The sequence below is a fragment of the Rhopalosiphum maidis genome, chromosome 3 (assembly GCF_003676215.2).
Source record: "Rhopalosiphum maidis isolate BTI-1 chromosome 3, ASM367621v3, whole genome shotgun sequence".
Lineage (NCBI taxonomy): Eukaryota > Metazoa > Arthropoda > Insecta > Hemiptera > Aphididae > Rhopalosiphum > Rhopalosiphum maidis.
This window is the reverse complement of record NC_040879.1, coordinates 46754089-46811496: the sequence shown is the minus strand read 5'-3', so window position 1 is coordinate 46811496 and position 57408 is coordinate 46754089. Positions and strand designations below refer to the sequence as shown.

Sequence of the window (57408 nt, the reverse complement as noted above, 5' to 3'; positions counted from 1 at the left end):
AAATATATGGTATACGATGGTTTCTGTTTTCCGCCAAAGTTGCTCTTATTCTTTCTTATTTATTCTAAAATAAAATCGAATGCGCTGTATTAGGTTAGATGTACATTATGAATTTTATTTTTAAATACAAAGAATAGGTAGAAATTAAATTAAAACATTTAGGTAATTATATTTTACCAGTAAATCCAAAAATTTATGTTCAAAAAGTTTCGTGTTTATCTGTTGTGTCGTTTATCTGACCTATATGAATATGCTATATGTATAGCCAGTACACGGTTAAATGATAATATAATTTATGAGTACCTATGCCAATTGCCGATTAATCGATTAATATTAATCGAATAAGAAAATAAAACCATGGGATTTAAGACGAAATAAACTATACCTTATTTGGACTGCCGGATGTCATTGGCGCATCACTATTTTCTTAATTTTGAACTTTTTTCGCATCGTTTTTTTTTATTGATTTTTGAGTTATACACAGGGCCGGATTGGGACTTAGAAACTTACCGAGTACAATAATTTTACCGGCCCATTTAACTTATGAGTTTTCCATGTACATAAGTATAATTAGGGGGTTTTAGGGGTTATGTACATTATACATCGTTTGCGCATTAACTGTTTAAAATTTCGTACATCATTTGCTTATCAATTTTATTTAACAATAGAACTAAAAGAAAGGTGTATACCTACCTACCCAAAAATGCTAATTGTTTTCTAACTTCGTTCTTGAAATTCGCACATCTCTTAATTGACTCTCGTAATATTCAATTTTAAATATTATGTAGGTATAAGGTATTCGTTGTAATATTGTGTAATTGATAAGTTAGCAAATAACGAAATTATACAACCAAATATACGGGTGTTCAATCGATTTGTATCGCATAAGTATATCGTATATCTATCGATCTGGATAGTAGATTACTAGGTAGTAAAATGGAGACCCGTCAAGATGTACGATTGTAACTATTACTGTAATATATGCATTTATATTATTATGACTACAATTCAATTGAATTTATCCAATTTATTTTTAATTGTTTGTGTAAATTTATTACATATGATTTATGACAATTATTAAATTTTCAACCAACAATTGTTTTTTATACCATTTAATTGTTTAGAATATTGATGCGCATTTGATGTATGATAATTCGGTTCAGGTAAAACAGATAATGCGCAAATTACATACAACCAATTTTTGGCATAAAATTATTCACTTCGTGAACACTCGCAAGTAGGTACCTATCGAGAATCACCTCTATTCCAAAATTGTTATACCTACATATTATTTAGATTAGTCTTAGTAAATTATATACATTATACACATAACTATTAAACTACATTATAAGTAGGTAGTATAAAGGTACCTAATACATTTATAATACGTCAAACACTATTTTAATACATTAATATCTGTTAACCATCGTTACGATGTATTTGTTTATTACTATTTAAATACTTCTAAATATATTTATCTTATAAATGAGCAGAATAGCAATATGCATAAATAAAATATATTTATTACTATTAAAAGAATTTAATTTTTAATTGTATTAACTGCCAGTGTATATTTTTGTATTTAAATCATGCGTACCTATGTCTATAATACTAGTATCACTGTTCCTGATGCAATGGAATTGCCATTTTATGAAGTAAGTTCATTATACATTTACCATTAAAAAAAAAAAAAAATTAAAACGATGTATCCACCGAGATGTAATCACAAAATAATGATCGCCAATACACCATCTAGATGGTATCTGTACTCCGTAGTATTCTACATGTGAATTTTTCCGAATGTGTGCTTTATTTTAAAAATAAAGGAGACATAAACAATAATTACCTATAATATAATGCTGCTATAATAGTATGTTTGTCAGATATGATGTATTAATAATGGTAATATAAATATAGTATAATATGTACCTAATACCTAAATACTTAGTAGTAGGGCAATAAGCAATATTTTATTCGGCCAGAGATTTACGCGATACTTGTTAGTTGTTTGTTATCGCCCAGGCAACAAATCATATATAAAATGTATCACACCGGTTAGGTTAGGTTAGGTTTTAAATATAAATATTATAACTTTAAAGTGCTCATAACTCGCTTTAAAATCATAATATTAATAAAATCCCATGACATACCTAGTACCTACCCACGATAATATTCTTAGCTTTAAGTTGTATAATATAGTTAAATTTACTTTAATAAGTAAGTAATAACTAACAATTAACATCATAAAACGGATTCTGCTAAACGCAAATTTATCAAACTTTATCAACTTTATTAAAGTTTGTTAGTAAGATATAGTGAAGTTAGTCAACACATGGGAAACGACTTTCTTTTATAGACATATGTTATGTCATTTTAAGGAGCTTTAGAAAATTGTCTTATTTTTTTACGTGCAATTATGAAACATTAATTATTACTTATTGACTATGTTACTATTTATTGTAAACAATTTATAATTATAAATATTTACCATTATTTTAAATATTAAAGTTTTGTAATGGTATACAAAGATATTATAGTACTATACGGAAAGTTACCTGGTGAGTGATTAATTGTATTTGGTGGGGAGACAATATTTTTTTAAATATAAATACTGAAAATTTATAGTCAATTAACTTTATTCACCACTATAAAATGTTTCTATTTTTATAAAAATGTTTGGGTGGGCCCGGACCCCTGTATCCTACCTCAGTTACGGCTTTGCCTAAGGCTTACGATTGTATTAATCCAGGCCTGGTGAAGGCAGAAAGATTATAAATAAGTATTAAATTTACATTTATTATTTGGACATACGGACGTAATTGCTTTAAAGATTTCACAAATTTTTGTTTGTTATACAAGTATAATCGATTAGTTAAAAGTTGTAAGTATTATTTATTAAATTTTTGTTAGCTTATTCTAGGCTATCTAAACCTATTGTAACTTATAGGAACTTCTCTTCACGTTTCTTTATAATGTGCAATATTTTTAGATATATAACTCGGTACTCCTATATTGTTGTCTAAGCCTTCCCTTGATCGACTTTTACTAGGTCTCCATTTCGTGACCGCATAAATTGATCCTCCTAAGGAAGATTTTCCTTTCGAATATCATTTTAATTTGTTTTCGTCAGACGAAAATAATATTAACAAAAATATTATAAAATAATATAAAACCTAATTTTTTGCGCTTGTTAGATCTTATCTCGAGTTTGGTTCAACAGCCTGGTCACCTAATTACATCACTTTTAATGGTCTTATTGAAAATGTACAACATAAATTTTTAAATTACAAAATAAATGTTCCATTTACTTCAAAAAACTCGTGTAATATGCGAATAATTGAATTAGGCTTTATATCTTTGGAGGTAAGAAGAAAAGTTGCAGATATTATGTTTATTTATTATTTGTTGAATGGTCATATTTTTCCCCAGAATTGCTCTCCAATCTAGAGTTTAATATAACAAATCACCGATTAAGAAATTTAAACTTATTTCATGTACCATTTAAAAAAAAATAATTATAACTCCACTTCTTTCTTCCCTAGAGCATTAAAACTATCAAATCTTATTACTAATCATGTAGATTTTTTCTTTATGTCACGTATTGTTTTTAATAGAAATGTATATTTAGCTTTAAATTTAGTTATAAACTAATTATCATTATTATGTTATTAATTTATTATTAATGTAATGCTGTTTTGTATTACTATTATTCATTTACCATTGTCTAATTATTATTATTTTGTAACTGTATTTTCATTATTATTTTTGTCTTACTTTTTATTTTTCATTCTTACTGTAAAATACTTAAAAATGTAAGCCTGATACTGCTCACATAAAAAGATTATTACCCGTTTATCATAAATAAATAAATATTTACTTAATAATAATTAATATTATAGTTATACAAATTAGTTGTAATATATGAATGACAGTTTAAGATTTCAAGCAGAACTATAAATGTATTAGCTTGCAACAATGTCTGTTATTTACTTATTCTAGCTACAATTCTATTTTATAAGTATTTTAAGTCACGAAATTATCTGATTATTTCATAGTTAAGAAATTACTAGACTTTTTATATTTTAAAAGCTATAAGGCTTGAACACCAAATATAAGTTTCCTTTAATCTTAAGTAAATTATTCTTACTTGAACATAAAAAAATGTAGTTCAAAGCCACAACATTTTTTTAACGTTTAAAATTTGACGAAATTGAATATTTTTAAACGTAAATAACGATTACTATTCTAGTATATTTTTGCTATTTTGATGTAATTCAATAAATATAAATTGTAAGATTTTAAATATTCCACTTTTAATGTCAAGCTATTTATTTGACCAATTTATTGTAAGTCGATATATTGACATATAGTTCATAAGTTAACAAAAATAATTTATTTTAATCTATTATAATAATTATTTTATAATGTATGCTATATGTTTAGCTAAAATTAACTCAATTCTTGATTATAAATACTAGTATTTAAAATTAATGGCTCAAACTATTCTAAAAATTATAAAATATTTCCTAAGTAGGCTAACACACTGTCTACATTTGGAATTGTTTTTATTACCAATGCAATAATTTATGACCAAACTTAAATTCAACACATCCATTTGCACTACACTATTATAAAAATATATTCAATAACGTCTATTGACGATACATTTAAACTTTTAAAGTTTTACTTTTATTGATAACACTTTTTATTTTTAATGGAGGAAAAAAATCGAATGATTTTAGAAAAAATACACATGAAAAATAGAAACATTTTCGAAAATGTTGAACGTCATCAATCTAACAAGATAAGAATTCAGATATTAAACAAAAATAAATTACAAGTTAAATTCGATCAGAGGGATATACACTATGCTCGAAGTACCTATTATACATTCAAATAATTCATAGATTCAAGATTAAGTATATTTTACCATTTCTGTTATTTTTATATTAGACCAGAGATTTTTAATTTGGCAACGAAATAATTGTTTACGACGAAACGCTCGAATATTTAAAGATATTGATGAAAATAAATCAAGTGGATATTGTTCATACTTAAAAAACAGCGAAATTAAATTAAAACCACCTAGTATTAAAACTTTAATCAAAACCAACAAAATAAGTGAGTTGTAAACATATTATAAATAAACTATAGTAGGTACTACAATAAACTACACTTATATTTAAATAGGTACTTAATACTATTTTCAGATTCACAAATCACACAAAATAAGTTTTCAATAAATTTCCCACAAATAACGACAAATGAGAATTGTCAAGACCGACAAGACCTGTATTTAAAATTTCAAAAAACATTGGTAGATGACAAAATTACGAGTAAACTTTTAGAAATAATTGAAACAAAAACGGATATCCAATATGATGATGAAAAATATCACAAACCACTGAATAAAGAATTTTACGATTCAAAATACTATGACAAATATATTGCTACGAAAAACAATGTCAAATGTTCACTAATTACTAATAAAGGTTAACCTAACCTAGTCTAATATGGTATTAAAATAAATATTTGTATTTACTGTATTTTGATTAAAGTTTATAGATATAAGTTATGAACCGACAATACTTAGTTTTAAATCACAAGATAAACATAAAGTTATTAAAGAAAATCGTAAGAAATATCGAATTGATGATGAAGACATTTTTACCGAATTAGACAAAAGTGTAACATTATTCCAGAGGCTATTACGAGGAAGAGCTTATCAGACTATGGTTAAAATAAAAACTTAATAATAATAGTAAATTGTAGAATTAATGTTAATTTATTATAGATGATTATGGCAAAAATCAGGTATCAACCTATTTTACACTCAGACGAAGCACCAGAAACACTTAACATTACAAAAGTACGAGTATAATAATTATCAAAAAAATACAATTTTATACAAGAATGATAGTAAAATATTTAATAATAATAAAACATACCTTCTTACAGAAAATTAAAGAAATTACACGTGCTGATGTATTAGAATATTCCAGAAAAAAACATGTCAGTAGATTTTTCGACACTCTTTCCAATGAATCAATTCATAAAAAATATAGTGAAAATAAAAACAAAATGCTGATTCAACAAGGAAATTTGAGTAGAATTGCGAATGAAATGGTAGAGAGAAAAAGAAGACAAAGAGAAATAGCAGGACGACTTGAACAAGACGAAATATTAAAACAAGTGATCATTATACTATAATAATTAATTTCTACTTATCATAAAAAATAGTTAATGAATACATTTATTTAGTATATTTTTACTGATTCATTTTATGGAAACAGATTTTTCCCAAATTTCTGATACGGTTATTTTAGGATATTATATATACAATAAAAAATTAATGTACCTAATGTTTTAACTTTTAATGATAAAATTATAAAATAAAATATCAAAAACAATTTTAAATATTAAAAATTATTAGGCTATAATATACTAGGATAAAATAAAATAATTATCATGTACCTATAATAATATATACAATATTGAATATATACTTCCAAAAATAGTTATTGTACTGTTTCGACGTATATAGGTACTAAAAATTCACGAAGATGTAAGTGTTCTCTTCTGTGAAAAAATAATGGAAGAAACAATTAAACGGTCAGCAAAAGAGGAATCATTCAAAGAGATGATGAAGTCATGCAAAAATAAGTTTTATAATATCGAGTATGTTTACTGTTTTGCGTTATATAGTATTTATTTTATTGCAAAAATGTGTTTGATTTTAATAATAATTTCAAGAAGTGACAAAAATATTGAAAAAGAATTAGTTTCCAATTTCATAATACCAGAAGCACAAAAAGTTATATTGAGAGAAAGTCAAAATTATATAAATTAGAATTGTCAAAAATAGAATATTGAATAACAATTAATTATAACTCCCGAGACTTTTGAAATTTTGAATAATAGGTAAATTATGAATTTTTCAAATAATATTAATCTTATCAACCAATGAATACTATTTATTGTATTTTAATGTTTATCATGTTACTATTATGTGCATTTAGATCAAAGCTGAAATTAAAAAAAAAAAATGTATCAAAAATATTATGTAGTACATTTGTTATCTAAGACTAAAATCTCTACAAATATCAAATAAACAAATTAAAATGTAGGTAAAATTTATTTTATAAATTTAAAATTTAAAAGATCATATTATGTGGCTATTTATGTAATGCACCTATGCTTTTATTTCTGAAAAAAAAAATAATTCTTGATAGTACAGTATTCATATAGCTTATTTCTATTATAAATAATAATAGTTATGTTTATAGGATATATATAGTTATAAATTTATAATCATTGAACTATATTGTTTATAGGTATTGAAATTTAAAATTATTATATAGAATTATTGAAAACTTAGATTGTATAAAGATTTACTGGTGTCTTACTCTTACAGTCTTACATTACTATTATGATAGTACGCCATGAAGATTAAAAGTTGATTTTTTTGATTCAATTACGTTTTTTTTTTATTCCTTCAATTAATATTCTAGCGTTTTGTCGTTAACAATTAATCATTGCCGAATTAAAAATCGCTGATCTAAATTTAAAATAGCATAAATATTAGTATAATCTTGAATTAAAGAATAATAAGAATGTATCTATATTCTATGTCAGTGGTGGCCAAACTATAGCCCGCGGGCCAACTCCGGTCCGCCATCATTTAATATCTGGCCCGCGAAAGAACTATAATATTTTATATTTACGTAAAAAAAAGGCCCACGGTAAAAAAAGTATGGCCACCACTGTTATATGTAATAGTTGGTTATACACTGAGTGGTTTTGCTGCGCGCGATCCTATTTTTTAGTGATCGAAAGCCGACCGACCAAAATTGAACATGAGCGCCGAGGGGTCGCTGGCGGTTTTTGTTGTATGAATAACCCATGTTTAATTGTAGGCGGTTATCCGCCGCGGATAAAAACCGCAACCAAACCGCTCCATGTAACCACCTTATTAATACCTACTTCATGCATAAATGTTTATCCCACACTAATCCAATTTGGTTTGTATAGGACCCCCTCCCTTATCATCATCACTGTTTCTAAAAAATATTGAGAATTTATAAGCTTATTATCAATAAGTACCTATATACACATACTACATACATAAATAAATTTGTATTCTTTTGTTTTGAAGATTTATTATTCATAGGTAATTCATTTTTTATAAAATGAAGAAAACCATAAGAATACAATATGTAGTACCTATTTATAAATATACAAATTTATATTGGCTACCAGCCAATGCTTCCGAGGTACTTATTACTACAAAATTTTTATAAATAATTAATTATAGTAATAATTAAAAAAATTCATAGAATTATGGACGTATAATAGAATAATTTATAAATTACAAATTTAAAAAAAGCCATCGCAGCACGTAGTATTTCCCAAGCGGTCACCCATCCAAATACTAATTACGCCTGATATTAATTAACTTCAGTGATAGGACGAGAACTGATGTATTCAACGTGGTATGGTCGTTGGCGAACTACTTTGTTAATCCTAATGAAAAAATGACTAATTAAAATGTATTTAATTATTACTATTTAGGTATTTTTAAAAATTAAAAATTAACTATTAGGGCAGTAAAAATCCTTCATTTTTCATTTTGGGGGTAAAGGTTCTGGTAGAAAATCAGATTTATTTGGTACTATTGAGTTAGTCAAATTAGTAGTATTTAATTATTATAATAATACATATTTATACGTAATAACATCTTAAAAGAAATCGAAAATGATATTGCGTTAAGTAAAATTCTTAACATTTAATACATATAAAACTTTAAATCCCACAAATAATGTTTTTGAATTTTATTACAATAAAATAATTCACACCGTAATTTATCTTTAAATAAGTTATTTTGTCTAAATTTGAAAAAATAATTACATTTTAAATAAATAGATTTCATGGTTTGAATATGAACTACTTATAAGAAATCTAGTATTCAATTTTCAAAACTAAGATACATAAAGAAAAGTTTTCACGAATTTCTTACAACATAATAATTTGCAATAAATTTAATAGTTTAAATAGTTTTGTAATTTTAACGAAATTTATCAAAAATCTTAATTATTCAAATGCATATTAACAAAATTATGCTTATGTATTTTTAATTTTCTTATAGATATAAGAATATATAAGAACCACTTACATAGGATTTTGTATAATATAAAAATTTGTATAAATTTTTTTTTTTTAAATATTTATAATATATAAAAATAGTAAAGATACATTTTATAAAAAGATAAAATGTAAGTAATTTAGTTAGTTTTGATGTTCTATTTCAAATAAATAATAATGAATAAACAAAGAAGTGAGCACGATGCTCACTCAACAATAATGGCAGGATATTATACAGTGATACTAAAGACGAGTTTAAATAATGTGTAATACATAAAAAATGTTAAAATTATTTATAATTATTTATTTCAACCAATAATTAAAACATATATAATAAATTATAATGCTAAATTAGAAATAAACAATCAAACACTTATTTAATTATTAAGTTTCTTGTACAGATATTTAATAAAACAAAAAAAAATAATTTAGTTAAAAAAATCAATAAAATATACAGTAATGTGTAGCCCGAAACATAAAAAAAAATTATACAAAACAGTTTTATTATATACGAAAACTCAAAGATACATTTATTTTTATAGTTAACTTAAACATAATAAATTATATACATATAGTATACACAGTTATACCAAAGCATACAAATATACATAATTCTTATATATTATAAATGCCTATAACTTAAATGAACATGGCAAATTTGAAGTACATGTAATAATTATGCGTGTATTAAGTGTGTTTTTAGATATAGGTACATTTTTATATTCTAATAATAATAAAGAATAAATATATTTAAGGATGTTAGTTGGAAGTTAAAGTATTCATTAACATCATAAAGAACATTATGGCACAAAATATTAAATTAATTCTTATTATTAAAAAACATAATATTTAATATAAATTTAAATTGATAAAATTGATTATTTTATAATAACAAACATAATATGAAAGCTACTCATTTTTAAAGCAATTACAAAATGTCATATTATACTAAATACTTCAACATAAAAATTTAATAATTGTTAAATTTTAATAATGTTACTTTATATACTGACATTTTATTTAAAATATATGTAAAATATTACAAATATTAATAATATAAAATAATCACTGTATAAAGACATTTTATGAAAAATAAATAAATAGTTTATAGTATAACTATTCATATTTTAAATTATTTATGAAATAATATTAATTTATTTTAATATACATTGTATACATTGTACATACTATGTACTTTTAAGCCATAAAGGAATAAATTTGTGTTTAGGAGTGTAAACAGTTTAATTTATATCTATTATTATCACTATTACTATAGCATGTATATAATTCACATAACATATTCACTAGTACTATTTTTTCACAATTATTAGTTAATATATTAAGGTAATTGAATAATTATAAACAGTTATTTTATTTCACATAACAATAGACAATAATCAATTGTCAAAAGTATTTATATTTTTATCAAAGGGCATTTATTTGTATCTTGTGTATTTACACTTATCTATGAAATTAAACTTAATACAAATAGCAATTAAACATGTTTTTATAGACCATATAAAATATTATTACAAATGTCTTTCATATTGTGGTGAAAAGGCAATATTTTCTTTTCATATAGACCCATTGGTGTAGAGAGCCAATAAGATATAAGAAAAATATACAACTTATACATAAATTTTATAATTATGGTATACTTCACCAAAACAAAACAAAACATAACATAATAGGCTCCTAGTCCCTTAGAGGAATTCTCTGATGTTGGCTGCAACAGGCCAAATAGTTTTATTTGGTCAACTAGTCCGCAAGTTGTTAAATCGAGAGATGGCATACATAGTTATCAAAACAATATAAGGGAGAAAGTATATAGATTGGCAGTATCTAAATATGAGGTCGATATGTAAAAGTTGAAATGTGCATCCCCAAAATGAAAACTGATACATTTTCATAGTGTATAAGAAGAATGTCCACAATATGCGTTTCTACATAAAACAAATGCAATATTAATAAAAATTAAATAATATAATAAATCACAACTATGTAGTTAAATTTTTTTTAAGTAATTAATAGAATTTATAACTATACCTATATAGCTTATTATAATTATATGTTTGACTAATCAAACAAAAAAATGTTTATATAGTGTGTAAAAAATAATTTTTAAATTTTAAAACCATTAAAGATGTATTATTTATTTACAAAGAAAATAAATTGTTATATTTTAAGTAAAATCAACTCTAATTTAATTTTTATATTGATGGAAGTAATAATAATCATAAATTAAATTATGTCATTTTTATTATAAGAAACATAATTCTAAAAGTAATTTTTTGATATTATACTAAGATTTCAAAAGCATAACAAATATTTGTTGACAAATAAATATATATTACATTTTAAAGTTAGATTGACTTTCATTATTTCCTAAATTTATGAAGATATTTTAAGATAATGCAACACTCACATGTGTCATCTTCACCTTATAAACATACAATATAGAAAATCTATGTTAGTAGAACCAAATTTGTGTTATTAACTTAAATATTAGAGTGAAATCAGTTTATTTTTTTGTAATAAAATCCACAATCTGTTACAAATAGAACAAACAAATGAAAGCGTTAATCGATTAAGAAGCCTTCCAATGAAGGCACATAATTATCAATGTGAAAGGTAAGAATATTATCTGTTTAAGCGTTTTTTTTCCAATATTTTAATTTTTAACTTACAATATTTACAATACTCATATCTTAAATTAATAAAAATTTATAAAAAAAAATGTAACGAGCCATTACCTTTAACTTTGATAATAAAACAATTCACTCTAATATTAAAGCTAACAACACAAAATCAGTTTTACAAACGCAATACTCAAATTTACTATATTGTTTATAAGTAAGATGAAGACAACATAAACAGGTATAGCATTTCCTATCCCATTTCCTGATTTGTCATTAAAGATAATGTTTTTAAAATCATATACAAATTAAACTTACGCCCGCAGAGTCAGCATAATTACGGTATTGTCTATCATAAATGTCTTCCACTGCTAAGTAAAAAGGCACTGAACATAAACTAACATAATAGCCTGCATATATGCCATGCCAAATTGCAGAAATACCAAAAGCTACCAACGTCCTTCAATAAAAATAAAAAGATATATTGTTAATGACAAATCTATGATATATAATATATATATATAAATGTAATTACCTAAGTTTCTTAATAGGAATTCTTCTATACACATATTCAGCAATCCAGTACTGTACAGTCATATTCCAAATTCTCGTAGCTCCACGGACTGTTGAAATAGTTTCTACTTTCATAATATCAATACTTTCAATACAATCAAAATTGTAAGCCTCTTCTTTTCCAGAATATCTATAAATAGTACAGACCATAAAAGGTTTAAATAATTTCATTTAAATTAAACCAATACATATTTATAATTTATATACAATAAAATCATACTCTGTTTCTAATGATTCAAAGTTTCTAGTTGGCCCACTTCCAGACTGTGGGTCTGTAATTTCAGGATAAGCACCCATTCCCGAAGCTATACAAATAAGCTCAGAAAAAATAAATCCCAAATATAATCTTGTGCGAAAAATAAAAAATGAAGAGTACATATACCATAATCTGTATGATAATGATGTTGATGTATAAAAAGAGTCATTTTTGAATTCCTAAAATATAATAAATAAAAACATAATTACAAACAATTTGTACTTAATTATAAAAAAATTAAAGTGCTTAATTAGTACCATAATTAGTTTAATTCAGTTAATTAACTATTTATACATTTCTATCTTTAATTCCTATTCTATAAGAAATGTATATATTGTATAACTAAGTTTAGATGACTAAGTTAGGGAAACTTTAAATCAATATTAATAAAATATATATATACTATATTAAAGAGTTAAACTATCATTATTGATAATACAATTTGAAATCAACCAGTTGTATGAAAATAATAGCAAAAAAAAAGGTGAATAATTTTTGTTTATAATAATATTTTATAAACGATCAATTTATGGTATTAAGCTATAGAAATATTCTTTTTATCCATTTGGTAGCTTATATTTTAAAATATCAGAAAAATATTATCAAGTATAATAAATATAAATATGTATGTATGAGTAGTCTCATTGAGAATATTTTATAATTATTTGACTATAAATAAAAAAATGTATAAAAAGAAAATTAAAAATAGAATAATATGAAAATAGTGGTAAATAAAACTATAAGATGAAAAAAGTATTTAGTATTCTATAATTAAAATATAAAGAAAAAATAGTTTCACAAACTTGACAATGAGTATAAAATATAAAGATATTTTTGAAATAAATACATAGAATTTTAAAGATAAATAATTTATCACAATTTAATATAGGTACAATTAAAGCATAGTATATTATGAAGTAAGAATAAAAAATTTCAATTTAAAAATGTACTAATCTATAACAATTTACAATCAAACAGTATGCCAAACACTATTTTTAAAGCAGTACTTTATACCTAATAAAAATTTTTAGACACAGAATACAAACCAACTACATTTTAAATCATTTTAAAATTAAATATGAAATACGTTTTAGAAATAATAGCAATTAAAAGATAAAATAATTTATTTTTATTTTTATTTTCATAGCAATATCTAAATAAGTATAACTCAAAAATTACAATCTATATATATATAGATGTATATATAAATAAAAAGATAAAATAATATTCATATTTATATAAATGTATTTTTAAAATTAAATCAAGGTAATAACTACACCAATTTAAGTTTGTTAAATTTACTGGATACATTACAATTATTAAAAATAATTGTTTTTATAATTTATTTGAATTAAATACAAAAAATTAAAAGGTCATAAAATATTCATTTACTTACACTCAATGGAAATATCCACGAAGTTGCCAAATAACAAATAATTAAAGTTGGGATTATACGTATTTTTTTAACTAATAAATTAATATAAGTAGCTTTTCTCCAATAATTATGATTAAATAAATCCCAGTAAGTACGATACTTAAAATATGGTCCTATAATACAAAGTATTTTAAAACAGTTAAATAAATATAATTCTTATAACAAATTTATATACCTGTTTAATAATTACCTGTTAAAATGCCTATATAACAAAATGCATAATGAAATACTTCTATAATACTAGGTTGACAAATCATTTTAAATTTTTTTTCAGCATCACATTTTGCATCCTTTTGTTTCAATTTAATTAAATAACTGTCATGGACTTCAAACGAAAGACCAACAAGCTATTAAAATGTAATAAATTATAAGTTTTCTAATACATGTATATCATAAATAATATAAAATTTTAAAATATATATAAAAAATATTGTGCTTAAAAAAAAGCATTCAAGTGTAAAATGGTAAAATAACACAAACTTAAACATAAATTAAAAAATATCCTTACAAACAATGATTATCATTGAAACTTCTTAATTTTAAAAATTAATAGTTACATATTTAATTTTCTTATATACCTTTAGAGTAAGCATCATTTGTATTAAGTTGGTATGAGCTGGTGGATATGGTATTCCAAAATATGTTGTCATCCGAAAAAATATTAAATATCCAAACGTAAATAAGAAACTTAATACATGACAACGCCTAAAAAATAAGTTAAAATAATTTAATTAGAAACATTTCTTTTTAAATATGATTATAATATGATCCACCCCGTAGGATCGCCATTAGTCCTAAACTTGTATTTAATAAAGTATATATTAGTATATACTTATTGCACATACAATTACAAAATATGTCCTTAAATAGTAGTTTGTAAATTGTCGAATCAACGATAGAAAAATTAAAACAAGTAAGTGGACAAATAGGAGTTGTTATAAAAAAGAAAATTCATGCTATTGTAGAAAAAAATCCAGACTATATTGATTTTAAATCAGTGGAATAATGATTGGCAGACATTCTTCTAAACATTTGGAATTATTGCCTTCAGATTTTACGCATTTCAAACATGCTCTATTACATTGATTGATTTAGAATGGCTAAACAATCATTAAATATTTTGAGACTTAATAAACGACATTTAACATTCAATAATTTAAAATGCAACACATCATTTTGGTACTTTTATAATTATATTTAATGTATTTTTTCTATAAATGCATTGTACTTAAACGGAAAAAAAAATTTTTCACACATATCTTGATGCTTTTAGTACATATTTTATAAATTATACTTCCATATTTATGTACAAATGTACATATTTTTGTATTTTTAGTACATATAAATCCGTTCCTTAGTATTCAGTTACAATTGAATTAATGACTTTATTTTTGATAGTTAATGTATATACATACAAGAAATAAACTGTATCATACTATCATCACTGATTATAATAAAATTTAAACTTTGAGTTATCCACATAATATTCAAATTAAGAGGATGTTACACCTGAATTTTTGTCTTTGTTGTATAAGCGTGTTTCATAGTAAATTTATGTTCAATGGTTCATATTTAGCTTAATTAGCTTTAATATTAGAGTGAATCAATCTAGTATGAAACTTAATGTTAAGTACTTTATCTGTGTTCGCATATAAATTTTTCTTAATAAACTACATTTGTACATCATAACGTAAGGCAAAAATGTATTAAATTTAAATAAAATTATCTATTTTTAAACAACAAGGATGTATGAGGGATGAAGTTCTAGTGATAATATAGTGAGTGAAATTGAGTGATGATCTTGCAACCATTTTGAGTGTTAACTAGATCAAAATAAATGCGCATTGTATTACAGGGTGTGTCAGTAGATAGGATAGGTATTGGGAAAAAAATACTTCCCTCTCACAACATTTAAGATTGATACGAAACGTATATCAAAGTACCTTACTTAAGGTACATAACTTTGTCTAAAGATGATAATCCTATTTGTTTGATTGATTTATAAAATAACAAAATTAAAAAAAATAATTTGTTGGTTTTTAAATTGTATAATTAATGTTATATAATTAATAAAATATAACTAATGAAGTCGTACCTTTTATCAATTTGTATCAAAATTGAATTGACTAGTGTGCAAATTATCGGATGGACAATGTGTAAGCCAGAAACTGTTAGTACAATAATTGCTCCATAAATTGTTGACATCCATTGTCTAACATTTTTGTGTTTAACTTTTCTGAATAAAAAGCTAAATAAAAATGATAGGACCAATAAGCCAACATACACAGTGTCATCGGAATACATGGTTAGCTGTAGTTCACATCCACTGCGGTATAGGGACAAATAACTTCATCTTCTAACTCTTCTAACCTAGGCAAGCGATAATTACTTTTACAAAAAAATTACTTTTTAAAATCAAAAATATTTATAATAATAATCTATTTTATGTATGTAATATTACCTTATTAATATTATCAGTAGTGAAAATTAAAAAAAATAAGATTATTATTTTGATTTACTGAGGTAATAATGTACAGTTTTCAAAAATAAACAAAACAAACCAAAGGTAATACTGCTATTTTAAAATAAATATCATTAAAATTAATAGATATTCAAACAATAAATATAATATTAAAGCAACTTACAATAATCTATGGACAAATAAGTAACCATTTTAAATAGTAATTAATATTAAATACCTACCTAGCAATATATTTATATTAATCATATTAGTATGTAATATAGTGGAATGGCTGAATTACCTATGTAAATAAATAGCTAATTACTGATAACCTTTATTGCACATAATGTAAAAAATTAAAATACTATATCTATGTGAAATGTAAATACAAACTTTAAATATAATGATGTTTTCTTACCTAAATTGTATGGAATTGTCAATATTCAACACAGGAAATCTAATAATTAGTTTTCAAATAGACGTTATGGTTATTTAATAAGAAAAATATAAATCTTGGTGATGTAAAACAATTTATTTAACAACTACTTTACTACATTGCTGATGCCAAAAAGATATCGTATCATATAAAAAAATAATGTTATCAATTTCGGCATTTTCTGGTTATCAGCTGGTGATAACAATTATAATATTACTCGCAGCATAAAATAAACTATTAAGAGGTAAGTCACAGATATATCTGTGATATAGACCACTAGGCCAGTGTATCTCAACCTTTGTGATATACTATAAAAATATTTCATACTTTTTGTTTATCTTTATAATAAGCAATAAACAAACATTAAACAGCAGTTAAAAATATGTCTATTTTTTTTCTCTTACCTATAAGGCTATAACTTATAATTGTAAAAAATGTTAAGAACTTAAAGAAAATTCGCAATTATTTGCATCAGTGATATATCGCAAACCATCATCCAAAGAAAATAATTACTTGTTCATCAGAATCAAATTCACTATCGTACAATAATTAATAAACGCTTATTTTTTTTTTAAAATCTACTAAATCCAGTCACCATGGATCATAGTCCATAGTTATACATACTGTCTATAGCTCTGATAAATTTTAAGGTTTTTTTTAATACATTTGACCTTTACAATTATACACATTGTTCTTTTGGTGTATATTCCAATTCCAGAGCTTTTTTTTTTGGTAAATTACTGACTACCTACTTCCACAAGAACTTGAGGAAGTTGACGAAGGTGTATTTGTTGACATTTTAAATCAGTTTTCCATTGCGTCCTTTGCTTTTTCATAACGTGATCATACGGAACAGTCCCGCTTTCGAAATTTGTGTCCCGCTGTCCTCAAGGAACCCCAAAAAAGTCACAATCAAAAACATTATTTTGGTAAATAGTAGTTAATAGGTATACCGTATACATATACAGTACACTGAATAGTGAATATACTGATATACATATTAAACATTTTATACTGTAAAACTGTAATGGATTGAAATACCTTGATTGAGATATCATAATAGATTAATACATATTTGAAAAAATAACTGTTTAATAATAAAATATTTTTTTTAAATAATTTTTCATTTGCTAATTTTAATTAAATCTATTTATTTATATTATATAATATATTTGTATAATGGTAAATGAATAATGAATAATTAATAAATATTTAAATAATTTTTTCTTGGACTTTTTTTCCGTTTATCAGGATATTTTTTTTCCTAATACAAGTAATATCATGTATCATAAATTATGATTCATAATTCATAATTTATAAATATTGAAAACAGTGTCGTAGGGCTGAAATAAGCTATTATTAAAAGTGAAAAATTCAAGGTGTTTTTTTCAGTGTTTCATGTATAAACAAGTTCCATGTTTAAAATGCATTTTTGAAAAAATATTTTAATTTTTTCTTAGTTTAAAATTATCGTTCAAAAATAAATTATAAAAACCAAATATTCTTTCGTACGTCTCAAGGTCAATTTTTGTTTACTATTCAGCTATCGTAGATATTAGTATAATAATATAACATAAATGGAAACTTTTAACAACTATACTAAAATTTAAAAAATTATAATGATAATAAAATTAAAATTAAAATACCTATTCAAATAGTTTTATTTGAATACATTTACTCAAAATTCAAATACTTTACAAGACTGCCTGTAACCACCAACGATAACTGTACATAAACAAAAGAAAATATTCGATTTTTGTAAGCCTCTGCTTAAGACTTAATTGTGGATTACACACAGTTCACAGATAAACAAACATTGTCTTTTTTTTAAATAAATTAATATTATTTTACTATAAAAATGAAAATAAGTATACCTATAAATATCGTTAAAAGAGCCAAAATATTTTGAAAATTATTTTATGTCTAGTAATTGCTAATATGAATATATAGTGAAAATTTCAAGTCTCTATAGTAAAATATAAAAAAAAAAAACTGGGTTTGAGTAGAAATTCCAGTTTTTCCTGAATTATTTTACTCATTTATATTTAAAAACTTAAAAGAATTAGATAATTTTTTAACACATTTTAAATAATGAGCGATGAATGTATTGATTTTACAAGCATATGATTTTTGCCTGTTGCTATATACTATATACATATACTTGCAATATATATATATATTGTGATGTATAAAAATTAAATTATCTTTTCACATACTTTTTATACCATTTACTACTCTTTTATTTTGTTTTTATTGTATTTTAATCGAATAAATTTAAGGTAAATTTACAACAAGTCCTTTATTTTTCTAGCTATTTAGAAAATATTATAATACTTTAAAAAATAAAGATTGCTTAAATTTGGTTTATCTAAAATAGAAAATCTTCTCTGTTATTGATAGAGAATGCATTGTTAGTATTTACAATTTACCTATATGTTATGATGTTTGGTATAATATTTATAATCTACATTTTATTTAAGTTGATCGATTCCAATCTTGAATTAAATTCAAAGTTGTATTTTTTGGAAGTATTAAAGATAATTAGGTTTGGAAAACGGAATAATGTGATAATTGCTTCCGTTTATATTATAGTCTTAATGATTTGGAAATTGAAAAAAATCTAAAATTGTTTCAACAAAAGTCTGCAACTGATGAACTTGGTAAAATTTGAAATCTCCAAACTAAAAAAAAAAGATTAATTAAACTTTTGAAACGTAGAGAATTATTTTTAATCGATTTATACTTAAAGTTACATTAATCATACAATATATATTTTACACATTATATTAATTTAAATGATAATATCTAGATTATTTCAAAAAGTTATTTCGTACATCAATTATCTCCTTTAATTTTTAACTAAGAAATATATTTGAACAAAATGTATAATAGCAAGTATAAAATATAACTAAGCAAGTAATCGAACATACTTATTTTTTAAATTATACTTGTATCTAAAAAAACCAAAATTATAAGTTTCAAAGTTTGTTCCATAAATTTAAAAATAAAGCAAGTATAAAAGCTTCTATTATAATATGTGCACAATGAATAATGCAAAAAATATGAGTTAATGCATCAGGTTACGGATAAGGTAAACGGCAACGGTAAGTTTACGGATTCCTTATTATAACATCTAAATACAGTGGACAGTGGAGAAGCATTGTGGGGTTACTATGCGAACCATATCCTAGTATAGTTATATATAAACCTTAAGATACCACGAAACTTATTTAAACATTTCTCATAGGAACGAGATTTAAAAGGTTTATGAATATAAATGTTATTGGCTACTTAAAAATACATATTATTATATTTTTAATTTGTTTATTAATTGTCAGCTGTTTATTTAATTTAAATATTTATTCTATAGTTATACATTATGATTGTTAAAGTATTGACTTAAATTTCTATACTACATATATATTCATGCTTTGGATCACGCAATCGTATACCGATTTATGTAATACATGTTCATTGAAGGTAAAAATTTAATTTAAAATAATTCAACAATTCTATGATGTAGTGATAAATTAATAGTATAAAATAGTTTGTTATTTTAAATTCAAAGTTTATAATATATTTTTTGGGGAGTCAAAAAAATGTAATAATGTTTTTAGGATAAAAATGAATTTATTTAATTTAACTATAATAATAATAATAATAATAAAAAAAAAACTTAAGAAATGATAAAATATAAATATTGTGTGTAATATATAGCAGGGATCATCAACTATAATTTCTATTGATGTCCGTTTTGAAACTTACCATTCTGGCCGCGGTCCCTAACAGTTTTAATAATTTACATCGCACGTTAATAAATACATTTTTTTTAAATTAGTATTTTTATTGATTTATTTATGCATTTTTTCAATAAAAATTAATTTAATTTTTTGTCGTAATATAAATTTTGTATGATACGCTTATAATTTTTATTTATTTATGATATAAAATTTACTCTACGGATAAGGGTCCGTAAAAAAAGTGTTTGCTAGTTGGTGACCCCTGATGTATAGTAACGGCCAACGGGAAAGTTTATTTTTCAAATTAATTATTCAACTAAATAGTTCATGTTCATCAAATTTAGATAAAAATGAATAATTTATACATAATAATATAATATTGTTATTTATTTTAATAACTCTAATAAACAAATGGAGTTTACGAAAAATCGATTTTCTGCAGTGTTCAACATACTAATTTACTTATAGGTATATATCTAAACTTACACAGTTATCTACACCTACTAGTTGGATTCGTATACCTAAGAAATTAATTTTTATACATCACGCATGCACAGCATTGTTATTACTGCTATACGACCTACTACACATATTGTCCGTATACATAGACGAATCGTAACAATTACAAATAATGCGGGAAATGTTCAAGAGAGATGTTGATGATATGCTCATGTCTCCGCTATCTGTGAATACCGATGACATGATTGTGGTAACGATGCCGACATTGCAATTTCGGTACTTTGATGCATTGCCTGAAAAAAATTTACTCAAAAACAATGGACTGACTGGTAAGGTTATAATCACAATTCATAAAACTAAAAAATATTATAAAGATTACTATAATCTTCAGGGTTTTAATTTTTAATACATATATAATATTTAACGTTTTGCCAAGCGTGTACACCGTACGGTATATAAGTCATTAGTATATACAATGGAATCACTAGTGGAATGTAAGAATGTGATGCATTTATATATACAAGGTGATTATTTAATCGAACAACACTCATTATTTCTAAATCTATAAATGTTTTTGAAAACATTTTTCTGACATAATTTATAGTTGAAATAAATCAATATTTCTTATATATATATGTGTAATTTAATATTTTATATCGTTGTATATTATTAAGTTTTTTACATTTTTGAATGACAACGTGATGCATTTTTAAAAATCCATATTCTGAAACAGAAATTTTTTGATTATTTTGATACATAAAAATCGAAATTCCGGAAATTCGGACAAGTAGTTTATGAGTTATAACTTATAAGTATTTTAAATTTGGTTTGTGGAGTGGAGTGATACGGAGATGCCTTGCAAAATGTTGGTCACTAAACTTCGCTCACTTATACTTTAAATACTTATAACTCAAAAACTACTTGTCTAAATTTCGATTCTTATGTATCAAAATACTCCAAAAAATATTCTACTTAAGAATATGAAATTAAAAATCCATGATGTCATTCAAAAACTGTAAAAAATTAAAACAATTACAAATATTATTTTTTTTTTTTAATGTTGTTTTATTTGTACTGGAAATTGTATAAGAAAAATAATTTCAAAAACATAAATCAATTTGGAAATAATGAGTTTTTAATGATAAAAGAATCAACTTGTATATTACGCTTTTTGTATTCTCTATATAATATTATTATTAATATTATTATTATATTATTTTTTTGTTGTTGAAATTTGTGGTCTACGTGTTATAATACAATAGCATTTAGATGATTTTAGATATGTTCAGTGTAAAATAAAACGGGAAAATACGTATTCGTTCTGCTGAACAATATATTATATTAGGTTGTATAGTTTGTGTAATTGTGTATAGATATAATCATTTAGTAGGTTACTGTAAAGGATGTGTAAAATTTTAATTCAACGATAAATCATTGCGTATTATATGAAAAATGGTTCTAAGTGGAGACTGTCCTTCATTACTTACCAGCTACTAAGTATAGTAATTTATTTTACTAAGTATCTGATACGGTAAATAGAATTAATTTTTGCCTGAAACATTGAATTTATTATTTTATCATAAATACTCTTATAATAATTATTATGTACTTATAAATAATATTTTTATCATATATTATTGTTATTACTTATTAAAATATTAGTTTTTGAGTTAATACCAATTTACCACAGAAAGGTATAAACATAAAGAGGTCTATAAATATCATGCTATGGGTAATAGCTTTAAATTAATATTACTATTTTTAAAACATCCTCACACAAGTTATTTTTAATTACAACTAAATAATTGATAAATAACTAAAATCCTTAATTTAATATCGAATTTTGTCCAAATTTGGATTTCAATTAGTTATAAAAAAAAATAATATGTTATTCATACATTTTTAAATTTGTTGTATTACAGAAATATGTTTAAAGAAACTGAAAGAACTATTTATGAAGAACCTCGGTTGTATTAAATTTTAAAGCCTTATCTAAAAAAAATAGAAAATTGTACACATTTTTTATATTACAAAATAATTGATAAGTTGTCATGATTTTAAAGAATAACGTCAAAACTTGAAACACATATAAAAAATTGTAACAATATACCTATTTTTAATATTTTAAAATTTCTGTATAAAAGCAACAAGTGGGGTCACATAGAATTACAATTCAAGTTTATTAATCAAGTCTTAAAATGGTTATCAATAATAATAATGAAAATACTTATTCTTGTAATAAAATTAAGTTTACGATTTCTGAGCGGAGCTCAGAATCTAAAATTGAAAGTGATTATTTTTAAATTTTGATTTACCTATTCTAATTTGTTAGATAATAGATATACTTATTAGACATTAACGTAATCTATTTACGAATATATTTTAAATCAGTTGTTGTCTGTAGTAATGTTTAATTTGTCTAATTATTCGTATTGTAACATGATTTTATTGTGTAAAACGTGTGTCATTATTATAATGTATAGTAACGCTGACTGGTTTGTGGGCTGCCGATCAACAGCCGTGCATCGAAGGCGCCAACCTGGAGGACAAGTATAATTTTTCTCATTTGCATTTCCACTGGACCGATAGTGATGGTAGTGATGTCGTCAATGAACACATCGTCAACGGTCGAGGGCAAGTATCAGACGCGTATTCAGGATTTTTGTTAGCGGAGGAGCAGGGCTTACACATTTTCCTTCCCTCTACATATATAATATACACAATTACCACTAATTTGACATTTTTGACATCGGAAACAATAATTTTTTTTTTCAACGTTTTCAATCAAAAGCAACGGCTTATGACCACCTAATCTAAAATAATTTTCAACAAAATAATCTATCAATGATTATCATATAGCTCATGCCCCATAGGCCTTAACAACTAATATTAACATAGGTGATCCATACACGATCATTTAAGATTGTAAATGCCACTCTATGAATCATGACTGTATTGTTACATAATTTTCACCATAGATCCATAGATATAGATAATGGCAGTGATTGTTACTGATTATTTTTTATGATTGATGAATATTAAAATGTATGGTTTTTTTATTACTTGACTAGTTGGTTACAAAAATTTGATATTATTGAATGATTTTACATAAGCTCTGTCATATTATAATCAAATTAAAAAAAAACGTCATTGCAGTATAATATATTTATAATAAAAAAATTATCACAATAAAAATCATAGGTAATATAAAATATAGCTTTGTAGTGGGTTTTGTAACAAGTTGAGCCTTGAGAAATATGATATACAATACAATGGATATAGTTACTAATTAGTTAGTTGTATCTTGTATCTTGTATGCCCTCATCGCTAATATAAATGCTTACCTATAGCGAGTAGCGTATAAGAAAGAATCTTCCTTGGTGCCTTGGTGGCTAGTTTTTCCTGTAAAGAATGTTTTGAGCAAAATAACGACGACGTTGATATGTGTGGGTCTTCAGTGCGTAGTAGATAACTCCGGTACTGTATAAAATCACCAACTAATTAATATTATTATTTACGACTATCACAATAAGGTCACACGAAAGACCATGAGCGGCGTCAACAAGATTGCACATTGCCTAAATATAACCCTTTATAATATAGACACTAAAATAGGAGTGTAGGATACTTAATTAGGTCTTCCGTTTTATAAAGTAGTAAATATTTCATAATAATAAAAACCGTACCTAGCCGTACTAACTACTGGGTGTCGATATTTTAACTTTAAGATAGCAGTGTAGCATTTTCCAAGTATCCAAGTTTATATCATAGAATCAGGTGGTCATATTACACATGCGATCCATTATACGTCTATCAGATCATTATTGTCACTGTATATTATATTATTACATTATAATAATGAATATCTATAATATTAATAATTACTTATAGCTAGTCTTGTAAAGTATTCGAATAAAACTATTTGAATACTTTTTTTCGAAACAGAAAAATAGTTTTAAATTTATAACAAGAGATTTTTCTATTATTAATTGGGCAAATTATAAATCATGAATATTAGTTATATTAATTAAACGAAATATAATTGGCAGATGATATGATTATATTTATAAACATCATTATGTTTTATACTTTTATGCCGTATGCCGTATTGAATGTGGTTTTTGTCTTGTATAGATCTATTATTATTTATAATTGTAAATTTCAACCATTCCAAAACTGATAAAAACTAGCAGAAAAAAATATTCGAATATGTATTCTGAATACCTAAATTCTTATTTATTCGAATCCATATTCCGAATACAAAATAAAAGTATTCTTTTCAAGACTGCTTATAGAGTATCATGTTTGCGTCATAGTTCTATATATATATATATTTATATATATATATGCTACAGTTGACAGTTATAGCCGTTATAGGTACGTATTCGAAGTACATAGAATATTAAATTTTCTGATAAATAATAAGTAAAACCGTGTGTTATAAGTATGATTGAGTGCTAGGTTAGTTTTTTCTCTATTCACATTATGGTGAGTTTTAAAAGCATTATTAACATACATTTTTTTTGTCTAGACACGAGTTGGAAATGCATTTAATATTTTTCAAAGGGTCGTGTAAAACAATTGTTGAAGCTGGATCAATAAAAAATGGTATTGTAACGTTGGCATATTTATTTGACGTAAGTAAATATATGAATAGACCCTAATCCTATATACTAATATAAATATAATGCGGGTTGTTTTTTATATTATTTTCTTTAACGAGTATATTTTCAGTTTTCATTAGAACTACTGTCTACAGTCTTTTTTTTAATTTTACTTTTATACCTAGTACCTACGCTGCTATAGTGCTATTAATGGTTACCTATCTCCTAATTATTTACTTAATGTCAACTTTGAATTTGTAAATAATGTAAAATAAATGTCCTTGAGCTCAAATATCAATGAATAAGTTTTTAGGTACCTAGTATGTTTAACCTTTTTTTTGTTTTAAGTAACATTTTGTAACATTATTTTAAAATGTGTTCTAGATAAACTTTTTTGAAAAGTTAATAATTATTTTTATATTATAGCCAAGGTAACACACTAACACCCCTCTCAGTCATGGTATACTCATATTTACATTTTTTTTATTAATAATGTTTATAATAATAATATATACATCTTTCTCATAAACGTTATTTATTCACTTGTAATGCTAATTTTTACAATAAAGTATACGTAAAGACGTAGTTATTTTAATTTTATGTGTATAATTGTGTCAACTAATTTTGTATAACACTCTCCCCCATTTCATAGGTAAGTTTAAGTCAACCTTAAACTTACCTATGAAAACCATATTAGTCAACTTAATAATGAAAATTGTATATAAAAATTATATAATATGTAAATAAATAGGTGCATTTATGTGGGTTTTTGTGTCAAGGTCGTGGGCAAATTTATTTTACATGATTACTTGATTACTGAACAGAAAATTAATATCTAGGAAGTTAAAATTAAGTATGTGATCTGAATTCCGAAATATATATACTTCTTGAAGTATCATATATTCGTATACATATTTGCATTTATTACATCGAATGCAATTACAATTCCTACTACATCATTTGTATTTGAACTGTAGTTTAACTGTTATAACCTATAAGTAATCAATTATCATTTTTAATCATTATACCATTTATATCATTTATACCAATTACCAATGCTATATGTTTAGTATGAATAATTTATAGTTTTACGATAGATATTTCATATTTTATAGGTCACAGAAAACCAACATCAGGGCATTGATCACATAACTACTCATTTGAGTAATGTACAATCGTTTGGAAAAACGTCTAGAATACCCGTTTTTCCGTTAAGTCATTTGATTCATAACCAACCAGTTGAGTACTTTACGTACTCTGGGAAAATCGATATACGCGGATGTAAGTGTGGCGTAGCTCAGTGGATAGTTTTCACTAAAACGAGTGATGTTAATCGTGAACAGGTATCAATCATTTATATATATATATATAGGTTTATATTATAAACACATACCTACGCACAAGTTATATATATATATATATTAATAGTCGAATAATAAAAGTATTGAAAATTATTAGTAAATGTGCTATATAAATATGTCGTATCATCACCCCACCTTTCTTCCAAAATAGAAAATAATATTACGCTTTCAGACTTCAGTAGGAACTACGAGATTGGTTTTCTCTAATTTTGAATAATAAAACATCCAGATTAAATGTATTATATATGTAGCTTTTTTTGTACTTATTTGTTCGTTGTTAATATTGGAAGAGAAGTCCACCACGATATAATTCTTTAGTCACTTCAATACTTCATTCAGGATCTAAAATCTATAGGTATCTACAATAATACAACATTTGTGGACCTACTCTTGTATCTTATCATCCAAAATATTAAAGATATTAAAGATGACAAAAAAAATTATCATTAAGTCCGAGTGTACCTATTAATCATTGTTTTTGGTATAGGTACCTTCTTTAATCTTTAGGCTATTGCATTAAAAAAAAAAGTTTGGAACATGTTTAAACAAAACAAATTCACGTTATATTTGTAAAAAAATACATTTTTTCTTATTTATTTACTTAAATAATATTTTATGATTTAATGGCATGCAAGAAACAAAACAAAAATCATGCAATTTTTGGTAAAATGTGTTTACAAATGTACACCCATACAATGTATACCCGTTAAAAACTCATAAATAATTATATTTACATAAAAATATTTTTTATTATTATCATGTACTATGTATGCACGGCGTTCCGACGTGCTTATACTATGACAAAAAATAAAAACGTCATGCTCAGATGAATCAGTTCCGTTGTATGCTGAACAAGCAGGGTCATGCTATCAATAGTAACTATCGAAAGGCCAACCCAGTGCCAGCCGGAAACAATACACGTCCCTATCTGGTGGTGTTGAAGGGCTACCACAGCGACTCGACGGATGACGTTGTCGTGGCGGCGGCGGTGGACTCAGAAGCGGGGGTGCCGGTGGTGGAGTTAGAGGCGGGGGTTGAGTTAGAAGCAGTGGTGGAATCAGAAGCAGTGGTGGAATCAGAAGCGGTGGTGGAATCAGAAGCGGTGGTGGAATCAGAAGCGGTGGCGGAATCAGAAGCGGGAGTTGAGGTGGCCGTGGTCCGATCACGTTCCGACGAACTAAGGCAGACATCAAGACGCCCATCATTGATTGTCGTCGCATCGGTCGACAGCGGTAATTCGCGCTTGCCCCTGTGCGTCAAGTCCACTAAGGCGCAACTGTTGCGTCGTGCGTTCAACCTGAACAAGCTGAAGGTCCACAACTACTGGCCATCGACTACGAAGCCAATTGTCATAAGCAACCACGGGTTGTTTGAACACGTGCAGAGGGCGACCGTTGTCAAAACCGAGAACAATAGCTTGCGGCCGTCGTTGTCGTTGGTCAACGCGACCAGACCGTCGTGGAAGTAAATGTCACGTTATTATAATACGTACACCAAGCATGTGTTACGTTCAAAAGTGTACGGCCAACTACTGTTGTTATTGCTATATGTACCTGTTATGTTATACATTAAATAATAATGTGTATTTGTACAATTTTGTACGACTTTGGTTTAGCTTGGATTCTCTTGGGTACAACCCCGTTTTTCCTTTTCGTTACATAATCGTTGATTTTTGTTAATGTTGTATAGTCAGTCGATTGATATCTATGTAGGTATTTATAGAACAATTAACCATTTTCAGTGTATAAGTAATAAGTATGTATATGCAATAACATAAATAAATAAATTAATTAATTAATCATTCATTTTTTAAAACAAAACTTGTACAGCTTATACACCTATTAAATCTCTTTCGGGTAAAGGAGAAAATATATATTATGTATAATAAACTATGAAAAAAAATTAATTCAATTATTATTACATTAAAATACAACATTTGTATGGTTCAATTAGGCAGTTCAATTTGAATCCTTTATTGGTATCAACAACCCAAATGATAATCGATATGAATTATAATGAAAAAATAAACATAATATAATTAGTATTGAAAATATTATTTTATATGCTATACTTATACTCCTCTCTTTTTCTTAAAAATTTATATTGTTAATTGTTGTACAAATAAATTAAGACATATTTCATTGCTATCAATTCCAATACATATACCATTTATTTTCTTTATTTTGATTATAAACAATATAATATTACATATTAAATAAACTAATTAAAATGTAATGCACGGTCAGTAAGCTATCCATACTATGTATAGTCAATGGTAATATTATAAGAAGACAAGCAAACAAAGTTGATGTATTCCCTAAGATAAAAAATGGAAGATATCAAGTAAAATTATCATTTAATAAATTACATTTTCTGTTTTAATAAACTAGAAGATTGTATTGCTTAGTAAATTGTTTTGTGAGTTTATTGTTTTCCACAAGTATCAATGCCTTTTAAAAACATTTCTGATCTTTACCTATTTAAGAATCTTACTTAATGATCTGAAAAAATGTATTAAAAGTCAAGTACAAGTTTATTTAATCATAGATATAAATTTAAAATTATAGGTGATAATTACAATTAATTCAAATACATATATATATACATGTACATATTAATTCATAAGTCAGAACAGCTCCATTTGTATGCTTCATCTTCCACAGCTTTCTGAGAATTTAGTTGCAGTAGCCATTTCTGTTCATAACCATTCGATCTATCTACACCATCCCATGCAAATCCTGGAACTATGCCAAATCTGTTTGGCGGACAAAATCCTCGAAACCGCTTTACTTCTATTTATATATATATAAAAAAAGATTTGTTACAATTTTATATAACTAAATTAATATTAATTGTAAACTGAAGTATACCTGGTGATCCATTTAATGTAAAATACTTATTATTTCAAGAACTATTTTTTTGTTATTTTACTTTTTTAATTCTTTATTTAGAATAGAATATTTTTTTTATATACTTTCATAAATAAAATGTTATTTTGGATGAGTAATTTATGAGATAAATATTTAAAACTTAGATTAGTATGTTGGAATAGTCATGAGCGTAGCTAGAACTTCAATCATTAAAACGCAATTTATAAGGTGTAAGAAATATAATTTAGTTTGAAGTGCAAGGGGAGGGCACTTGCCCCCTGCGCCATCCATGGGAATGGCACAAGGATACTCTGCAAAAATTTTTCCCACTATTTTAAACTTTTAATACTAATAACTAGGGCAAGGACTTTTATGCATTTGCATATTTTATCTGGTTAACATTATCATATGCTTAGTAAGTATAACATACATTTCACAACATTTGTGATCTAATACTCAAAAGCTTTTTGCGCATATTTTGATGGTTTATCAAAATTCAAGTACTTTGGTAAATAATTTTCATGAATAAGTGGAATTTTGATTTAGGAAAGATAAATATTTGAGAAATATTTTTATATTTTATTTTTGTTTTATTAGATACTGTTTAGCAATGCATTTTTTCTGAATCTCTGATAACATTGCTTTCCAAGCACAAAGTTCATTTCATATGTCAAGGAAAAAATGTATCTTTTATTTAGCATTTTTTGACATTTTTTAAGTTTTTAAGTCATTTTTGTACAGGAATTGATAAAATTTGATAAAAATTAAGAAGTACTTGAGTATACAGTGCTATTATTAACAACAAATGTATCTGTCTAAATTGTATACTCATTTTTTGGAAATAATTATCAGAGTAAAAAAAGATAAAAGAACTAGAAGATGATGAAAATTATACAAATAATTAATTAATACCTAAGAATAAAAATTTATATAACTAAACAAATTTTTTCAATGTTTAAAATAATTTTAAGAACATCTTTTTAGTGCATTTTTAAAAAAAATTCTGTAATGAGTGCATTAAATCATATTTTTTAAGGCATTTTTCTTGTTTTTTAGAGCATTTAAATCCGTTTCCTAGTGATGACTTACAATTATTTAACAATAATATAAATCATTTAAAAACAAGACTTATCAAAATATTTTTTGTAAATAATAAGTATCTTACGTTGAATCGTTAAATGGATTGGGATGAATATAAGTATTTTAAATTATAGCAAATAATAATTTGGTTTATCTTTAAATATGTTTTAACGAGTAAATAAAATTTACAAACATTCATAAAGCAAATAAGCATTGTTTGTTATAAATGTCATTGCATAGATTTGTACAATTTAATGATAAGTAAATAAGTAATAACTTAAATAAAAGAACTACTCGAATTCAATTTTTTGAATATTTAGAACTTTTTGGAATATTGACTTAGCTCTAATTAAAAGACTAAAAATAGGAATTACCATGTCTGACACCATCAGGAGAATCTTCACCTGATCCTTTATTTTTTGATATATATTCGAGCATTGGATCTCCATCTCTGATTTTGGACTTCAACAAATTCTCCAGGTCTTGGTCATCTGCATATCTTGCTAATGGTTTTTGCATTTCATGCAAATCAGACTCGTATTGTTCTTGAGCATCCTTAACTTGTTTTACTCTACAATTATAAAGTATATATATATAAGATGTTTTAGTACCCAGTACCTAATATGTATAAGTCAGTTAGATCATTAAGAAATAAAATACTGATTATCTCCAAACATATTTAAAATTGTAAGTGTATTATATAGTATAATTTCATCAATAATTATTTACAGCATAAAAATTAATCAGTTACCCTTTTCCCCATACAGCATATTTTGCTTTATGCTCTTTTAATATTTCTTCTTTCTTCTTTTCTTCTTCTTTTTCTTTTTTGAGATCTCGTTTTTTACCAGTTTTTCGATCACGTCTAATAGGCATATCATTTTCTATTGACTCATCATTTTTCTAAAAATTTATAATAATAATTTATAATTTATATACAGTGGAACTTCGATAACTCAAACCTCTTTAAGTCAAAATTTCGATAACTTGAAGGAATGCCATAGCCCCAGCATTTCAATTTATGATAACTCAAATTTTTTTCACCCCCAACCAATTTGAGTTATCGAGGTTTCACTGTATGTTTAATTTATGATAAAACTTATAACTTATATACCTCTTTTATTAAATCATTTAAAGTAGATTTATTTATTTGTTGAACATAATTTTTGACTTGATCAATGTCGATTTTAGTAGAATCCTCTTCAATGTCGCTATCTCCACCGATTCGTTTCCATCGATTTTTATTTTTGTACATGTCTAATGTTTTAACATCTTTAGGTCTTTCGTCAACAACACCTACTATTTGAGGTGCAAATTCATCAACTGGATCAAACCCAATATTAGTTTCATAATCATTTTCAACACAATCAATATTGTCATCAATAATTTGTACTCTACAATAGAAAAGTCAAATATTATATTATTTTGGTTTATGATATTATATTGTAACAATTATTTCAACAGTTGAGTTTCTTTATGATTTATTTTACTTTTATTCAAATAAAATAAGCAAAGATGTTTAAAAAAAAATAAAAGTTGTTGTAAATTATGCATATTTAAAGATGCTTAAAGCTTATTGAATATGCATAATACTTAGATATGTTTTGTATATTAATACCTATATATTAAAGCTATTTTAATGTTATACAAACATATAAGTTAAACAAATAATAACTAAGCAAAACAATTGGAATTGAGCTATTTGTATAATATTCAAAATTTAACACAAGCACAGCCTAAAATGTATGTATAGGCTAAATCATACTTAAAAATAAAGTTAATGATATTGTTCATATTATAAAAAATACCTTTTTTGAATTTTAACTTTTTCTTTTTTCTTCTTTCCACCAGAAAGATATTTTTTTAGATAATCCTTTTGGGATATCACCTTTTTTTTAGTCTCTGAAAATATAAAATATATATTTTTAATATAATATAAGTAATGTTAAACAATAAATAAATTATGTTGATTGTTTCAACAATCAATATTCTACATTAAAAACTATGATGCTATCTTCGTAGTACCTTTGAGTCATATACCAAGTGATACATTTTATTCACTCCTAATATTTAAACTAAATAATAATAATAATTTGTGTAAAACCAAAATATACATTTTAGATATTTTATACAACTGTTAAGACAATGTTAAAAGATTAATATAATTCTAGATGAATAACAATCGTCTTGATATTTATTTGATTATACGTACATTTCAGTGCACTATTTGTTTTACATCTCTTAACCACGCGCAAAATAGCAAGTTTGCATTCAGCAGTACCAACAATGTGTTCATTTTAGTACAAAGGTGAATTGACCTTAAATCAAAAAAAAAAAAATGAAAAGCATCTATGTTCTTACATCAGTTTTCTTACAATGTTTCAATTTTTGTGGTAGTTATTAGTATGTAAAATGTTACAATTTAATAATGCTTTGAAATATGAATACTGTAAAAAAAGCTAACATAAAAACAAAGTTGATGTTCTTAACTTCAAGTTTTAAACATGGTCAATCTACTTAAATACGAAAGTTAATAACACAAGGTTTGTTCTGCTAAATACAAATTTACTGTTGTATATGGGTCAGAGAGAGTAAACAAATATTGCGCAGATATTCTCTTAAGCCGTGAAAAATATAAGTATTGTTAGTACACATCATTTAATGTTTTACTTACCCTTTTGAGACATGTTTAAATGTTTTCAAATGTCTGTAAAGCACGATTTTTTCGATTTAAGATATTTATTTTGTATTGTGGTTTGTTTAGATAGTATCCATATATTTCCCGCTTATCAATTCTGATAAGGAAAGCAACAGAATATTGTATATTCTATTGCCTATACATATCTTAAAAGGAGTTTTAATAAACATTTATTTTTTATATTATATAATTCTATATTTAAGATAGATAAATAATAATAATTATTGTTGAGATTATACTATTATTTATTGATTATATTCATTTACTATCATTTGTAAAAGATTAGACCGAAATATTTTAAAATCGCTTCTCTGCTTCCGAAAAAAAAATATTCGCAATTCAAATTTGTATATTTTTTTTAATGTTGAAGAAGAACTTACTTAAATTTATACAATTAATACTCAGGGCTTTGTTTTTTGTATTAACATTTAATATACTTAGATATAAGACTATTTCTTTATATATATAAATATATAATAGTCGTACTGCCACAATATTTATGTATTAACAAGTAATGCCACAGTGTACAGTCTATTTCCAGTGCGGATACCTTGTCGCTTAAACGAAAATAATATGGTCTGTGGATCGACAGGTTACCACTGCTCTTGATATTTATTATTTTTATAACATATAATATGCGTATTGCGTATACTGCTTTACAAAAACATTTAGTAGGTACAAATCCTTGCCCAATTGAATAGTAGATACATTAAACGCAATATTAAAATAATTATAGGAAATTAAATTAAATAGATATAAAAATATCTAAAAATAATTTTCATTTGTTGATTTCAATAAAATATTTTAAAAACCTATTTTTATTTCTTATAATTTATTTATAAAAATACACCTCACATTGGAAGCTAATATAATACATGCCGTCTTATATATTATTATTATTGTAAAGAGTGATAAAAATAGATATTTGTCGTTTCAGTATTCCATCGTTACATTGCGAGGAAATAACAACATTAATAACAAAAACAATATTTTAATTTGCTATATTATTATTATGTCGATCATCTGTATAATTTCTGAGTTCGGTAACTTGTTAGCATTAGGCCATAGTAGACCCGTAATTTCGAGTGTTGAGACACTATGAATTATGAATATGAAATTTTACGTCTATCGATAGTTGATAATATTAGTACAATGATACGTCGTACGTAGATAACAGGTTGAGCTATTAAGTTTGAGCAAACACATGATCGATATGCGGATATACCAGAAATACATATTGAAGTCGAAGACTTGAACTCATATATACGAGTCGGGAGACACTATAGTCAGACTAGGACGTAATGTATTATCGATGTTTCTTTTTGAAAATAATAATAATTTATTTGTTAGTTATAAGTATAATATTATTAATTGGAATTTTGTAACTGATTGATAACTTATTGACTGTGGATCCGAACTGTTCAAAGTAGCTCAGTAGGATCAGTAGGTATGTAGGTACTAGGTAGGTATATTATATTCCGAACTCTGAATGAAACTGCTCACTACTCAGTAGTCAGTATGCTTATTGCCCATATTAAATAAAATTTTTTCACTGAAGTCACATTTATGAAAAGTTGTGTACATTTTAATAGTTATCGTGTTGTATATCGAATTGCGGGGGGGGGGGTGCAAGGGGACGAAGCTTCCCTTCAAAATTTTATTTATTTTAGCATACCCCTTCTGTCTTCTTGTATTTTTAATTTGCACAGGGGAACGGCACGTCACCTATATAAATCATGATTGAAAAACTTGTAAAACGTTTATGTTCTATATAATATGTATATATTTGTTTTTCATTGTTATGGATGTAAAAAATACACCCAAAATACGACAAAATATGTCGTTCGTTTTTTAATACATAAGCACCTATGATTATGTGATTCAATAATATTTTTTTTCTGCTCTGTATAGGATTTGCTTGATGAAATTATGGTTGTCGATTCGTATCCTTATCCAAGAAGAGACGTGTGAATATACTTTAATGGTTGAATACTTGAATTAAATATAATAAAGTGTTCTTCGTCCTGAACTAAACATGCTCGTATTTCATTAATTATTTGAAAGAAACGCGTCGCTACACCATACGATATAATATAATATATGTGTTGTATCATTTGATATATATATATCATAGAGTTCGTAAACTATGTACATTGCTTGTACAAGAATACGCCGCAACATCATTCAAAAGTACACACACGAGATACGACAATAATTGAATAATATATTATATTATTATTATTATTTGTATTCTAACATGGTGACTTTTTGTTTTTGACGGTCGGCGGGTGATGTGTGCGCAGACCCGAATCAAAAGTGGATGTTTACAACCATGTTGTCGAATGTTGATATCACGCGTTCGCGTTGTTTTATTTTTAAACACTACACAAGTCGACGCGCACTACTACTACTACAATAACACCCATAGAGTACACTATACACACACGAACACGACTATACATATTATTAAATCTAACGGAAAATAATTATATTATTCGATATTGTTTTCTATGACGTAACCTACTGAGTACTGATACAGTACGGCAGGACGCATGCTTTTGAGTTTTCAACTTGTGTGGACTGTAGTTTTTCAAATGTCAGTATTTATTTAACTCTTAACTATTAAATAAATATAATATATTTAATAGTTTATAAGTAAAATATTTTTATAGGTGATCTCTAAGGAGGCAGTCCGCGTTCATTAACCACGTTATATTATTGAACGGTGAATGCTGATCATTGTAACTTTTTTTAATTATAGTTCGAGTGTGATTTTAACGTTGTTTTTAAATAATAAATATCCTCATTTATCGTGAGTATTTTAATACTGATAGTACTACTATAATAATTCGGTAATCTAATGTATAAGTAAATAACGAATTACGTTTTAATTGTTAACTGGTGGTTCTTCATTATGTTTTAGTGTATTTTCTGCTTAAAAATATTAATAAATATATTGAAGACTAAAATTAATTGACGTTAAAGTGTCGTTATTATAATATTTTCTATCATGTCAAATTCAATTGAAATTGATGAGATAATTTCCAATTTAAAAGCCACTATTACATCAAACAAAGGTGGTGTAGAATTAAATTGTATTGAATGTAAGTATTAAATATTGACCGATATAATTAGTATTAAAGTAGAGTAGGTACCTATATTTATACAAGTGTGTACATCATTTTAGCCTCATAATTCAGTGTTTAACTTAATTCTAATTGTATTGAATTTAATATTAGTTTGAATTATAGATGTTCAAAAAGTCTTGTGTTTGAATAATTTAATACGTTCAAAAATCTTTAAGACAACATTTAAATTTTAGATGTATATTTTAAAACTATTAAAAATGATTTTTTATTTATTAAACTTGACCTAATATATAATTATTAACAAGTATCATGAAAAACTTAATGAGCCATCAACTAGCCAAATAATAATATACATATTTATATTATGTTCATGATTTATTTACATGTTGTTACATATTATGTTTTACATTTTTGCCATAGTATTCATTAGACTAAGTATACATTTTTATTAAGTTGATGTTAATATCTTTTTAATTTTTAGTTAAAAAGTAGAAGGAATCTTGTTTTATATTTTCAAACTTTAAGTGATAATGTAGAGGATAAAAATTAATAATTTTATAAATTACCAAATAATTGGTAACTGTTAATAACTATAATGTTATTACTTTTTCACGCGTAGATAATCCCATTAGTTTTGAATACAAAATTGACAATTGTTCTGTCACAAGAGTTACCTCAATTAGAGACCTAGGGATTATTAATGATTGCAATTTGTCTTTCACTTCTTATATAAATGCTATAATTAAAAAAGCCTTTAAAATGCTTGGTTTTATCAATCGAAATACAATCAATTTTAAAAATATTAATGTATTGAAAACTTTATTTTTTTTTGCGCTTGTTAGATTTCATTTTGAGTTTGGTTCGACAGTCTGGTCACCTAATTACATCACTTTTATTGGTCTTATTGAAAATGTACAACATAAATTCATAAAATTATTAAATTACAAAATAAATGTTCCATTTGTTTCAAATAACTCGTGTATGTGTGAATAATTGAATTAGGCTTTATATCTTTGGAAGTTAGAAGAAAAGTTGCAGATATTATGTTTATTTATGATTTGTTGAATGGTCATATTTTTTTCCCAGAATTACTCTCTATGATGGAGTTTAATATAACAAATCATCGATTAAGAAATTCAAACTTATTTCATGTACCATTTAAAAAAAAATAATTATAACTCCACTTCTTTCTAACCTAGAGCATTAAAACTAGCAAATCTTATTACTAATCATGTAGATTTTTTCTTTATGTCACGTATTGTTTTTAATAGAAATGTATATTTATCTTTAAATTTAGTTATAAACTAATTATCATTATTATGTTATTATTAATGTAATGCTGTTTTGTATTACTATTATTCATTTACCACTGTCTAAATATTATAATTTTGTAACTGTATTTTCATTATTATTTTTTGTCTTACTTTTTATTTTTTGTTCTTACTGTAAAATACTTAAAAATGTAAACCTGATACTACTCACACAAAAAGGTTATTACTCGTTTATCATAATTAATAATTTTCACATTTTTGTGAATTCAATGAATCTTGTAACATTTTGAACTTAAATTTAAACTTACCTAACCTAGGATATAAATCCTTAATTCTCACTATCGATCACTAAAACTCATTTGGACTTATGGTTTACACCTGTGAGGCACGGCTAAAAAAAAAACAAACCTTAACAAAATCCAAGCCTACCCTAACTTACCCTATCCTATCTTACTCCACAGAATCACTTAAAAAAAATCCATGAGTTATAAAAAAATAATGTACGACTACTGCATACAGTATACAATTTTTATACCCTATTTCAAAAGAGAATAATCAGTCGACCAACCGATTGTTGTATATTTCCGAGCATCTCCCACAAACAACCTGTCCTTTGGGCGGTTCCCAAATTAAATTTAATATTAATAATTTGTAATAAGTAATATTAGTTGTAAATGTTCATATTATGTTGTTATTGGGAAACGTCGGCTAGCAAGGTGGAGGAAATTTGACCTTGTCACTGTCGGAGTGGTCAGTTGATATACGGGAAAAGTGCTTAATTTCTTATGAGACTGTATAATACAATTGGACAACTGGTAATCTAAATAAATGTAAAAAAAGTTTATTTAAAATAACCAGAATAACATTATTTTTATGAGATTGTATTTGAAAAATATTATATTATTTAATAAATTATTATGTGACAAATAGCAGTACGAGGTAATAAAAATCGATTTCAGTTTTTTGAATTGAAAACTGCTATGATAATTTCAAAGCATACTTTTGTATTTTGAAAAATTCTTTTGACATTATTTAAAACTAAGTCTTGTACAAATAAAGACAGGGTTTTATATCATTATTAAAAAAATTAAATAACCTTTTTATTAAATAACTATCATGAATGAAATTCAATTTTAATTATATATACACTATTTTATTAATGAATATTGTAGAAAATACAATTTATATATTATCCATAAATATGTATTTTTATTTAAATATATAAAAAAAATTGCTATTATGAAATATGCATTTGCAATAAGCTATAATAATGATTCATCTTTACCTACATATAAATTATATTTTTGTAAACTATAATATTTAAAAATTATTTCATTTGATTTCAGCTGATTATTATAATTTAATTGGTGAACATATACCATATCGAAATCTAGGATTCAATTCCATAGAAGAATTCCTTAATTCTCTGAAAAATATATTCAAAATAAAAAATAAAGGAATTAACATATTTGTACATGTTGTAAGTGGTGGAAAGACTCAACACTTAGAAAAAATGATAAGCAAACAAAAAACTAAGGTAGAAAAAAAATAAACGAATATTTAAAATACTTTTAAGAATAATACAGTTTCATTAAATGTAATTTTCCTAATATTTCAATCCTTTATTATTAGTTCTACTATTTCTTTTAATTTCAAGTGCGCAATAAAATTCTCAACAAATCAGTCAATTATATATTTTAAAATGAATGGTAGATTTATTTTTATAACATCATTGATATTGTCAATTACTGAATAGTATTTACTTTGTCACTAATAATTTTGTAAATAATTTTTATTGTTGCTTATTTATTTTAGTCTAAACGTAAATCAAAATTAACGTCATCTGCTTTGGTATCACAAAAGAAGTTTAATAATAACTATTATGTCTCCAACAACAATTCCATGGTTAGTTTATTACATATTATTAGTTATTCATTATTTTTAAATAATTTAGATTTTTAACACCTATATATTTTTATTATTTTTTTTTTTATGTAATTTATATCCTATGATATTTAAATACAGAGCTAAAATTATTGTATACATTTTAATTGAAAAGTGTTTGTTTAAATACCCATTATCTGCTAATATATTTGAATAAATATTTTAATGAAGTACTTAGGTACTATGATATTTTTATTTATTTATAATTTGTTTTAGGTATTATATAAATAGCTTATACTTAATTGATTGTTAGTTTAAATTATAGTACTTATTCTTTTTGTTATTTAATTTCTTATATGTATAATAATTAAAAGATATATGCACTTTTGTTTATGATTTTTTAATTCTTAGTACTTATATTATTAATTCTTTGAAATATGTTTATGATTATTTATAGCAATTTAAGTTGAGAAAAAAAAGACAACAGGTCGATAATTTAAAAAAACATACAGCTGATGTAAATCCTGCTAACAAAAATAACTCAAGATGGCCAAAAAAAGATTATGTATGTATTATTTATCAAAATGTATAATTATTTATTATGTATAATATAAATTAAAATTATTAGGTTACCAAAAAGGACATTAAATCTTGTTATGTTAAAATCTATTGATTGGCAGGGTAGTTAATATTCATATGAAATATATTAATCATAAGCTGATCTTGATAAATATAAACCTTTTTGAATAAGCAAAGCCTCATTTCTTTTATTTGCATACAATTAATTATTTATATAGCCTGCTAATACTGTAATTCTAGTTTACAATACTACAATGACCAAAATGTTTAATCTATGTATACACAAAAAACCTATGATACTGAAACAATTTACTTAGTTACCAGATTATACTTTTTGGATTGGGTTATTAAATGAAGCTTGCTATTTAATCTAGTTTTTTATACTGATGTTATGTAGTATCAAAGCAAAAGTATTTTTTTTGGCTCCAGACTTGCATACCTACTAATTTTTACAACTCTAGATATATAATTTGAAACATTTAAAATACAATTTTTCAACTTAAAATTTAATGTGTATTTATTTCAGGAAAATAAATTATTAAAAAAAAAAGATAAACCAAAAGTATATGCTCAAGACCGATTACAAAAATATAAGAAAAAAGATATTAATCAAATTGAGGTTAGTATAATACATTTTTTTTTTTTTAATATTATTCAATGCTAGGTATTTTTAAATAAGAAATTTAAATGCCATACATATGTCCAGCATTCTAGTAGCAGTTATTGGATGGATAGTATAAATATTTTATGATTTTGATATTTGGGGCTTTTTGGAAATTCTTTGAATTTGAACTTATATATTTTTGATATGTATGAAATGCAAAAAAAAGAGGATACTACTTAGTTATACATTAGATGTTGAGTGGGTCAAATAGATGTATTAAATTTGATATATCATTGTAACAATTCTAACCAGAGATAGTCTACCAGCTTATATCACTAACTTTGTTTCGTGATATGTTTTTTGTTATGTTTATTATAATTTAAGTAATTTATTTGACTTAGTATTAAGGTTAATTGATATAATTTTTTTTGAAAACGTTGCATTTATTATATTATTAATATTTAATTATTATGATAATATACATTTGTATCACACTATTAACTTTTGAGTCAATATCATCTTACCATAAAACAGTGATGGCTCATGGAAACCACGTTTCCATGATCAATTTGGGGAGGTGGAGGGGGTTAAAATATTTTTAATACATGAACTAAAACAAGTGTAGTTAGTTTTTGTTATATTATAAATATATACCTATACTTTAAAAATTTCTGCTGATAAATATTATAATATCCCAGCTTAAAATACATTTAAATAATTTTATTTAGTTGATAAGTGTCTAGTTTAAAATATAATTGATTTGGACTTTTACATTAAAAATAATTTTCAGTAATCAAATTTCAAAAACATTTCTTAAAAAAAAGGATAAAAAAAACTACTCGTGTAACAATAACATAAATAATTTAAAAAAATTGACAATATAATATTATCAATTTATTCAAAATATTGTGGGAAAATAGTTTAATATGATAAACAAAATATATAATATTATTTTTATAATTATTTAGTTTTGAATTACTCGCCCATATTATTTTATCAATAATCGTACACCATAGATCTTACATTCTGACTACAGATCTATTTTTAATTACTTAAATATCTACACATTTTGCTTGTTATCAAAATAACATTATATTGTCAATATCCAGGGTTGGACTAGCTCATACAAACGTACCGAGGAAATAAGGCCACTGCTCACAACTGTGCTATAAAGATGTTGCTAAGTAATTTTTCACTCACTTATAACAATATTTTCACTTTTAAATTTTAATATGGCCCCTGTACTGCTTATTACTGCCTCCTAATAGTCTACTGCAGCCTCCATAGTCTCATTTTCATGGCGGTCCAACAGGAAATATCCTGATGTCCCGGTGCCCTAGTCCAACCTTGTGACAATATCAACCACTAATTGTGTTTTTTGACTACTATTTTTCAAATTTAGTGTATACAGTATATATTATGGTGATGATAAATTAAAAGCTTATGTATACCCATGAAAGAAATTTACTTAAAGGTATGTGCATAAATCCAAAAACAGGAATCCTGGCATACTTTGTAAATCCATTTATACTCTCCTATACTAATATAATTAGTTATAATAGGTTTTAATTATTAATTAATTTTTTTCTAGAACAATGAATTAAAAAATGAAACTATATCAGAAGAATCATTTCTAGAACTATCAGAAATTTTCACAAAAAAATGCAATATCCATGATATGGTAAACTAATACGTATTAATTAACCCATGTTATACATTTAATGAATTGGGTGGTTTTATTTTTATTTATAAAAAAATAAAATTATAGTTTAATATTTGTTCTTATAAGTTATCATTTCATTAAACATAAGTTTTTGTTTATTGGTTTGAGTTAGAAATTCTAACATAAACTATTACAAAATTATCAATGTTTTAAAATAAATTGATGAATTTAATAACTTTCAAGGTTTATGTTTTACAAACATAACTAAATAATCAAAACAGATGATATCAAGTTTAATTTATGTGTATTAAGAGGGCGTAGTACCTTCATATATTGTCTTCGTCTTACACACATACAACATAACAAATTTTCGTTCACCAGTTTCACTATTGTGCTGTTAGTTTTGTTGTTAGAGTGAACTGACCTATTATAGAATTTAAATTAAGATTATTACTCAGGGCCCCATATAGCCTTTTAGTGATATTATTATTTTTAAGTAAATTATGATCATTTTAGAATGTGCAGTTTCAAAAAGATAATAACTTAATAAGAATAATAATATCAATAAAAGGCTGTGGGGCCCTGGATAATAATCTTACTTTTAAATTTTATAATAGGTCAGTTCACTTAATTATCAAAACTAACAGCACAATATTGAAACTTGTGAATGAAAATTTGCTATGTTGTACGTATGTAAGATGGAAATGACTCATGCGGGTACTACATCCTTTTAAAATAAATCACCAATTTAACATAAAATGTACAATTTTGAAATCTTATTTGAATTGTTCATCATTAAGGCATATAATATACCAATACAACCTAAAGAATTACCTGCAAATAACAATAAGCAGACTAACTTGGAAATTAATCATTATACATTTGAAAGTAAATGCAAGAAAATTGTAACTGTGACTGCCGTGTATAGTCCTTCAAACATTTGTGTCGTGCTAGAAGATCATAATACTAATGTAAGTAGATTTATAAATCAATTTTATTTATTACTAATAATTATATGTTTCAATAATGTAAGTTTACAAACTGGGTGTATTATCTTTGTTCTCTGGGTAACCTAATTGTTTACTTATAACAACAGGTATGATTCCTAAATTAAAATTACATTTATTATTATTTTGGCTCTTCATTTTCAAAAAAAAACATTAATAAGTCATTATTTGAAAAATTCAATTTTTCGTACAGTATTATTACTTATTACCTATTAGATAATATATTTTGGTATAAACCATAACATTTTTTTATAACTTATGAGGACGTCATACCCATATGTTAGTCTCTGTCTTATTAACATTTATCATAACAAATTTGGCAGAATCCATTTTATGCTGTTAGTCAGTGGCGTAGCTAAGAATTTTAGTTGGGGGCGCAAAATTTCAAAATTGTTTGTAACCAGGGTTCAGGACTTGTAGCACTTAAACTCATTAAATTAAGCGCTTAAAAACATCATATATTATAAGCAAATATTATATTATTATATTATAAGCACTCAAATAAGCATTTAAAAAACTTAAATTTGAGCAAAAATATTTAATCAAAAAACATAATTTGTAATTATGCTAAAAATAATATAATTAAATATTACAAAAATATTGAAACAAAATGATTAGGAAAAGTTTCTAACTAAAAAACCAAAAAAATAAATAAATCTTAATATTATAAAAAAATCAAACTTCACTTTCGAGACATTTTGACTTATTGTTTTATAGATTTTCCGAGGAATTTTCTGAAAAAATAGAAAAAATAGAAAAACTGGTCAAAAAAACAAAAATAATCAGAAAAACTAGAGTTAAGCATTTTTTTTAAAAATCGTTGAAAAAAGAAAAAAAATACACTTTAAAATTTCATAATTGAACATGTTGCAACATGATATACACTTCCTTAGCACTCTGCTACATTTGAAGTCAATCCATAAAAATAAGCAAATGCTTTGTCCCGAGTGCTGTTCATAATAATCATGGATTATATTAAGTCAAATACACAAGTATATAGGTAGTAATTAGTAATTTATTCTAGTAAATAAAAATAATAAAATAAATGATAGAATATAGAACTTAATATTATTAATATTATAGAACTTCTTACATATTTAATTTAAATAAAAAAGTATTATTTTTATATAAATACTAAAAGTTAATGTGGTATATTGTTTTACAAACTTACAAAATTATTCTTAACAATAATAATTATATATATATATTTATCAATTCAACAACATCAATCAAAAAAATATTTTTTTTAATATACAGTTTTTTTAAATTGCCAAATTTTGTTTAAAATTTAATTTTCAGAGGTGGTTGAGGGGGAAAGCGCCCCTTTGCCCCCTCGTAACTATGCCACTGCTGTTAGCTTTAATATTAAGAGTGAATTTACCTAGAACTTGTCATAATCTTTTATTGATATTTTAATTTTTAAAGTAAGTTATACATAGCTACACAAAATATTAAAATTAAAAAATGCTCATAATTAATTTTAAAATAAAAATAAAAGCCTACATGATGCTCTAGGTAATATTATTACCTTTAAGTTTGATAGTAAGTAAATTAACTTTAATATTAAAGCTAACAGCATAAAATAGATTCTGCTGAACACAAATTTGCTAGAATATATCTATAAAAAATATGGTACATAAATAATATTCATAATATTTTATTGTCTATACATAATGGAGAGTTGTATCTTTTAGCTTTTATTTAATAATAACTTACTAATAACCAAAACAGTGTTCTAACATTATTCCATTGTTTGTTATTATTCAGTGCAGTTTATTGGGAATGCAAATAGAATTTAACAGAATGAGAACTCCATTAAATACTACTCCAATCATTGGTTATTATTACGCACTGCATCATCAGAATAAGTGGCATCGTATTGTTGTTGACAATATTTATTTTGATAACTCAATTGAATGTTTTTTTATTGACACTGGAAAATCAATAATTGTAAATCAACATCAAATTTATTCATTGGATCCAAAATTTGTTCAGATCTGTAGTCAGGTAATTAAATATTAAATATGATGTTAATATTATGTTATTATTCATCTAATAAAATAAACATAAAAAAAAATTGCACATTTGAAGAGGCCACTTCAAGCACTTATTTATTTAAATACTTAATAACATTCGATTTTTAATTTTAATGTTTTCAGGCAATGAAGGCTGTATTATATAAAATAAAACTATTTGATGAATTTCCATTCATTAAAGAAATTGTAATTGAAAAACTATTGGAAACCAAGTGTATTCTTATTCCAGACAGTGTCATTACAAATCCCCCTACTGTGACTTTGTATGATTTGGAAACTATGATGAATATAAATGACATAATAATCAATAGTTTTTATGAAAAAGTAACACCAAAGATTACTTGTGGAGTAAGTTATCATTATTAAACATAAATATATCAAACACCTTGATAACTCTTTAAACGCTTTGGTCTTTATAGTAATATATTAATTCATTAATAATTAATAACAACTTGTCCAAAGCAACTCATATCTCAATAAATTTACCTTCAAAATGTATTTATTCACAATCATTTTTTTTTATATATGTATTCATCTCCTGTATAATATACTAAATTTTGCTTTATCAGTTTGTATGGATCATTTAAGTTATGATTATGAATGCCATGGAATTTATATTTCCATCACAATTTAAAATTTAAGTAGTTGACAAAATATTTATAACTATTCGATTAAAAATATAATTATTTTTAAATAAAGGAATAATTACAATACAATATTCTTTGTTTTAATATTGTTTTATTCAACAGTTATTATTTTTTAAAACATTAAAAAAGTTTTAGAGGATGTTTTCACAATATTTGTTTTTTCTCTTAAATTTACACATGAACAATCTAATCAATGCAACTATGAGAAAATATTTAATAACACATTCGTATCTATAATATATATTTATATAATCCAACAACTATAATAGAAATATAATAATTTATAAATTAAAATCTCATTAATAAAAAGAAAAAAACAACTATAGTTAATATTCACCATTGTTCAACAATAATATGTAAAATCAAAAACTTAATTATTTTCTTCTATGTAACCATTATATAATTATAAAACCTCTCTATTATACCCATATAGAAAATAATAACCTGTGTAGTTGTTTTTTTTAAGTTCATTTAAAAAAAATAAAAATATTTTTTTGACATTAGTATCATATTTTATTATCGTTTGACTTTAAAAATGAAAAAAAAATGTTATGTAGATTTAAATGAATATAACATAATTTGGAGACAATATTTAGCCAAATCAATGTGCCATACCTTTGAAAATATTATTCTTAATTTTACTTAAGTATATAAATTAAAAATATTGGTTTATTATCCTCTTTTTTTCATACATAACTGCCCTAAACTTAGCATCTGTTAATATCAGTGAAATATAAGAACTTATTATAAATATAAAAGATAACTGATGGGAGAGGTGTCAGCATGCAAAAATTATTATTCTAAATATAACTTTATTTTTTATTATTTATCTAGGATGGATATGATTCTGCAGAAGTTAAATTAATATCAGTTGAAAATGGATACTTTTATATGCAGTTCAATCAAGATTTAATCAAATCTCTGGAAAAACTTTTTTCAACAGATCAATTTTTTGGACCTTGTTTAAAAAATGATAGAGATATTGATTATAAAAATATATATTTGACTTATTATGAACGAAACATCAAGGGTAGGGTTAAAGTAGAGTTTTTTGTTACTGATAGCAAGGTAATTAATTATAAGCAATTTTATTTTTATTAATTTAATACATAAGGTTAAATATTTGTTAAAATTTATTATCAGTTTAATACTGTTTGATTGATTATTTTTAATTCAAAAATTATCTAATAATTGATGTACACTAAATGTGTTAAATAAATAGAAGAACAGTTTTATAACATAGGCAATAATTTATACTTAGAAAAATAAAGTAAATATTTGTTAGTTTTAATGTATTTTTGATTTTCAAATTTTAGGTTAAAGTATATTTTATTGACTATGGATGTTTCAAGGTTGTTGAACTAACTACACTAATTAATCTGTCCAAAATTAATGTCAATCTTGTTCGAATTCCAAATCAAGTAAGTTAAATTTACTTTTAAGAGATTGGTATAGTGTAATAAATCTGTCTTGTCTATGTCTTAAAAACAGTTTGAATTATATAGCAATTTTAAAGTAAAATTATGAGCAAGGCTCGGAAGTTCTAGCAAATGCATATTTTTTTTGGTACATCCTAGAACATCCAAAGTAAGATACAAATATGTTTCACACTTCTCTGATATCATGCACGAAATTTTATTTTGCTATTTTTTGCATATTTACGGTTATTACTGCTGTTTTGCTAATTTAAGGTTTTTAGTGCTATTTTTGTGTATATTTTCACATAAATACATATTATAGGAGCTATTTTGCTAATCTGGAGTTATAAATGCTGTTTATGGGCATATTTTTAAAAACTAAATTACCTACCAAATAGCCTACGAATATGTGAACGAAAACAAATTGTTTTATTTTAAGATGGTACGCATCCGAAATAAACGGCCTTAGACCGTTGTTATTGTTGATTAAATTGGATAATTCCGTTTGTTTTCAATTTCGTGTATTTTTAAAATCGTGTCAGTTATATCCACAGATATATAAAACAATATATACATATATTTTTATATCTGTGGTCACATTGTACTATCTATCTACGTACATATACTATCATTGGATTCATTGTATTATCGTGCTGCAGTCGTATTTCTGTCGATACCTACCATAATATTCTATGAAAAACATTAAAAATCTGTAAATTTAAATATATCTTAAATTTCATGTTTAAAAAAATTTGTTGAAAATTGTATTTTGCATATTTTTCAATTTTTAGTGCTATTTATAACATAATTTATATTAATATTTAAGTGCTAAAAATTAATTTTTCCAGTGCTATAATTTCTGAGCCCTGATTATGAGTATTTTTAAATTTTAGTATTTTACTTACTCATCTCTTGGTTGGTAATTCACTTTTATATTAAAGCTAACTAAGTCATGATTTGCATATTGTCTGTTTATCTGCACCAAAATATATTGTACATCATTTGCACATTTACATATAAAATATTGAAAAGTACATAATAAGTTTGTTGTACATCAAATATTAAAACAACTTTTAATACAGGTTAAACTTGAAAATTCAATATAAATTTTATAATGTATATATAAAATTAAAAATAAACTGACTTATTCAATTACTGATATAAATAGATATAAAAATATACATATATATATTGCATTAAAATCTATGTGTTGATCTTAGTTACAGTCACCCAAATACTTCAGTTTAATCTTGTTGTAACATATTATTTTTAAATAGAAATACCAAACTCTCCACAATATTTGAAGATTGAAAATGAGTTTCAAATTTTAAATTAGAATTAAGTAAATAAATAATAAGTTTTCATAATATTTTTCAATTCTATTGTTAAATATACTGATGCCAAACGATGTACAATAGTTTAATATTAATTAAACATGTAATATACAAACTATGTATAGAATTTATATTTTAAAATCAATTATATTAAATTTGACATTAGTTGTGAAAAATTGTGAATTTTTATGTTGCTATATAATGCATATTATATTATATATATCATGTATAAATGCAATGTAGAAATAACTATTGTTTTCATTAAAAATCTGCTCATTTTAATTTGTAGGCTGTTAAAGTAGCACTACATATGTTTCCACCTGAAGATGTAACTAGTAGAACAGTAGAAGAGTTATTTAACATTTTGGGTTATAATACCAATGTTTCAATTTATAAACTTAAAGATTTCAAGGGTCAAATTCCATGTGTTCAGCTATGGAATATTGCATATCCTGATACATTTATCAACATTATTTTATATTCAAGGTTAGTAATATAAATAGTATGAATTGTTTGTGATGCATTAGAAATTTATAACCATTCATAGCATATTTTACGATTTATCGTAGACAATTTTGAATTCAATTATAAGTGCAAATATCTAATTCATAATATATTTACAGTTTTTAAATAATATTATTTTAATTTTATGATGATTTTGTTATGTTTTAGATTATACAAGTTGAATTAATGAAATAGTATTTGTTGTAAAGAAGAAATAATTTTGGATTTTATTTATAGTGAATATTTATTCTAAGCTTAGTAATATATTTCATAATAAAGTTTTATATGAAATAATATTACATATTTAAAATTTTTATATTTATATTTAAACACGCACAAAAATAAAGAGAAGAGCAATACTATTTTAGCACTTTTTTTGTTTTAGTTCAAATAAAATCTTTTCTTGAATATTATTAAGTAGCAAAAAAACTTTACTCTGGTTTGTTTTCTGTATGTTATGATTTGTAATTTCTTTTAAATAATAATAATTAAACAGTGTATAGTATAGCATGGAGAGATAATGAACTACAATATTTACAAGTTCTGGTTTGTATCATAATACCCATAGATTTAAATTTTAATCCTTTGGAATATCCCCCCCATAGACTTTTTTTTGCTGACTTTTGGAAAACAAATTATTAGATATAGAGTTGTTATAAAATGATTGCATTTGATTAAGTTATTAAGTTATTTCTTATAAATTATATTGTTCTTTTATTTTCTGCCTATTTAATTTTATAATGCAATTTTTTGCAATTTCTCACGTTTTTAGATTTTTTTTAATTTTGTAAGTTTTAATGAACAAAACACTTAACTGTCTTAACTAAACTTAATTTAATACTATTTAATATATAAAATCTAAATACATATGTAACTTATTTTGTTTAATTTAGAAAAAGAAGCTTTCCTAAAAGTACCTTCAAGAATAAATAAGTACAAAAAAAGAAATACCGGGTATACCTTTACCTCCCAAATCTATTATTACAAGGTGGGAAATATAGTTAAAAGCTGTACTTTTCTATACAAATAATTTTGAAAAATTTTTAATTGTGATTAAAAGTTTAAAAAACAATGTTAATCTCTATTAGTGTGGAAAAGCTGAAACAGCTTGTACAAAATAATGCAGATAAATGTGGCTTATAACATTTATACAATTATACTTAACTGAATTATCCATTAATAACCTTACAAACTTGGGAGAATTGAATAGTGAGCTACCTAAAGTATGAATATGTTTAAAAAAAATTGAAGATATTTTAACAAATATTCCTGGTCTGAATAGAAAAAAAAACTAAAGATAAATTTACGTATATAATTGAAAAACAAATAAAGTATATAAAATTATAAAATCTTACTACGAAGTTATGTCAGGTATGTTTATTTAGATATAACTCCTAAATTATTTATTTTTTTAAACATGCATCAATAACTAGTGTAATAGAAGTAGAATGTATTTTTCTTTGTACAAACATATTTTAAGTAATCTAAGATTTAATTTTAATGAACATAATTTGGAAATATATTTAATTATTAATTATAATTAAGAAATTAAAGTTTTTTTTTATAAGACTTGCAACTTTACAATGCAATTTTTATGTATTTTTTTGTATAATTATATGATTTTTGTGTGTTTTTAATGCAATTAAATATTTAAATCCAATATTTTTTATAACCAGGGCTCATAAGTTCATGCATTTGTATGTATTTTTTGCTACACAGGAAAACATGCTAACTGAGATGCAAATCCATTTCATAACAATAGTAATAAATTATTACTAATGATTATATAAAGTTTAATAGTACATGTTTTTGCATATTTTGGGTGTAAATGCATATTTGTATTATAGTAGATTTTTTAACTTTATTAATGCATATTAATTATTATTGTATAAAAAAATGTATATTTATTTAAATATTTTGATATAACCTCCCCCATCGAAAACCTGGGCATGCCACTGGCATATATATGAGTTGACATCTTTTCGAGTGCGTATCAAATTTAGTGAATGATGCACATACCTAATTCCTATTTTATACTTCATGTTCTGTCATTTTTACTGGTTCTTATTGTGTGTGTACTGTATTTAGTATTGTGTACCATTATTTTTGCGTACGAGTTCATATTTATCTTAATTTAGATTTGTTAATCAAAATTGGTTTTATACTTATATCCGTAGACTTATATATGTATGCTATATATATATATGTATATATGTTTATATCAGATATCAGATATATCCAATAAATCTAAGAGAAAACTTATTACTTTTATATATTTTCCTTTATCGAAATTTTGCAATTTAATACTGATTAGTTTTTATCTTTATTATCGTTTAATTCGATGTGTTTCACAGATATATAAACATGTTTATATATCTGTGGTTTCTTTACTTTTACTTATTACAACTTTCTTATTTTCAAGTAACGTCAAATTTAAAATTTTGATCTTTATTATTAACATTTTCCTTGTATAGTTGTATTGTGCGTATTCAGATATTTTATACTTGTATAGGTAATTAATAATAGGATAAAACATATTGATTAGGTACGTACTCAATATCACAAATTGTATATCTTGCGTGTCATACTGTATAATAGAATAATTACAACACTACGCAGTATTAAAAGTAATACATTTTTGTAAAAATGTTAACTACATTTAACAATATAACTATTTTTAGGTATTTTTAATGTTTAGAATAAAAATATCTAATACATCAAGATCACTTAATATTGCTGAACAAATTTTACACGCAATTTTACTAAATTACTGATAATAGTGCCTTCAATAAAATAAAATAAATTGGAGTTACTGAAATTTAGAATAAATTCCAGAGACCCAGCAGGCTTCATTGCTACAGGTTTTAACATACAGATAGGTATACAGGAATATTAAATAAACTAAAACTTAGTAGGTTATGAAATTCGGTAAATATTTGAAGGACAGAGATGATGAAATAACCAACTAAAGCAAACAAAAAGGTAAATAATTTTACAATCAACTTCATAATATATGTCTTCACGCGTGTTAGTCAGGAAAGAGTTGCAGACTGCAGTTACGACTTACGAAAAAAATCCAAATTGGTATGATAAAAGATAAAATATGTAATAACGAAAAAAACAATTGCTCATGCTCATATCAAGGTAAAACAAACTATGAAAATAGGGAATCGAGTATTAACAGCAACTATCTTATAAGTTATAAGTAACAGATAAGATTATAGTTATAACAAAAATCGAAATAGATCAAATTACATGTATGAGCTGAATGGTAGCTGCATACTGCAGTCAGGGCTTTTTTTCAGTTTAATATAAATTTATAAATATTACAATACATAATCATAAATGTACAAAAAAAAACTTTTAGTAAAATAATTATACCTGCGTTGAGCACCAGGTAGTTGGAACTAGACAGATAAAAACAACCTGCCATCTGGGCTTATTACAAGTAGTCAGTCCCACTCATCGAGAATCTTAGTTTCAGCAATAATTTACCTCCAAGCCTCCAACAGATTGACTTGTCAAAATGTCGACTTTCACATTGATGATCACCGCCCACCGACTCAGTTCGTCATTTATCGTTTTTTTTTGTCTTAACAAAACAAAACTTGATAACAGTAAAACGTAAATAGTCGATTTAACAAAACCTAACTTATTGTTTGTTTTATCAACATTATTATTTAATATATTTGTAACTCTTACCCTCATTCCATTTTTAGTTTAGTTATAATTGTATTTTAAACTGTTCTATATTCAACGATTTAATCTTTGTTCGCATTAGTTATGATGACTTTTGTTTAATTGGCGTAAGTACAAATTATAATACAATAAATTAGTCGGACGCGAATATGAAATAATATTATAGTTTTTATAAGTTTCTAGTAAACAGAATCAATGATCAACCTGTTTCGAATAAAAAACCGATTAGAAAATGACAAAGATTTTTTCATAGTCATTTGAGTAGCTAGTATATAACTACAACTATTTAGGTTATGTGGACATTAATAATTGTTCCTTAATACCTGTTTAAATCATTCTATCCATTATATTTACATAATATATTTGGAATATTTGTGCAGCTAAACAAACTGCGGTTCTAGTGTTACTTGCAATGAAGGGATCCTAGTATATTAGTTTTTTCCTTATAAAATAATGTTGGGGTAATGTAAAAGAATTCTAACATATTTAGTGTTTTTATGATGTCAGATGATTATACATTTTTTCAAATTAAAGAAATATAGTATCTAAGTGACTAGTTTTAATTTGTTAAGATAAAACAATACATATGGAAAAAGACTGAGTGGATACATCTATGTTACATAATACTTAGGACCATTCTTACAATCTGGTTAAGTGTCCATTAAAGCTTAACTAGACATTGTAAAAATGGCCTTAAGTATATAATAATATCATATATTTATATTGCTATTAATTATTGTAATTTATTTTATTCTTAGGAACACGGTATAAACTATAAGTAGGTAATAGCTTAAATTTAATTTAAATATTATTAAAATTGTGTAAGTCATAGTCATTACATATTTGTATATGTTTTTGTAGTTATCAATTCTTTTAACAATAATTAATTATAAAAATATAATGAATTTTCACTAGAGATTATATGTTAAATTCAAGTGGCATGTTTTATTAATAAACCAAAGATATTTTTTTCTCTGAAATACCCATATTAAGATTTAATTGCTTTTATTAACTAATTTTGTTCTTGATGATTGTTTTAGCATTTTAAACTATGAATAAGTACAGTTTCCAAAGACCTGAAATGGAAATGCCTTTGCAAAGTTCACATTACAACCCTTCTAGAGAAACTCTTGGACGCTATTCTGAGTATTCGTTACATTCTAGTTACAAGATACGAGCTGGTGATGCAGCATGTAAGTAAATAATTATTACCATAGATTTACTACACTATATTTACTACATTTTAATTTTACAAGGTATTAAAAGTTAAAATTTTAAATATATTTTTAGTACTGAGGTATGATAATTTTAATTATTTTTTTTACTATTATATAAAATATTAATAATGTATACGTAATTTTGTTAAAAATTATAGTTAATAAAATTTTTGTCTTGGCAGAAAGTACTTTTAAGATTTTAAAATTTTAGTTTCTATATTATTCAGTTTTTATTATTATTATTAAAGCTTATTTAGGTAGTTTATTAATAAAACAGTTAACCTGAAAATCTCATTAATTTTGTAATTATCGTACTTTATTTTAATAATATTGATTGAGAATTGTATTATATTTATGTATTTTTAGCTACCAACTCAGTGGCATGTACAACACGAATACCATATGCTACTTTAATAGCTGCTCTTTTATGTTGTACTGGTATTGGAATATTTTGTTGTACAATGTATCGTGGTGTAACACTCAGTGCATTAGTGTTAGATCAAGTTTTTCATCTCTATATTGGCTGGTATATTTTTTTACTATTTTTATATATATTGGGGCTTGGAACTATTAAAAAATAATGATAAATGTGCATATTTAAATATATGCACGAAAAGATTTTTAATACACATTTTAATATTATGCAATTATATATTTTATAAGATTTTTTTGTAATAATTGTTCAAGAATTGTAATATAAAAAAGTATCTAGAAATTATTTTTTTTACACTTATTTTAAAAATAATTAATATTTTATTCAACTTTTTTCTCTCATTAATATTAAAATTTACTGTTGGCATATATATGATTAAAATGATTACTATATCTATATAAAATGATTTTAAAATGGTTTGTAAAGTGTTTTTTTTATTTATTGACAAATTATGTATTAATATGTATACAACTTTAAAATATACAAAATCGCTTAATTTGGTAAAATATGAATTGTAAATTTTTAAATTTGAGTTGTATATATTATGAAACTAATTTGTATTAAATCAGATATATTATGCAGCTTCCTAAGAAATATGCTTCTGTTTTAAGCTCCAATCCTTGCTCATAAATGTTTATCTATTTAGTATTCAAAATTATATTTATGATAAATATAAATACAAATAATTTTTAGTTTAAATATATTATTTATGATTTTTTTGTTATACATTTTTAAGGCTTGAAACTGTAAAAACCGTTTTGGTTTTGATAGCTGCAGGAATGGGAGCTGTAACATTAATGATTATATTTGTCGGATTTTTGGCTACAGGAGCAACACGTCGTCGTGTATATAAGGCATGGAGAAATAGAGTTGGCGGTCGTATATCTTGTGCGGTTGTAAGTATTTAAATTTAATTAAAAATATTAGGTATTATTTTATGTTTAATGTAAACAATTGTATTTTTAGTTTATGGGTATTATTTACGTACTCCAGTTTTTTTGGATTTTTGTATTTGGTTTACTGATAGTTTCAACATTTATATTAACCGTATTTTGGAAAATGTGTGTTAGCACCCAAGTTCAAGATAATCACCAATGCATTGACTTAACACAATTTAGTAAGTGTACAACTTCTATTAATACTTGAATGCTGTGTTCTATCAATTATGTACTTAATTGTTAATATAAAAATAAAATAAAATGTTGTGTTTTAGTTTTCCTATTTCCACAGTCGACTCGTGTTGAATATTTGAAGATATGTGAAGTTCGAGAAATAAAGTTCTTCTGCAGAGATTTTGTTGAAAAATCAGAATTTATGTTTATGATGGCTACTTTTGGTGTAATTTTGATACTAATAAGCTTGGTAATAAAAATTATTTATTTAAGTCTATTTAACTATTTATGTAAAATAATATAAGACCAGGATTTATTTTTATATTGTGTCCCACAAAACTCAAGACATTATATAGTTTTCAATGACAATTTTCAAAACTAATATATCATACATCTATATATTGTTTTTAGTAATATTTAAAAATTGATAGGCTAAGTTTAAGTTTCATAAACAAATTGGCCATGTATATTTGATATTTTTCCACAAACTAATGCATTTATTTGTTATTTTACATTAGGCATAAGTGTTTAAATATAAAACTGTTAAATTTATAAAATAATTATTTACTAGTTTTAAAGAGATGTTATATTTATTTTGCTAATAATTATTAATTACATTATATTTAATAGGTTCATTATCTGATGTGTTTATCTGCTAATTATGCTCATATCAGAGATCATGAAAAGTTTGAAGAACTTCAAGAGTTGCAACTTTTGCAAGACACTGATTTTGCCACTTCAAAAGAAAGATTTTAGACATTAATTGACTATTTAACATTTTTAATTGCATACATCATTCCACTATTGTTAAATGTACTACACTACAGGGTTTCTAAATGTTAATCCTATTGTCTAATTAATCACTGATAATTAAACACTTTATTATTTAAGCTTAAGTTATGTCTCAAATAAAGACAATATTTTTATTTATATTTATTATAAAGAATTTTTATTTTTTAATCATATGATTTTATAATTTAAATTTTACTATATAAATTATATCGTAAGATTATATATATAATAATTTTAAATTAATTTTGTATTAATAACCATACTAAAATTGTATTCTTTAAATTTATTTAAAATTGCAACTACCAAAACATAATTTATATTCCTGATTTTGTTTCCTATTTTATTTTTAACTGACTTAATTAAGTCTTG

At 24.4% G+C, this 57408-nt stretch overlaps 6 protein-coding genes across 7 annotated transcripts; 4 read left to right on the top strand and 2 right to left on the bottom strand.

Annotated features, from left to right (window-relative positions):
- Nucleotides 1-10326: 10326 nt before the first annotated feature.
- LOC113557095 (lysophospholipid acyltransferase 7) lies at nucleotides 10327-17081 on the bottom strand. 2 transcript variants are annotated; one of them, XM_026962405.1, is made up of 9 exons: nucleotides 16921-17054; nucleotides 16137-16406; nucleotides 14620-14746; nucleotides 14232-14388; nucleotides 14003-14154; nucleotides 12571-12785; nucleotides 12313-12480; nucleotides 12096-12237; nucleotides 10327-11084 (listed from the first exon to the last, which is right to left on the bottom strand). In XM_026962405.1, the coding sequence occupies exons 2-9, from the start codon at nucleotides 16343-16345 to the stop codon at nucleotides 10896-10898; spliced, it is 1359 nt and encodes a 452-aa protein (XP_026818206.1). In that variant the 5' UTR covers nucleotides 16346-16406; nucleotides 16921-17054; the 3' UTR covers nucleotides 10327-10895. The 2 variants fall into 2 exon arrangements, with proteins under 2 accessions (XP_026818206.1, XP_026818205.1); XM_026962404.2 differs by having other exon boundaries at nucleotides 10328-11084; nucleotides 16137-16411; nucleotides 16921-17081.
- Nucleotides 17082-21309: 4228 nt separating this feature from the next.
- On the top strand, nucleotides 21310-24152 carry LOC113555663. The gene is made up of 3 exons (XM_026960145.1): nucleotides 21310-21466; nucleotides 23621-23801; nucleotides 24116-24152. The coding sequence occupies exons 1-3, from the start codon at nucleotides 21310-21312 to the stop codon at nucleotides 24150-24152; spliced, it is 375 nt and encodes a 124-aa protein (XP_026815946.1).
- Nucleotides 24153-25681: 1529 nt separating this feature from the next.
- Nucleotides 25682-28570, top strand: LOC113559123. Its single transcript, XM_026964731.1, has 4 exons — nucleotides 25682-25774; nucleotides 26857-27084; nucleotides 27929-28090; nucleotides 28250-28570. Exons 1-4 carry the CDS (start codon nucleotides 25682-25684, stop codon nucleotides 28568-28570), a joined length of 804 nt encoding a protein of 267 aa, XP_026820532.1.
- An 871-nt stretch (nucleotides 28571-29441) lies between these two features.
- LOC113557168 (BUD13 homolog) lies at nucleotides 29442-33754 on the bottom strand. The gene is made up of 7 exons (XM_026962512.2): nucleotides 33727-33754; nucleotides 32861-32954; nucleotides 32167-32446; nucleotides 31804-31955; nucleotides 31427-31623; nucleotides 29681-29894; nucleotides 29442-29603 (listed from the first exon to the last, which is right to left on the bottom strand). Exons 1-6 carry the CDS (start codon nucleotides 33737-33739, stop codon nucleotides 29722-29724), a joined length of 909 nt encoding a protein of 302 aa, XP_026818313.1. The 5' UTR covers nucleotides 33740-33754; the 3' UTR covers nucleotides 29442-29603; nucleotides 29681-29721.
- Nucleotides 33755-36243: 2489 nt separating this feature from the next.
- On the top strand, nucleotides 36244-50049 carry LOC113557520. The gene is made up of 15 exons (XM_026963089.2): nucleotides 36244-36346; nucleotides 36423-36562; nucleotides 36674-36854; nucleotides 39457-39647; nucleotides 39926-40015; nucleotides 40452-40559; nucleotides 41100-41192; nucleotides 42769-42858; nucleotides 43641-43811; nucleotides 45615-45854; nucleotides 46007-46231; nucleotides 47365-47598; nucleotides 47847-47951; nucleotides 49572-49768; nucleotides 49955-50049. Exons 3-15 carry the CDS (start codon nucleotides 36761-36763, stop codon nucleotides 49971-49973), a joined length of 1857 nt encoding a protein of 618 aa, XP_026818890.1. The 5' UTR covers nucleotides 36244-36346; nucleotides 36423-36562; nucleotides 36674-36760; the 3' UTR covers nucleotides 49974-50049.
- Nucleotides 50050-53394: 3345 nt separating this feature from the next.
- LOC113556866 (neuronal membrane glycoprotein M6-a) lies at nucleotides 53395-57179 on the top strand. Its single transcript, XM_026962067.2, has 7 exons — nucleotides 53395-53592; nucleotides 54526-54678; nucleotides 55069-55228; nucleotides 55872-56031; nucleotides 56102-56252; nucleotides 56349-56497; nucleotides 56878-57179. Exons 2-7 carry the CDS (start codon nucleotides 54537-54539, stop codon nucleotides 57001-57003), a joined length of 888 nt encoding a protein of 295 aa, XP_026817868.1. The 5' UTR covers nucleotides 53395-53592; nucleotides 54526-54536; the 3' UTR covers nucleotides 57004-57179.
- Nucleotides 57180-57408: the final 229 nt, after the last annotated feature.

Coding starts and splice junctions, on each gene's coding strand:
- LOC113555663 (XM_026960145.1), top strand. CDS start 21,310: ATGCGGGAAATGTTCAAGAGAGATGTTGATGATATGCTCATGTCTCCG. Junction 21,467..23,620: donor CAAAAACAATGGACTGACTG/GTAAGGTTATAA, acceptor TATAATGTATAG/TAACGCTGACTGGTTTGTGG. Junction 23,802..24,115: donor GACGCGTATTCAGGATTTTT/GTTAGCGGAGGA, acceptor TTTTCACCATAG/ATCCATAGATATAGATAATG.
- LOC113557095 (XM_026962404.2), bottom strand. CDS start 16,345: ATGTATTCCGATGACACTGTGTATGTTGGCTTATTGGTCCTATCATTT. Junction 12,786..14,002: donor CGTGGATATTTCCATTGAGT/GTAAGTAAATGA, acceptor ATTATATTTTAG/GAATTCAAAAATGACTCTTT. Junction 12,238..12,312: donor ATTCCTATTAAGAAACTTAG/GTAATTACATTT, acceptor TTTTTATTGAAG/GACGTTGGTAGCTTTTGGTA.
- LOC113557168 (XM_026962512.2), bottom strand. Junction 31,624..31,803: donor TATGCTGTATGGGGAAAAGG/GTAACTGATTAA, acceptor TTATAATTGTAG/AGTAAAACAAGTTAAGGATG. Junction 29,895..31,426: donor TCCTGATGGTGTCAGACATG/GTAATTCCTATT, acceptor ATATATAAATAG/AAGTAAAGCGGTTTCGAGGA.
- LOC113557520 (XM_026963089.2), top strand. CDS start 36,761: ATGTCAAATTCAATTGAAATTGATGAGATAATTTCCAATTTAAAAGCC. Junction 41,193..42,768: donor AAGATATTAATCAAATTGAG/GTTAGTATAATA, acceptor ATTTTTTTCTAG/AACAATGAATTAAAAAATGA. Junction 47,599..47,846: donor TTTTTGTTACTGATAGCAAG/GTAATTAATTAT, acceptor TTCAAATTTTAG/GTTAAAGTATATTTTATTGA.
- LOC113559123 (XM_026964731.1), top strand. CDS start 25,682: ATGCATTTAATATTTTTCAAAGGGTCGTGTAAAACAATTGTTGAAGCT. Junction 25,775..26,856: donor CGTTGGCATATTTATTTGAC/GTAAGTAAATAT, acceptor CATATTTTATAG/GTCACAGAAAACCAACATCA. Junction 28,091..28,249: donor ACGTTGTCGTGGCGGCGGCG/GTGGACTCAGAA, acceptor GCGGGAGTTGAG/GTGGCCGTGGTCCGATCACG.
- LOC113556866 (XM_026962067.2), top strand. CDS start 54,537: ATGAATAAGTACAGTTTCCAAAGACCTGAAATGGAAATGCCTTTGCAA. Junction 54,679..55,068: donor ACGAGCTGGTGATGCAGCAT/GTAAGTAAATAA, acceptor ATGTATTTTTAG/CTACCAACTCAGTGGCATGT. Junction 56,253..56,348: donor CATTGACTTAACACAATTTA/GTAAGTGTACAA, acceptor GTTGTGTTTTAG/TTTTCCTATTTCCACAGTCG.